Source organism: Neltuma alba, unplaced genomic scaffold, assembly GCF_004799145.2.
Source record: "Neltuma alba isolate B1F8T4 unplaced genomic scaffold, ASM479914v2 tig00010684_pilon, whole genome shotgun sequence".
Classification (NCBI taxonomy): domain Eukaryota; kingdom Viridiplantae; phylum Streptophyta; class Magnoliopsida; order Fabales; family Fabaceae; genus Neltuma; species Neltuma alba.
In genome coordinates this window covers 1,511,566-1,583,654 of record NW_021635524.1, presented here as the reverse complement: position 1 = coordinate 1,583,654, position 72,089 = coordinate 1,511,566, and the positions used below count along the sequence as shown (strand labels likewise).

The window sequence follows — 72,089 nt, the reverse complement described above, 5'->3', positions numbered from 1 at the left end:
TTATGCTTATGAATCTAAAAAAAAAAACTATAACCAAGCTTTACAAGATATAAAGCATCATAAACTACATTGATAACCATGATCTTACCTTGTTTTGAAGCTTGAATTTCTTTAGAACTTGAAACTCTTCTTCTTTTTCTCTCTCCAAAATTCCATCTTCTCCTTGATCTTCCTCTCTTGGGCTTCCAAACACACAAATGGGAGGGAGAAAGGAGTATTTATAATGCTCTAGTTACCATTTATCTTAGCTTAATCCAAGTTACCTTTACCATTTTACTATAGCCCATGTTTCTTGATTAAACTATGTATTCCATGATCTTACCAAATGACCAATTACCATACCATTTGCCCCTCTTCTAATTTTTTCCATCTATTCTTGATTAAATTGAAGAGTAGTTTAAAATCTAAGGTATTTCCTTTCCAATTTTGCCTTTAACAAATTGTATAATTCCTTCCATGTTTCCTCATTAAATTAACATTAAAGTAGGGAGGAAAATATAGAGAAATTCTTTCTTCCTCTCATCCTTGACTATTTCTTCACTTATTTTATAATTTTACTCTGCATAAAGTACTTTTCCAAGTCCTAATTTAACCAGTAACACTAAAACATGTTCTCACACCTTTTTTTTTTTTATCACAAATAATTTCATATGGAATTATATATGCATGTACATAGAGAGAGATGCTTTCCCCCTTATTTCTTTATTAAACATTTAATAATATTTATCTTAAAGTAAATTTGATATAATCTTTCTATCGGTTCATGACTCTGAGAATTTGTCTTCAGGTATCACTAACTCCTTTTTATCACAAAAAATTTATCTTATTTTTTTGAAGCCAAACTTTCACCTATAAGGGTTTTATTTTGACTTTTCCTAGATAGTATATAAATAGGCTTTAAATTCTGTTAAATCCAACCTCTATGTATTACAGGGATGGAATCATTTCTAAAACTAGCAACAATTCCTCAACTATTTATTCCTCTCTTTTTTTTCCCAATCTTCTAAGGCCCCTTGATGTTTTAAATAATTCAATTTTGACTAATAACCCACAATTAGCCAAAACCTTGAAAATTTCATAATTTGCTCCAGAGGTATTTTTGTTATTTTTAACCTTGTATGGGCCTCAGAACCTCATCTCCCATTTTTTTAGAATTTTTTGGAATTTTTAAAAACTTTTAGGCATACTTTGCATAGGTACCTTTCTCAACCCGAAATTTTTCAAAATTACGATTGGGTCCCTACTAGGGTTTAGTCCTAGGAATCATCTCATTGAGGTCTCTATCATAACCTCTAGCCCATATTTATCTCAATTTTCTATACTCCACCCTTAATACTTCATCAGAGTCTCTATGTTTCTTGTTTCTTTGTCTTAGAAAACCCTCTCTTTATCATTTGGTCTTTGAGAATCTTTTTATCCTTTTAGAAAACTTTTATCATATCCTTAATTTTAGGTCTAGGGATGCAAGAAATGGCCTAAAATGGGTAAGTTACTAAGTCCCTATGAGTGAAGTTTCAAAAATCTAAAAGGAAGGCTAAAGGGTTTTTGGGGACTAAATTGTAAATTGAGAAAGTTCTAGGGACTAAAATGTAAATAAAGTTGGAGACTCCAGTGAAGTCTCGAGGCCCAGAAAAGAGAAATGAAGATAAATTTAGGTTAAGGTTTATGTTAGAGGCTTCAATGAGGTAAATTATGGGGCTAAGCCGAACTAGGGGTAAAATCATAATCTTGAAAAGTTTTGGGCCGGAAAGGGTAATGAAGAAAAGTATGTCCAAAAATTTCAAAAAAAATCCCAAAAAAAGGGAAATGATGTTTAAAGGCCTTTTTGAGACGAGAAATAATGAAAATACCCTTGAGATGACTTTAATGGAATTTCTAAAATTATGACTCATTTTCAGGTATACATTTAGATTTAATTATTTAAGTCGTCAGGAAACCTTAAAAAAGTAAGTAAAAATAAGGAGTAGTAAGTTAAAAGGCTGTATAAAATTATAAAATTAGCCTTGTCTCCAGAAGGCTAGTAGAATGGCTTTAAGAATATTTAAGACTTAGTTATGCCATTTAGGGGCATTTTATAGGAAATTCAAAGAGAAATACCTACGGGTTGAGTTATGATCTAAAAAATATTCACAAATTTTCTCTAGAATTAAAAAAATTTTATGGTGTGCATGGATAAATTTTTAGAGTTCTGGATTGAATAAAATGTTTCGGTCAAATATTAAATAAATTTTCCCCCTAAATAGGAGACAAAGAGATAATATTGCATTAATGAAGTGCTAAGTCAGCATGTTGAGTCGTCAAAATGCATTTATGATGCCGTTAAGTCATCTAATGAGTCACCAGAAGATATTTATAGACAGTAAAAAAATAAAACACAGTATAGGTATGTTTTAGACAGTCCTCTGTCTACCTGATATAGTGAAATCTCTACTACGTGGCTCAGTGAGGCTAAGTATCCTGTTAGTAGAGCTAACTATTTTCTTCTATACTCCTCTAAGATGGTGCAATATGTGGGCCAATTCATTGATTAGAAATTCCAAGAAAGCATGTGGAAAAAAAGAAAAGGGACTAGTAAGAGGCAAATGAGACTGGTAGCTTGGAAGCTTATTGGAGAAGCTTTATAATTCTCTTTTCTTCTCCTCTTTCATGCCACATATATGGCTTCTCATTGGTAGGAATATTGCAAGAAGACATTTGGCAAGTTTTAAGAGATATATGACAAAATCATAAGCTAAGTGGTTTAATTATGAAACACATGGCATGGTATGATGTAAGAGGTGTGATGTCATAAGGAGTAAGCAATCTAGAAGTCTAGACACATTGCTTGATCAAGATGGAAGATAAGAGGATAAGGGACACGCGGCAAAGATATTAAATGAATGGCCAAGATTAAGCTACCCATTTATAAGATCAAAGGCCAAGATTTAAGCTTGCTTATTATAAATACCCCTTACCCTCCTATTTGTTCAAGCTTTTCGACCAAGTATCCAAGAGCAAGAGGGAGTCAAAAATGGAGGAGGATAAGGGAGAAGAGAAAGAGCAAGGGAAGCCATGGAAGATCAAGCTCCAAGATAAGGTATGGTTATGGTTTTTGATGTAGTTTAATTTGCTACTTGTCTTGTTGAGTTTGATTATGGGTTTTAATGATTTTTGAAAGCTTGAAACCCTTATTAAAGGGGCTATACGAAATTGATAAATTAAGGGGAATATGAAATTCATATTAGAATTGTCACACCTCCTTTATTACCATATTATGCCATAATTGGAACCATTATAATGCATTTCCATAAGCTCTGGAAAGAGAAATTTCAAGTTTAAAATTTTTTATTTCCGTATTGTTCGTACACTGTTCACAATTTTTTAGGTCAACTTTGAAAATTCATGACTAAATGTAAAAAAATTAAAATGAGATGGTTCTAATTTCTATTTGAAGCTTGTTATGTCCTCTATCAAGGAAAAATACTCACTGGACCCATCTATTAGAAACAATGCTAGGAAATTTGAAAAGTTGCACTGTTCATATGGTAAAATTTTGAATTTTTAGTATTTTAGCCCAACTTTGGAAGGGCATAACTCTTAGCACAAAACTCTAATTTTAATGTACTACTACTTGTTCTAAAGCTAAAAATGAGCTCTATAAGGTTGTCAAGTTTCAGATCAAAATTCGTCCTTTTGCTCATTATTTTATGTGGCACAAGATTGAGACTATTTAGGAAGATTTTATCCCTTAGTTCCATTTTTCTTGAGTTTTAATTCCTTTTTCCTTGCATTACTTCATACTAGCAATCCATCATCCATAATCCTAGCATCCAAGCACATTACACAAACATGGACATAACATAATATCATTCATAATCCATTACAACATCATCATATAGTTTGGCAAAATGTTACATAACATCATATAACATTACATAATCCATAATGTTCCTTCATTCCAATATCAATTCCTTGCCCTTGTTCATGGATGAGCCACTCCCTATTTAGTACATAAATTGACATAGAAGTAATGAGATTTCATAAAAATCTTAGTAGCAATTGAACTATAATTATCATGTAAAACAAGCAAGATATAATGTGATATGTTACAAAACTTCAAGACATCCTCAAGCCACATAAAATCATACTTAACATTATGCTAGGAGAGGAACATCAACACTTCCACATTGACATAATTCTGTGCATTTGGCCAAAGCACAAACCAAGGTCATCCAATCAACAATAACCACAACACAAGTTCCTCAATCCAAGATCAAACAACATGATCATATTAACAAGCAAGACAAACAATCTAATTATAATTCAATGCTACCTTTTTAACACTTGACAATTTTGACCTTCTCAAGGGGTTATGTTTCTCCTTGATTTCTCCTCATAAAACCTTGATGATTCCTTGATGAAAGTTAGATGATTCCTTGTCCAAATCCCTCACAAATTTCGGTTGGCTAGAGTTGGAACAAGAGTGACAGAACCTCCCCTTTATTTTCCAATTTCCCAATATTTTCTTGTATTTTAAGGGGGTATTTATAGGAAAATAAATCTGTCATTTTCTCCCCAATTTGGACACCCAAAATGCCACATAATAGGGTGAATTGGCAGCCATCAAATGCAAGAGGGGTCCAGATTTGAACAAGTGTCCTTTTACTAGAGTTTTCCAATTTATAACATGAAAAAATAGGTTTTATTTGAATAAAATAATAAGGTCCAGAAGTTGCACAAAATTGGGCTTGAATTGGGCTCAATGTGGGTCCCATAAATGGCTTAAGATGGCTCAAAAAGATGGCCCACAAACTAAATCACAATTCCAAACTATTTCGAAACTTTATCAGTTACTATTTACTAGTAACATTTTATAATTTTTCTAGACCTTCAAAAATTTATTTCTCTCCATGATAATTCACCTTTCAATACAATAACATGATTTAAAAATTTTCAGAATTTTTTGCCACCTCTAGATATTTATTTTGAATTTTCTCCTATTAGGCCTCACTACAAAAAAACTGCTAATTACTAACGGAATTAGTGACAGAATAATTTTTGATGCTAATTTCTAACAGATTACTCACAGAAATTTTGTCACTAAACTTAGCCATGAAATTAGTGACGAAAAATTATTCCATCGCTAATTTCTGTGGCTAAAATATAATATTTAATATAATATAATATAATAATATAATAAATATATAATTAAATTATACATCTTATGAATGTTAAATAAAAGAATTAAATTTAAAAATATATTTATGAAAAAATTATTTACTATTTAAAATTCAAAATTAGTGTCATTAGAAATTAATATTATATTTAAAATAATTTTTTTAAAAAATAAAGCATTATAAAATAAATGGTAAAACAAATATCTAAAAATTATTTTGTTACAAAAATGGTTATGATTAAAATTATCCTATAGTTTATTTTTAGTTTCTAATAATATATATGTGTATATATAATTATTTGTGTAAGAGAATATTATATATATAATTTTGCATAATAAGTTAATAAGTTCATTGTAGCTCAACTGGTGAAGTCGCACACATGCACAAACGAGGTCTTTAGTTTGAGTCGTGGAGAAGTCACTTTGAAGAAGAATTATATTGTGGCGATATATGGCAATACAAGGTGGCATGTGAGATAGCGACACGTGGCGTCAAAGGTGAGGTGGCAGGGACACATGGAGATGATGTCATGATACGTGGTGGTAGTGACATGAATCAGATGTTTTTTTGGTAGTGCCTCCACCGGTGTCACTGTGGGAAAATAAATTCTCTAAAATTAATTCCTGAGCTTCCAAGGCCTAAAATCAATTTTATAAATTCAAAAAAAATATTTAGATGATTTATCCATATTTTTTTCTGAAATTATTGAGGCCTTTAGCTAATTAAAATAATTATTTTCATTGGTTTTCTAATATTTTTCTGAAAAATCTCCGTTTATAGGAAATTCCGTCATAATTTATTTTCATGATAATTCCACCTTTTGGGCCTCAATCAAGTTTCCAAAACCTCTAATTTGCATTTTTTCCATTTTTTGGGAATTTTCCAAAATTCTCTCAAAATTTTTTGCTTTGTCCTTTCTAAACTGATAATTATGAAAATGCCAACTTGGATCTTATTGGGGTTTCACATTAAAAGTTGTTTCATCTTCCTGTCTAGTTTCTACATTGGCCCTTATTCCAATTTTTAACTTCTTTTGTCCAGATGAAATTTCTTGGGTTGTGACAAGAATAATGTTTAAAAGCTTGAAAGGAATGAGAATCAAGTGGTCATTGCTTGATTTGTGAAGGATTTCATGATTATGTAACTTAAGTAAGAGTTTCGACCAAGCTGAGGTTTATGCCTTAGGATTGGACTTTGGTGATTTTGATACTTCGAATGAGTTTAGAATGAGAAATTTTGTGGGGTTATGTGCAAAAACAAGTTTAGAAGCATTAGAATTAAAAATAGGATTTTTGGACCCTAAAGGCATACCTTTCGGCCAAATAGAATTTAAAGGAAAGGAGTTGGATTTTTTAAATCCAAACTCATAATTTGATTCCTTATGAAGAATTGAGTGGAAAATGGTCAAGAGAATGATTTTAAAAATGAAGAATAAGAAAGTGAAAAATTAGGATTGAAGAGGAATCAAGTTTGAAAGTAAGAATTATTAGGGATTACCATGGTCCTAATGAGTTGGTTATTGATGTGTTAATGTGATTAGGGCCATGTGGCATCAAGAAAGATAAATAGGAATGATTGATCAAGCAACCTTACTAGTTGGAAGCAAAATGAGCAAGAGGAAGTAAAGAGAAAGTTTAAAGACACAAGGTAGCAAACTTTACCCTACTTTTATGTACTTGGTATTTGCTTGCATATATGACATGTTTCTATATTTATGTGATTTTATGAACTCACACATTGTGATTGTGAATATGTTTAAAGTATACCATAGGCCTATATGTTTTATGATAGAGGCATGATGATTTCCAAACATGTCATTATGTTATAAAGATGTTAAGTTGCAAACATGTTATTAATACCAAGCTTGCTATGTATGTTTGGGTATTTATTATTTGGTACTAAGATTCTCCCAAATCTCACCTTCCCTTAACTAAGCATAATAGGTATAATGTGCAACGGAGGAGGAATGCTTGAAGAACAAAGAAAGGACAAAAGAATGTGATAATCGAGCTAATGTAATTAATATATCCTTTGTGTTGATTTATATATGAACATGTCTCTCAATGTTATGAGATGTTAAATAATGATGATGGCATGTATGGTTGGCTATGATTATATATGGAAATGGTTAGTGCATTGATAGAATGAGGATATGTATGAAAAGAATTAATTATAAATTATTAATACAAGTAAAAGGGATAATTTATCCCTAAATGACTCACAAATTTGTGACAAAGTGAAAGTGAAGCAAATGAACGAATCTACCCATGAAAGGTAAGCATCTAAAGCATATCCTAAGCTTTCAAACAAGTGGTAGATCACTTAAATTGGATGTGTAAAGTTATAATTACTCAAGGTTAGGGCAGAGAATATGAAAAATATTGTTTTCACCAAATGAACAGTAAACTTCACACAATTAACTGTACAAATTGGTAACCCAAATTTATATTTTTCACTGTGGAGAATTGAAAGATCTTCAAATAGAATTTTAAACTACCTTAATACAATTTTTTTAGAATTAGTTATGATTTTTCAAAGTTGGATCAAAAATTTGGAATTAACCTGTGAATAGCAACGTAAGTAATTAAATACAAATTTTTAATCTACGGGCTTATTTTGTGATCCACTTGTATCGTGATACTTCCAAACGCACACTAAAAAGGTTTAAGGAAGGATGTTTTAACTTTTAGGATACTTGTTAATTAGGATTCGGTAGCTTGCCCATGTCAAGCAATGTCTTATACTTTTTAGGCTCAAAATTCAGGATATTACAACATGCAACACCATTTCTCACATGTACAAGCTTTATCGATGCCTATCACACTTTTCTTCCTTTTTCTCTCACCAAAATCAGATTTTAATCCATCAATATCTCACCTAAAATGCCACGGATGAAAGAAAGAAGAATAGGAGGATATTCACAAAGTTTACCTTAATCAAGATCTCTTGTTGCATGCAAGGTTCTCAACTCCAATCACTCTTCTCCTCCCTCATTCTTTCTATTGCTTCCCTTCGGTCTATCAAACCTTCTCTTTATTTCGGTTGTAGGCCAAAAATGAAGAGAGGAGGAGATGATTCTAATGGTTATAAGAGTGTGTGGCCATGTGTGATGTGTGTGTTAAAAATCTAGATCATTTTGCCCTTCAATCATCTCTTGCTTTCCTTTTAATCCTTTCTCTATTTTTTTTGAAATAATCAAATAATTCTAGAAATTAATTCTTAATATTTTATACGGAGTTTTGTCCTCCCTTAGCTCCTCAGGGCCATAAAATAATTTCTTCAAATATTTTGGATCAAGAATTAACCCCTAACTATTTTTCTTGAATTTTTTAAGAAAAAATAGCCCTTAATTCCATAAGTTAATCCTCAACACATTATGAGGATTTTATGCCTTAATTAGCTTTTCTAACTCATAAAAATAATTATCCTAAAATTCTCAGCTTGAGAATTGATCTCTAACCATTTTTCCTGAATTGTTGGAAAATAGGCCCTACCCTCTCAAAATTAGTTTTAAGATTAGGGTAAAGGGGTAAATTTACCCTTCATAATATTCATAAGGAGCATCAAGCACCACAATAAAATGTTGATATGGATTGTGATTTAAAAGGAACCCTAATATACTACTTCCGTTAAACTTAGTTATGTTGATTGTTAGTTTTAAAATGTTGACCAAATGAGCTGAATTGGAAGCTGATTAAGGATGATAAAGTGCTATGTTTTGGTTGTGCGTCACACATTATTATCCATATGTCTTCCAATACCATCTCATTCATACGCCCTCTAATTACAATCCACTAACTCAATAATTTAATCCCACCTATCATACTGTTTCTCTATCTTTGATTTATTGTTTTAAATTACTATTAAAAAAACACACACACACACACCTCTCTCAACAATGTGAAAGCTTCCTAACAATTTAGATGAATCATCTATCATCTCTCTCTATTTTGACGGCACAAGCTATGCCAAGTGCATGGCCACTTGTCACCGGCGGGTTTACATGCGATGATATAGATTATTGGGCCCACCCACTTACCACCGATATCGAGATTGAAACTGAGTTTCTCGTCAGTGGAATCTTTGATGATGAAGTTCGCATGTGGCAGAGCACTAGGTTTCTTGTCCTCAGAATCACAAATTTGCTAAGTCCAAACTTCTATAACTCTCCTCTTCCTTAAAAGTGGTGTCTCAGGTAACTCTCTTATCTCTCCTCTAAATCTTGCTCTTGAACACAAATTGCAATGCAATTGCTAAACACTACAAATTTTGATAGTTCTAATGAAGTTCTAGGAAAGAAAGCAAACTCAAGGGATCTAACATTGAAGTATTTGATCTTAGAATGAATCCGTAGAATTATTGAAATCTGTTGAGTTTGGGGATTTATTTTAAAGTCATCTATATTTTTCGGATATGTTGGATTTGTGATTCAGAGCATCTATTTTTTTACTCCCTCCGTTCCTTATTATAAGAGACGAATAATCGAATTACGTTGATAAAAAAAATAGTTAAAATTAGTTAAGAACAATCAATGTGTAAAAAGCATAATTTTCTTTCCAAAAATGCCCTCATTAATAAGGAGAGAGAGCATGAGAGAGAACAATTAAATTATTAAAAGAAAGAGAAGTGGGAGGGAGAGAGAATGTGAGTTGGAGACAATAAATATGGGTAAAATAAGAAATCAACACAAAAAAATAGAGACAACTTTTAAGTGTCTCTTATATATAGGAACATGTTATAAGCATCAAATGTCTCTTATAATAAGGAACGGAATGAGTAATAGATTTTTTTCATCATTTTCAAATATTCAATTGCTTGTGCTTTGTAATCTAGACTGTGAATGATTATTTAGGTTGGATTTATTTTATTAGTGGAAAGACGAGGACATGATGAAAAAGGGAGATGATGGCAGCACTAGTGGCATAATGGTGGAAAGGTGATGGTGATGAGGAGGGAAAGAATTTTTGTAATTGCTGTATTTTTTTTTTTTGCTTTCTCAGTTAGGGTATTATTAAGCCATGTAAGCACCCACATTAGCATTTTTTGCTCAAAATTTTTTCTTTAAACAATCAATGTAGCTAAGGTTAATAGAAGTAGTATTTTAGGGCTCTTTTTAAATTACCATAGGTACTTTTACACTCAGCATTTTATTATGGTGTTTGATATTCCTTTTGAATAGTACTCTTTCACCCTTAAAATTATTTAAGCCATATTCATGGAAATAATCCACTTCATAACCTTTCTAAATTCTCAAAGTAATATTTCATAATGTTTTTCCAAAACTCTCATAGGCATTAAATAATTTTCATAATTATTTTCCCCTTAATTTCTCACATAAATTAAGCTTTTTGGAAATTAAGAATATTTTTGAGACTCTAATTCTTAAAATAATTCTTTTAGACCTTATAAATTTTTATTGGCCTATTTTTCAGAGCCTTAAAATTTGAGATGTTACATTATGCTAATTTGCAAATGATATATCAAGTCATGTATGACTATCTATATACAAAGTGCTCGAATGGCACTAAGATTTAATACTTCTGAACCAACTATTTATTTATCACATTCTCAAAGTATAAATCAATCTTTAATCCACATCTAAAGATTTTGCAACTACTATAGCATACGATAGATATGACTTATATATCCGTATAAAAATGCTTCAAGACCTTTCTTGTATAAGTTTCTTAATACATATTCCAATTTGCAATCCAAGGAAACCTTTTGTTCTTCCCAAGTCTTTCATTTTAAATTCTTTCTTTAAACAATTCACAAGTTTTGTAAACTCTTCGAGAGTTTCGATGTTATTTATATCATCAACATAAATAGTAATAATAACAAACTGATTTCTATATCCTTTCATACGAGGGCAATTTGGAATATTTTTATGTCATTTCTTCAACTGATATTTACTAAGTCAATTATATCACATACACATTCACATAGAGATTGAGTAATGTTCTTAAAAACATAATTGTATGCTTTTAAATACTTGAATGCTTTAGGGACTTTCATATATTAGGATCCAAGTCTATTTATGTATTAGATTGTTTTGAATTTATACAGGTTTTTGAATCCTTTTGATATTCACATATAATTTCACAATATAGAGAGTCATATGTTATAATTATATTCTCTAGATGCATATGAAACATTTTCATTCATTGCCAAATTGCCAAATCGATAAGACGTAATTTAATCTACTGCAAGGCTACATTTCGTTTTCCTTGTGCAAATGCCCATTGACATAATACTAACATTACACTTCAAGTTTAGGCTAGAAATACACTCATTTACATTATAATATTGTATGATATGCCTTTTCTTTTTTGTTGGCCAACCGTCTTTCTGTTTTTATCTCATGATAGATTTGTATATTAAATACTCATTTGATCATGTGACATTGTTACTAAAATTATTGTCAACAATTTTATTCTTTTTCAGTTACTTTTCTTTTATGATATAGTATATCAAGATTTCTTTATTGCTTTCAAGTACTGAACCTCTTCAAGGGTCAAGTAGTTATGCCTTAGCTTTTTTTTTTTTTTTTGCAATTCTTGCCTCATTAATATAATTATCTTGATTATATGCTTCCTTTTCTTTTCTTTTAGAATCTATCATTTTCTCATGCTTTAGGCATATTTTATTTTCATTTATATTGATATGAGCTCCTTTCATTGGAACATAAGAATTAAGAATTCTCGTTTATGTTAGTAATTTCATCTAACAAATATTTAGCAATATTTTATGAACTTCTGATTCATACTATTATATTTGAGGACTTACCTTTGATAGTAAAAATGAATTCTATGTGTTCTCTTTTTCAGGTACTCATTTTTTCCGTCATGTTGGAAAAACTTTATCAAATGACAATCCACTAATCATGCAACACAAGTCTCCTAAATTCATAATTTTTCTTTAAAAATATCCTTTGTTTTCATTTAGAAACAAATAAAAAGGAGGTTCTTATTCAATATTGATCCTAACGTTCTTTTATTATCCATTTACATGCTTTATTATGGTGAAATAATAGATATTATATATTCTAAGATTGAAAATGTCTGGCTCTTGACCAAAAGCTAATTATAATGAGAGAATTCACAATACATTATATTGTTAGCTTGATGCATTTATATGCGGAAATATGCAAAATCAATTATCCTAACACAAAAATGGGAATCTTGTTCTCATAAGTTTTGATCTAATTACTTATGAAGGCTTTTACTAAACATATAATAGTATACAACTTGAAGAATAATCACAAGCAATTTTGACGAGAACCGTATTGGTTGCATAATTTGGGATTTATGCACTCAATGCAATTATTTGAACATATTTGCAAACTTTAGGCTGCAAGTTAATCATAAACACCCATGTAATCATTTTATGGATACATCTTTCATTCATAAGGTATTAATTTGATCCACATGGTGTCAAAATAGGCCCATATGTAAACTTGATACATTATAAATTTGCATGGGTTTGTTTTTAAGCATAGCTAGTGATGTTCTCTTATTTAATTCTTTTTAATAACGAGCAACACATAATGATTCTTAAATCATGTACCATTTAGAAAGAATCTCTCGATTCTTTAATAAATGTCAATGCATATTCTTCATAGTATTTTGTATCATTATGATCCAAGATAATCTAACCGATGACGCCAAACTATACACGCATAAATTTCTGGTTTATTGTAATATTATTCTCAATTGTTAATAAACTTCTAATCCAAATGCTTCTTAATTCACATATCAATTTTTGTTACTATTTCTTTTAGAATTATATCAATTTTTTTTTGTTACATATAGTTCTTCAGAACATGGCATATATAGTTCTTCAAGACCTAACATATATTGTTCTTTCACTATATGACATACTTTACTTCTTCTATGCTTTTCCACCACGTACATATTTTCTCAATATTTCATTATTGAAAAATATTACTCCTTATATATGTATCTTGCAGCATTTCAAAACCTATTTGATGAATTTATAAATTCAATAGAAATTCGAAGAGATCTATAAGGACTAAAAATCAAACTACATAGTTATAAAGATTGAATCATAAGCTTTTAGGGCTTTAATACTTATAAGTCATTAGCTTCTAAGACTATGTATAGTCAATATATTTTTTAAAGATCATCTATAGCATTTGATTTTTGAACTACAAGCTTTTAGGGCTTTAGTATTTATAATCAAGTCATTGAAGTGTCACAGGTTATTCTTTTCTTACTATTCAATAACATGAATATAATGGTTGTTGGCCATTAATAATATGTAATTATAATATTAATAGATATCAAATTGAATATAAAAAACATATAAGAATAAATTTAAACTTTAAATTAATAAAATATAAAATAAGGAGAAAATGTAAGTTCTTGTACATCATATAAATTCCATTGCAAGGGATGTTCCCTCTCAATAGTTTGGAGTTATAAAGATTAACATAGCTACTAGCTAATTACTTTATGTAATGGACAAGAATCTCATCAACAAACATACCAATCCAGAATGTAAGATATTTGAGCCATCAACCTTTTGAGTTACATTATTTATGATTTTCAAAAAATCTAATTATTATAAATTTTTTTTATAAACAAATCACATGATGATCCTTCTCAGAATCAAAACTATATGGCTTCTAACCATTTAGTAAGATAAAAAATTAAAGATACATGGCTTCTAGCCATCATTTCAAAATAGAAAATAAAAAAAGATGTGGCTTCTGATCATAAGATAGAAATTTAAAGTTATATAGCTTCTACCATTTAATTTTGAAACAGCAAATCAAAGATATGTTACTTCTGGTCATAAGATAAAAAATCAAAGTTATATGGCTTTTAGCCATTTAGTTTCAAAATTGAAAATCAAAGATATATGGCTTCTACCCATAAGATAGAAAGTCAAACTTATATGACTTATGGCCATAAGATAGAAAATCATATGACTTCTAATTATTTAATAAGATAAAAAATTGAATATATATGGTTTTAGGCCATTTAATAAAATAGAGAATCAAATAGATATATATATATATATATCTCTATATGGCTTCTAGCCATAAGATATCAAATCAAAACTATATAACTCATGGCCATTTAATCTCAAGAAGATAAAAATCAAAGTTATATGGCTTCTAGTCATTTAATTTCAAGGAGATAGAGAATCAAATTTATATGAATAAATTTATTATTGATCTCAACCATGACTTCAACAATAATCCTTTAGGGAGACTACAAACCGTAAATATTGATTGGAACTTCAATTTTCATCAAAATTATTGATGTCAAGTCATCGAGTAATGTATAAGTATCGATTGGAACTTCAAGTTTCATTGAAGACAATGATGTCAGGTCACCAAGGAATAGATAAAAATAAATTTCTCACATCACAGTTAATTTGAAAGGTATAATATTCATATCAAAATTAACTTATAATGCAAAAATATAAAGTAATAATAATATCCAATCTTAGCCATGAAACCCGATGGCTAAAACAATGATAAAGAATCCTTTTAATTTCATATAACGGCTTAAATTATCCTAGATAGATCAAATACAGATATGGATATTCCGAAACACCATATATATGATACTCAAGATATTTTCGGATACTCTAAAAAAATCATAAAGATGAGGCTCTAAAATTATGTTGAGGATCAAAGATATGTCATGCGTACCTTTGTTAGAGTTTTGTGCTGATTACATCTTATAGAAGTAATGAAAGAGTAGAGAAGAAGAGAAGAGAATTAGAGAAAAGAGAGTATTTTCCATTCCATTCAAGGTATTAAATCCATGATGTCATCTATTTATACGCACAACTTTACAATTTTAGTAGAATTTATAGATTACATAATATTAAGAGATAATTATTTAATTTTAGATAAAGATAAAATGATTAGTCAGCATTGGCTATTTCATTATTGGAGGATTAAATTGAATATATAACTGCATGTCTAAATCATATGAGAACCCTTTTAGTAACTAAAACAAACTTAAATCATACAAAACTTTGGACTAATTATATATAATCTCTCCCACGTTTAAAAGTTTAAATTTAACCCCCCCATTGGCCAAAAAAAAAAAAAAACAACCCCTAACCTTTTCTTTTTCTAATCACTGGTCGTTACGTGACTGCTATTTTTTTGACAGAAATTGCCACGTCATATCAATAGAAAACACGTAGCATCTTACATGGCATCTTATATATGAATGATTTTATAAAATTTCCTCAACTTTAAGTCAGTTACATAAACATCCCCACAAAAAAAATTTAGAATATTAAATTTAAATTTTGAAACGTCTAGGGGGTTATATATAATCTGTCTAGAGTTCAAAGAATTTTTATAAAATTAATAGCTTACATAAGATGTCATGTGTCTTCTATTGATATGACGTGACAATTTTTATTAAAAAGAATAAAGATAAAGATAATGGCAATTTAATTGCAAAAAATCTATGGTAAAAGTCCATGGTAAAAAATTAAAATGTTAGGGGATTAAGTTTAAACTTTCAAATATCAAGAATGTTATGTGCAATTTACAAAAAGTTCTGAGGCTTTTTGTATAATTTGGCCTGAAAATATTCATGTGAGCAATATCACCCACCCCACACACAGCTTACCCGCATTAATGAGATAAAGTTTCTCCGAAATGAAACTACTCATGGAAGATTACCAACAGAGCCATCTAATGAGATGCAAGCAAAGTATACAAGTACTCCTCAGGGTCAGACTTATACCATAAGAAAAGACAGTAGTTAATCTAGTATTTGTACTAAACGCTCGCCATCTAATTACACGACCAAGTCATAAAATTCTCAGATCATTGTTTTTAACACCCATAAAGCATTTTGAGCATATATTAGTGCAGACACAAACTACGGAGTTGATAATTTCATATCCATGCTCATTTCCTTGGCTTCACAAGGTAACCCATCATGCCAATTTAATTTCTTGGAGGAAAAAGCTCATCATTGTCTCTTGCACAATCAGGCATAGCATCGCCATTATCTTCCGGAATACCATCCAATATGGTGCAGAGATCATCAGGTGCATGTAAGCCAGAGCAGTGCTGATAACAGTCATGATTATCCTCCATGAGGTAGTTCTTTACATGATATCCTGTTACACGCATTGCATCTTGCCTCTTGATGTGGCCATGCCTCAGAACTATTTTAGCGTGCCGGGCCGTCCAGTCAGGGCGGCTCCAAAGGTATAGTGGGGGAGGCTTCCGGTTCCAGTCTTCCATTTGTTTATTATGTATGTCAACAGATCCAGGCAGATAAAATGACTGAGTGAAGAAATGCAATTCATTACTTGCTTGCTTCAAATCCCTCTTAAAAACATAATCTTCAAAAAGTTAATTTTTTAAAGATTAATACTATTATTGGTCCTTATAGTTTACACTCATTTTGGTTTTGGTTCTAGAAATTTGAAACTGTTGTTAATGCCACGTAAGCACAATTAACGGTGCTAACTCTAAGTCCAAGTTCTTATAAAAATATAAGGACCAACAGTTCAAATGGAATAAATTTGAGGGACAAAAAAACATGAGTTTCAAACTTCAGGGATCAAACCAAAATGAATGCAACCTATAAGGGCCATCAATGATATTAATCATTTTTTAAATAAAGAAAAAACTTTAGAAAATTTTTGTCAACAAGAACTTTATGGAGAGTTGAAGCCCCAAAGGGAGAATTAGGAATTTTTCTAATAGGGGATCAGAATGGTTTTCCTTGGAGATGGAAAATTCGTCCTCCGGGTTTATATAAACTTGGAAGTCACAAGTCATAGGGGATAAAAGGGCATTCATGTTTATATAAACTTGGAAGTCAGAAGACAAAACTATGTCTTACCAGTTGAGAACCGTTGGGCAATTCTTAACATTGATGCTAAACCAATCTCTTTTCTCAAAACAGAAATCATTCTACAAGCATAAAAACTATTAGCAATACACAAAGCATGTTAAGCAAGGAAAAGGACAGCGAGGGAGATAAAATCCATTGATGGTATAAATGAACACTACAAGAATCTTTCGGGTCTAAATTTGAACCAGAAAGCAGCCACAAAGTAGAGCGAAAGATCCAACTTGTAAAGTTGTCCATGATAGGCCAACACAGAAATCAAGGGAAACTTTTTGCCGTATAGGCTTATTAAGATATCGGACAAATGGTCAAGACATAAGATGTAAACCCATTAACGAGTCATTAATTTAAACATTGATGTCCACCATAGTTTACAAGTTGTAATTTTTCAAGTAAGTCAACATTCATCTGCCTTACCGTTGGTTACTATCCAAACAAGGCAAGGACATGTAAATAACTCAAACTTTTCAGCAACATTCAAGATACGGATTCTTCTTTCTTTCCTTTTTTTTTTCTTTTTTTTTATCTATAAGAAACTATCTCCACAGAAAATGCACAGAACTATGCAACAACTTTGGAGTGACCTCAGAATTTGCTACCCACACACACAGCGACAGAGAGAGAGAGATAGAGATAGAGAGAGAGAACTTTCAACAACAGATGGGCAATTTTCAATTTTCAAGAGAAGCTAGTATGGAAAAGAACAAATAGGACAGAAGCCAAACCTTAGCCTGGAAGATATCATAGTTTTTAAATGAGCAGATTTTCCCCATCTGCTCAAGTTTCGATATCATCAGACAGCTGAAGTCATTAGAACCACAGCAAAAGTCTACAATCTGCTAAGGATACCACGTTGTACAGATGAGCACAAATTAATGCAAATGGTAAAGCAATAATGAAATTAACTGAAACTTGATCATTCTGGTAAGAGAAAATGATAAATTGACATCAAAGAACAAGCCCCCGTGTTTGAAAACCATCGCAATTGTTATATTATGAGACTTTAATCCCGTGTTTTTATTCTAATAAGCCACAAGAATTTACAGTTCTTCACAGAAGTTAATTAATGACTTGAACAAACTGAACAATATTGAGTCTAAACACTTCAGTAGAACGTGTGTATGATACAATTGCTACAAGACTTGAGGCATTTCGACTTCTCTGAGACGGAAAAGAAATCAGGAGTGGCAACAGAGCAAAGACAGGGAAAACTAAATATTACCATGAAAATGGAGCTGAGTTATCGGATGATCAAACTACAAACTTATGGTAACAAATCAAAACCGCATACATGGATTACTGCGATCAGCTTCATTAAAATAGTACCAATTATGTATTGACTAAACAAAAAAAGTTAGTGGCACGTAGTGTATTGGCAGAACCCAAATAAAGCATAAAGAATAAAAACTTACCGTATCACCACTTTGTACATACCAATGAAGCCTATCAACAACCTGCATAAGAAAAAATAGAATGAGATCATTTCTATATAACAACTAAAAGTATTGACACATATGTAACTGCTATTCTTGTACCTAACCATGGTGGGTAAGCCATAGTACAAGCCAAAATCAAGAAAAATAAAACAAATAGTATAAACCTTGGTGTCTGTTTATGCTGCATAGCTCAAGAAAAAGAACCTTCAAAGAGTAATTACTGATGATCTGCCTTACTTTAATTTGTGGTTGTTGTTGTTTTTTTTTTTTTTTTAAATCTACTTGTTTGGCTATATTCTTCTTTTATCCCTACAAACAATGGATTCTGGTGGCACGGTTATTGTCTCAGTTCATATACATTGAATAGAAGGTCACAACATCTGAGGTGCCACCATGTCCCGCTGCCCCCTTTCCCATGAGCCATTTTTCACTGTCATTCACCTAGAACTATTTGAACCGGTCTCCTCTGTTGATTTGGTGGCCAATAGCAGCAGGATTTGTAACAGCGACTGCTCAGAAGGCAGATAAGATGGTGAACCTAATATTCAAGAAGAGCTTGAAGCATATTGAGATAAGGGCATTGCGCCCAAAGAGGAACCCAACCAGATTCATGAAATGATCCAAAACCATTCACATTTAAAGAAAGAAGATGATACTCAATCAAATATTGAAGGAACTACCAGCTTTAAACAAGTTCACCAAAACAGTTCACAAGAACCTTGCAACAAGCGTGATCGAGATGCTCCTTAACTACAGCATAGATACAAATTTGCTAAGGATATAAGGAAAATGAAACCATTACTGGTAGTTCAACCAAGCCCTCCTTTTGTATAGTGTGATAAGAATTGGGAACATGGTATTATTGGGGTTATTCCCAAATTTTGCTGTGGTCTCAAACCACAAATATAAAATGTTGAAGAAGCTACAAGTAGAGCCGTCAAAATGGGCCAACCCCATCAGGCAGGCTTAAGTGAAGGGCCGAATTAGTATTTTAAGGGGTTCAAAAGGAGATTAAGCTTAAACGGGTTAGCCCTAAGGGCTTAGAATCAAAAGGGCTAGCTCGTTAGGGCTGAGAGCCATCCCTTCTAAACCTTCTTTTTTTTTTTTCAATCAAAACTTAATATATTATTAAAAGGGATAAGGTGTTCAAATACCCTGAAAGTATCCAAGAGGGAGCACTCAACACAGAGAAGTTTTTTGTTTCTTTTAATCTTATATGCCCTAGATGTTTTATTTCGTAGCATTTCTGCCCTGAACCATTATCTTAATCAAACCTAATGGTAAATAACGGCCAAGGTAATTTTTATTATAAAAATAAACTTTTAGGGCATATAAGAGCTAAAAGAAGCTTCCAGGTGCTTGGAGCTCCTTCATGGATACTTCTAAAATATTTAAGGACATTATCCAATATTAAAATAAGCTACTACTATAGAGCTTAGGAAATAATAAATAATAATTTAAATTCTAATTTGAATATAATTAACTCAATGTAGATTTCAAGAGCAAGTTAAATTTCTTTTATCAATGTCAAAATATGGGGACATTGTCTACCAATCTTAGAGGTGGGAGTGCATCAACTTCTAAAACTTCAACACTCATAACTCATCATTCTTTCCACCATTCAAGTATTTCAACAACAACATCCTTTGATGATGCATTTGACATATGAATGTTTTAAATTTTTTGTCGCTTAAACTTTCTTAATTTTATTTAGCTAGTATAGCAATATTTACCTGAAGTTTTTTAATGTTGTAGGATTATTAAGATATTTATACAATATACAATTATGGATCAGTCTTTTATAAACAAATCTGAAACTAGAAAATTATCTAAAAGAACTAATACTTAAGTCTAATAATTGGAAAGAATTAGATGTTTGAATTGGTAGAACGATCAAAATCAATTTCATATCCTTTTAAGAATGTCAACTAATATTCTTAGCATTTCAACCAGTATAATAGCTAATGAATCTATTAGGGCTTTTGCTTATAAAAAAGTACCCATTATCCTTCGCAACATAGTTTTGCAATTTGATTGAAGTTGCTTGGTTTCTCCTGGTCTCCTTTGCTTCTCTATTTTCCCTTTCCTCTTCTCTCTCCTATTTCTTTACTTTCCATAACACAATGGGCCTTTGGACAGAAGGAATACAACAGCATGCTGGAGTATTTAATGTCCATTAATTTTGTTTTCATATGGTTTTTCTTTAGAAGTCTTAGAAACCTATGGCCTAGAGGGGGAAAAAAATCTTATCCTACATGGGAATTAGGGGTGAAAGGGGTAGTTTGGGCAATTAGCATAAGAGGTCTATAAATAAGGTAATCATTGATGTATTGGGTGTCGAGTGAATTTCATAATTTACTATTTAGTCTATTCTCTTTGTTTACTTATATCAAAAATATTAAATTTAATTATCAAAAATTAATTTGAAAAGGGGTAATGAAAGGCACAAAGAGAACACTCAATAACTTTTGAACGAGATTTTTAAATTAACAATCTATCCAAAGTTTTGGTTGATAAAGAAGAATGGCACCGTACAATCCATATGACTGACCTTATCTAATAGGATAAGGCTTTGTTGTTATTATATAAAAAATATTTATCTTTAAAAATATCCTATTAAATAACAAAAGTAATATATATATATATATATATATAGAGTATACTCCTCTGGTCCTATTTATAAGTCACTTCCAACATCTTTCACACAGATCAAGAAAAACCTTAAATTCATTAACTCTCATTTAAAATTCAACAACTTTTAAACTTTATCCCTATTTAATATGTATTATACCACATGTAAACAAAGTTAACACTAATAAATGAAGGGTAAAATTATACATCTAAATAAAATAATTTTCTTAGTGCCCTATTACCAAAAAATATCTTCTCTTTCTGTCCTATAAATATGACCAAAGGAGTATATCATAATAAAGGAACCAGACAGCTTCCCTCCTCCTCTTCATATTATATATTTTTATATATAATTATATTGGGGGATGGACAAATGGGATCATGGAAGAATGTGCAATATTATGCTGCATATTGTGTAAAAGGAGATCCTAGGCATTTGAGGCAATCTTAGAAAAATGAGAAAAAGGAAGAAATACAAACTTGCAAGCAACACATGTCAAACAGAGCTATAATTTAGAGTTCAGATTTTCCTTTTCCTTCATTGCAATTTGGATCACTTGACTCAGTGCTCTCTTTATTTTCCAATGTCTCTCTCGTCTTGAAGCATCATTCTCCTAATCTCCTTTCCTTATGCTTTCTACCCTAAAAAGTTTATTCATTTCATTCTTTTTACATTACTTTCTAGGAGTTCTCTTTTACAGTAAGTTTTTTTTTTACATCTCCTCATCTACTATTTTTCATCTCTTCTTCCTGACCTTTTGTCTTTTTCTTGAAATTTTCTTCTTTCCCAGGGATCTTGCATTTTTCAGGAAAAAAAGTGACCCAAGTAAACCCCCAGGTTACTCTGGGTCAAATTCCAACTGGGTTTGACCATCAGTTGGCTTGGACAGGTCCCCGAGTTACCAATTTTTGGGTTAACCCAGCTGATATGGTTTTTTATGCCATAGTTTGAAGCATTTCTATCTATGCCTTTACTTAACACTGCACCTCAAAAGGTTTTTTGCTGTGTTGCATTTGTCCATAACTTATAGGAATAAACTTGATGCTAGGGCTCATAAATGTATTTTCTTGGGTTATTCAGCCACTCAAAAGGGGTACAGATGTTATTCTCCTACTCTCAAGTGGTATTTTGTGTCCATAGGTTTACCTTTTTAAAGGATCAGTCTTATCATCCAAAAACGCCCTTTCAAGGGGAGAGTTTTGAGGGCAAGCAAACCTTTGAGAGCCTATTTCTACTGCACCAGAATCTGTTAGCCCAAAGGACCTAGAACCTGAAATATTCACTATACATGTTGAAATTAGACCTGAAACTGTTGAAATCAGCACTGGACATGTCAACAAGAGACTAACCTGACAAAATGCACTAACTTACTTGGAAACATCCATTTCAGACTTGGATTAAATTATTGGTAATTTAGAAAATAAAATTACTAAAAATGTACAAAGTGGATATATAGTCTGCATAATTTTACCGTTGAAAAACATTAACCTCACCTGGAAAATCAAGCTATACGAGTAGTATCTCATAAGCAGCTATCAAGATGCATTCAATGCCCTGATGTGCAAAGTCAAGCTACAGGAGTAGTATCTCATAGGCAACAACATTGCAAGGCTCATAAATGACATCACATGGGGAGTGAGGCTATTCAGGAAACGAATCTCACTAGACATAGCAAAGAATAGCTAAGATATGAGAACTGAATGTGTTAGGACCACTTTTGAATATCTACAAAAATACATGTTAAGGGAGAGGAACTTTTTGTTGGGTAGAATTTTGACTTGCTATTTTGAAGAAATAGAGAGTAGGGTTGATATAGAACTACTATAGTCAAAGTCTCTGTACTGGGGATTGTAAAAGTCACTTTTGGTCTATAAATCTCACTTTGGTTTCACAAAAGAGGCAGGAAGAACTTTGAATCAGGCTTAGCCATTAGAGTAGAGTGAGCCATCCTCTCGATTGATTGCCAAACTTGTTATATTCTGTCCAGTGGAGATAGTAGCATCTTTATGTGTGGTTTGTAACTCTGCCCTTTGTTATCCTTTGCGTTAGAGTCTGAAAGTGGAACCCTTTTCCTTTCTTCTCAGTGTCATTTCTAACTGTGCACCAGTGCAATATATTGCAATCTAAGTAATGTATTTTATTTTAAGTTTTGACCTTTAGTGTCAATCTCTTCTTTAAATAGCTGAAGGCGTCTGATTCTGGAAGTATTTGTGGATGGTCATAATAGAATGCAAATGGCTTTATTCTTTCTTGGATCTCTATTTAGCTAATTGTTTCCTATTATACTGCCCTATGATTCTTGGTTTTTGTTAACTTTCACAAGGAATTATTTTCTATTTGAATCTTGCTGATTTATTGGGATTGACCTTTGTTCTCATCTCCCCTCAATATACGTACTCTACTCTACTGCTTCAAGACCTATAAAAGATGGTATTTTCAGCCATCTGTTCTGATTTTCTATAGAAAAAAGGGATAACAATTGATCGCAAAAAATCTTCTTCCTGATGTCAGTAATTCAGAAGTATTACCTCATTAAGCTTGCCTAATTTTGTAAAATGGCGCCCAAAAGAAGTATATCTCTTCCAATGAAGAAAAGGTGCTAGGTAGACCTTGAGCTACCTTTGCAATCAAGCTAATAATAAGTATTATAATTATCTGTCCAAAAAGCCTCTAATCATTTTGACAGATATACAGTCAACGATGTCTATGATACAACTTAATAAGAATATCCATAATGTTGAGAGCCATACAGCGTATAGCAAAAACTACAAACTGATAGATATCTCTACCAAACTTATAAACATTGTTTCTCCCCTTATTTTAAATAAACCACTAGAGAGAGAGACAAGGAAAGAAGATAGGCGCAACCTATGACTTTAACTATTGAACAATATAGGTTGAGTTAAAACTGTGTGTTATTTTAAATGAAAATACAAATGCAAAAATAAATCGAATTAATGAGGAAAGCAAGAATAGTGGAACTAAGAGTATAGAGAATATTCCAAAAAAGCCATGTTGCAGAGGTTTATAAAAATCTACTTTCAAACTTTGTTGATAGAAGGAAAATGTGCCCCACAAAATGAAACTCTTACGATAATAATTTTAAAATGTTTTACAAAACTTCTACAAACAAAGCGCAAAATTATTGAATACTAAACAATTTTAGTTTCAGTATATGGAAGAATGAGATAAAGGATAAGTACAAACTGCACAAGACAATACAACATTTTGTAATAGATGGAAACATTATTAAAGTGCTGACAACAGGAATTACGTTGAACTCTCATTTAGTATTGTCATCTTTTTCATCAAGTGCTTCATTTGTATATTTAATCTTTATGAGAGTTTTTCTCCTTTTATGTTCTCATTTCTAACTGAAGATTTGGTTGTTGATAGAGTGCAATGACATCATACAATCTATGTAGCCAACCTCACCTAGTGGGATAAGGCTGCTTGTTGTTGTTGCATGTTCTCATTTCTAAGAGAGATTATTCGAAGATAAGGGATTATTTTTAGTGGAATTGGGTTGCTCTTGTGCAAAGAGATTGAACCACATTGGTTAAACCTCTAGGTAAGTCTAAGTATTGGTTAAGACTTTGAAACTTTATTAGCTTGCATTTGTTAGGTTTCATTGGCTTTTATTCCCTGGAGGTCTCCTTTGTGTATATGTGGCTTTGTATTATGTAGTTTTACCAAGAAGAAATGCAAACTAGAATTTTCTCCTCCCAAGTCCACATTTTATTACTTTTCTAGTGTTAGATGGAGAAATTTTATTGTCTTCAAGTTTTATCTCTCTACTAAATGTTAGTCTGACCCCAAACAATGGTTCCTGAACATGACTTTATTTCTCAAACACATCATGATGCAGGGCAAGGGGAAAGGGGGAGAGAGAAGTATAGAAATTGGAGTGTGATGGCAAATAATCTCAACTTAATTTAATAGGTGAAAGGTTCAACATCAAAATAATCCTAGAGATTATTGAGTATAAAGATCAAAATACAAATGACATGAATAGACCTAAAAAAATTACTAAGACATCAAATCACTAAATCATCAAACAAATCCAACTATGTTCCCCATCATATCAACAATGCGTTGTTGTTGCAGTATTGGTGATCAATATGTTGGCCACCGTAACACACCTGAAGTTAGGTATATTCACGATTCATAGCAAATAGTAGTCAATTTAATTTTATTGGAAGATGTGACCAAGATAGGTTCTGTGTAGTCAAAATAATTGCCCAAAGTGGAAACAAGAAGTCCTCCCTGTATGATAGTAACTTTAAAATGAAAGCACTTGCCATGCTTAACTGAAGGAAATTTGTAGGCATCATAAATAACATTCCAATGAACAATCATAAAAGTTGACACATTGAAATAAATTAAGACCTGTAAATTATATTTTCTCACTAAAAAGAAAAAGGATAATTTGAGATATGTTGCTTCAAACCTGCCAAATAAAAATTTGATTGAGGATCCCTGGCTCACAAATAGCTTTAGCATCCTCAATACAGCATCCACCTCCACCTTCTAACATTTGTAAGGCAGTTTGAATTGCCTGTGAGAAAGTCAAACATTCTTTAGCTAAAAGGCTAATAGCCCATCAGTTAGTTTAGCATAAATTCTCATATTTTGTATGACCTCAGCTGGAAGATGCTAAAATTAAGATATACCTTAACTGAACCCTCTACTTTTCCTTTAGTAAGATTCTTATCTAACGCAGTTTCTGAGAAACATGAACTTGTAACCAAGTGTAGCTAGCTCCTTTTAAACTCTTCCTCTTCAAATTCAGATGTAGATTCTTCTATCAATGACAAAACTCTGCATGCAATTAAACAACACCCAAAATAGTTGTGCCCTAATGGAAGCAATTGAACTAAAAATCAGGTACCATTTGTAAATTTTATCGAATAAAGCAAAACATATGACATCAGGTACCATTTGTAAATTTTATCAAATAAAGCATAACATGTGACATTCAAACAAAATAACGTTTTCTCATATCATTGTTGGCAAGTTGATATAACGTTTTGGCTTTTTTCACCACAGGGTTTTCTAGGATGGTTTTATCAGTTCTTCCACTAGACAGACAATATTTGCTGCGGCAACCTATCTGGATGTAATCTTGAACTACAAGATAGGTTATCATTTTTCAAAGGTGATTTGCTTTAAGCTGTTTAAAAGGAATTACTAGGAAGAAACCTCTTTTCATCCTTCAAAGATTTTCCAACTACATCAAGCCTAATTGATCCTGATAAGATACTTATATCTTGTTTGGAGTGTTTGTTGGTAATCTCTGCAGAACCTCCATTGCGAATGCTACCGCCTGCCACTATTACCTTTTCTGGCAATTTTATATTTATGATTCTTCTTCTAGCAGTAATATGTTCTTGTCTTGATGAAGTGGCAACCCTCTCTTGACCTAATAGTACATTGTAAGGGCCTTCATTCTTTCTTCTTTCCCTACTAGGAAATACCAGATGATTTTTAACTGGAGTCCTGAGTTCGAGAACTATCTCATGATCCCTAAATGTGCGCCAAACTATATGGCATAAGGTGAGAGACATATAAATCTCAAGCAGTATTCATACTTCAGTTTTAACACCACTATTACAATAAGAACTTACATGCAGTACATCAAAATTCGACCATCAAGTAGATCCTCCCAAGCTCTTTGGTCAGTACCCATAAGGGCAATCTCCCTGCTTAAAGAAAGTAGATGTAGATAGAGAGATTATGGCAAACACAAAGGCATTCTACATCCAATCTTTAGATTTCTTATCATACTCCTCCGGTCCTTAATATAAGACCTAATTAACTAATTTGAACAGATTAAAGATGTTAGTTAAATTAGCTAATATGATTTTTTTTTAAAAACACTCTAAGCATCTTCTTTAATTCCCTCCCTCCCTTCCTCTCTTACTAGATTATTGTTCGGGGAATATCAAGAGGATTAATTTGGGAAAAAATTGATAAACATATGCAATAAGTCTGATATATAAAACCAGCACCAAAAAGAACATTTACCTCTAAATCAAAAAGAACATTTACAATTGATAACAAAGAGGGGGTGGAGAGGGGGAGAACTACCTGGGTAAGCACTTCTTGTGGCAGGCCTTAGGGCAGAGTCTGCACATTGCAAACTGCAAGTCATGAACATTCTTATCTTCAACTTTCCTACACAATGAACATTTATGAAGAGGACACGAATGATTTCCCAGCAGCAATATTTTTTCGTATTTCTCCTCTTTCAAAATCAACACCAAAGGACAGTAACTTCGCAACGCATTCTGGATGGTAATAATGGCCACAAGTTGAAACAATGCAACGGAATACCTACAATCAAACGACAAAGTACTTTACTTTTACATGTTATGAACCTATGAACCAAATAACAAGTTTAATTTCAAGAACAAAAGGACAAGTAGATATTTAGACTCTAGATACCAAAGGAAAAAAAGAACCAAAATTAGATATAAACAAGTCAGAGCAAGAGAAAGAAAAGGTATCTAAATACAGGAATAGAGATATTCAAGGTTCCAGATTCTTGAATATTCATAAGACAATCATGTGACTAAATCCTAAAAGCCATGAATCTTTCAACACCTGCAACACCATCTTTTGTCTATATTCCTTCATTACCATCTCTATTTTCACAACATATGTACTTATTGCTACTAAGAAATAGAATCTTTAGAGAAATTATTAGCTTATGGGTCCAATACGAAAGGGGAAGAAACAAGTTGAACAAAAAGTTTGAATATTAATACTATTATAATGAAAATTATAACTAATTAATTTCTTAAAGGATCAACCATATTAAAAAACAAAGAAACAGTTGTGAAGAATGAAAAATAAAATTTATATATATATCGTTGGATGTTTTTCATATGAAATCCTCCTACAGTGGAAAAGCAAGACACATAATAAAATGGGGGAAATAAATTAGATTTAAAATATACCTCTATATTAGAAGATTCATCAGACGAATCCAGTTTTCCACAGACAAAGCACTGATGCTGCTTATACTTACAATTAGCATAGAAGAAATTTGGGATGGCCTGTAAAAGCAAGATTTGCTTTCATTAGCACAAGACAATTCCAATCAATAAGAGGGGACACTGAATATGTAAGACAGAGTGCTTGCATCAACTTCAGCCTTAGTGTAGCCAAGAGATTCGCATGTATCTAAACCAACATATATGGTTGCATGGAATGATCTCAGGCATTTCCCTTCACAACTGCATCATTAAAAGAAAAATACTAACACAAGATAACAAAGGTTTAATTACTAAATAATAAGGAAAGGTAATCTGAGGGAAGTGTGTCTTTATATCATAGATAAGATATGATAAGGACATACAACAGGATTTCACCACCATTATCACAAATTGCACAAACAGCATCATAAAACCCAGCATAATGTGTGAGAATCCAAATCCGATTTTGTAGGGATTGAGTGTGTAAATATTAGGACTTGAATTTGTTTTAAATCTGATTGCATATTCCCTGATTTCCTCCCTTGATTCTCGGTCATACAATTAAACTCGGCGGACCTCCATTCTTGTATATAATCATACCTTATTGAGATGAATAATACACAGTTGAATCAGCACTCTCGGTGTCCTTCATGGTATCAGAGCATTCACTGGACACTGAGAACTTGTCTGATTCATCTGAAGTCAACCACAAGTCGAACCTTCGGCTTGAATCCTCACATCTGATGTCGACTGGTCCCGAAGGTTCCTTTGCCGTCAATGGGTCTCGACCAGCTACTGCGAGCTTGGAGACCTTATCTGTCCTCATTGTCCCTGAACAGCTCACTGGCGAGGATTACCAAGAATGGGCACAGTCCATGTCTCTCGCCCTTGCCGGTCACAGTCGACTGGGTCATATCACCGGTGACACTGCTGCACCTCTATCGTCTGACACCAAAGGCATTGCCACGTGGAAGGCCGAAAATGCCTTGGTCTAATCCTGGTTGGTGAACGCTGTGGCGCCAACAATCAAGAAGAGTTTAATGTTCCTCCCAACTGCACGTGAAATCTGGGAAGTAGTTCGTGAAGCATATGACGACAATGGTAACATCTCACCAGTATTTGAGATTCGATCTCAACTTTAGTCCACGAAACAAAATTCCCGAAGCCTCCATGAGTATTATCTTGAAAAGACCTCCCTTTGTGAGGAGTTGGACCTGCTGAACCACCGAACTTTTCACTGTTCCACCGACGCTGCATCTGATCACAAGGAGAGGGAGGTCGAGAGGTTATTTGAACTGTTAGCTGGCCTAGACTCAGTGTATGATGATGCTAGGGGGCATATTTTTAGCCTCGAACCCTTGCCAAGTGTCCGAGAAGCCTTTGCCCTCCTATGGAAAGAAGAATCAAGGTGTAAAGTCATGCTCAAGGACGATCACAGTTCTCAGGTTCCCACTGTTGAAATCTCCGCCCTTGCTGCTCGTATAAATGACCAAAAACCCAATAAGGGTCGTCCCTTGTGTGACCATTGTAAGAAGCAAGGTCACACCAAAGACACTTGTTGGGACCTGCATAGCAAACCATATGATTGGAAGCCCCGAAAACCTAGAAACAGAGGCTACGTTACTGAAAAGGGAGGTGACTCGGACAGTGCTTCCACATCTCAAGAAGACCCATTAAACAGAATCATTGAATTATGCACAATAATGCAAACAAGTCAGCAACCTTCCAAACAACCCACTGCCACTGTTGTAAGAAGAGGTAATTTTTTAACAGCCTTGAAATCTATTAAAAGTAAATGCTCTGGGAACTGCTGGATAGTTGACTCAGGTGCGTCTAATCATATGATCGATAACCGGTCTCTATTCTCTTCTTACACTATTATGACTAACCGCTTCACAATTAAGATTGCTGATGACTTTGATTCTTTTGTTGCTGGAATTGGTATTGTAAAGGTCTCCACTTCATTAGCTCTTCATTATGTCTTACATGTGCCAAATCTGAAATGCAATTTATTATTTGTTAGTCAACTGGCTGGGGAGGAACGCTGTCATGCTAATTTCTATGCCACTCATTGTTTATTTCAGGATCTGCTGACGAGGATGATGATTGGCAGTGCAAATGAGTACGATGGTCTTTATTACCTTGATGATGATCCTCCATAACATATTAAGTCTTGTAATAAAGTGTCTCTCCCTAGGATTAGTGAATTGGAGTTATGGCACCAACGGTTAGGACATCCCAATTTCCATTATATGTCTCAAATGTTTCCATCCATTTTTTCTAATAAAGATCTTTTTGAATTTCATTATGACTCTTGCGAAAAGGCTAAACATCATCACACCTCTTTCACTCACCATCGTTACCGTGCTTCACAACCATTTACTACCATCCATAGCGATTTGTGGGGTCCTTCTCGCACCCCAAATGGTTTATCACCTTTATTGATGATCACACATGTGCAAGCTAGGTCTATTTATTGAAAGAAAAAACAGAAGTTCCTCAGATTTTTGTCAACTTTTACAACATGATCAAAACTCAATTCCAAACGCCAATCCAGACTCTTCACACAGACAATGGCATATAATACTTTAATCAAACACTATCCATATTCCTCACTGAGCACGGTATAGTCCATAGGAGCACTTGTCCTAATAGTCCCCAACAAAATGGAATTGCAGAAAGAAAAAATTGCCACATACTTGAAACAACCAGGGCACTCATGTTTACCAGTCATGTTTCTAAATTCCATTGGGATGATGCCGTCCTCACTGCTACTTTCCTCATTAATCACATACCTAGCAAACCCTTGTCCTATAAAACACCACGCCAAGTTCTTCATCAACATTTCAATCTCCCATACCTGGAAAATACCTTACCCCTCAAGATTTTTGTCTACACCTCCTATGTCCATCTCCATCATTCTAGCAAACTTGACCCCAAAGCACTGCGTTGTATCTTTCTTGGCTACTCTTCATCTCAAAAAGGGTACAAATGCTATGATCCTGTCTCCAAACGCCTCTTTATTACTTATGATGTCACCTTCCATGAGACCACATCGTTCTATCAGCAGTCTGTCATTCAAGGGGAGAGTGAGAGTGAATTCTAGACTTATGAGAAACCAACACCAGCATCACCATCGCCAACACCACCACCACCTTCACCCCATGAACAAACCTTTGTTGACCACACCTTACTAAACCTTGACACCTCACCAACTAAGCCCATCCATGACAACACTGAATCTGTACCCTCTATACTCTGTGTTCAAGAAAAATCTAATCCAAGGGGAGACAAAAACATGTCAGTAAAGACCTATACACAAAGGCCAAAAACAGGTGACGTACCACAAGCTCCTAGCACTTGCCAAGAGTCAAACCTAAAGGCAAATCCAATAGAAGAGCGAGGTATGGAACTCAATAATAATATACCAAAAAAAGAGGCACCAGAAAATCTTGACGTTCTAATTGCAATTAGAAAGAAGCCAAGATCTTACACTAGACATCCCATAGAAAAGTTTGTCTCATATAAGGCTCTCTCTCCAAAATACCATGCCTTCATTGCTCAACTGGACAATGTTAGGGTACCACATAACATTGATGAAGCCTTAGCCCTACATGAGTGGAGACAGGCAGTTATGAAGGAAATGGAAGCCCTTGAGAAAAATAACACCTGGGTAGTGGTAAATCTACCAAAGGGATAGAAACCAGTTGGATGTAAGTGGGTGTTCATCCCAAAGTATAAAGCCGATGGAAGCCTAGAAAAGTATAAAGCAAGACTGGTTGCCAAGGGTTTCTCACAAACCTATGGCAAGGACTACACAGAGACTTTTGCACCGGTGGCAAAATTAAACACAATCAAAATTTTATTATCACTAGCTGTTAACCTAGATTGGCCTTTACATCAAATGGATGTCAAAAATACCTTCCTCAATGGAGAACTCAAGGAAGAGGTCTACATGAAACTACCTCCAGGGTTCCCAGGGAAGAAACCAGGCTAGGTGTGCAAACTAAGAAGATTGCTGTATGGGTTAAAGCAATCTCTGAGAGCATGGTTTGAAAGATTCACCAAAGTACTCAAAAAGCAGCGCTACACACAAGGGCAAAGCGATCATACCATGTTCTTCAAACATAAAAAGGAAAAAACAACTATTCTAGCAGTATATGTTGATGACATTGTACTCACAGGGGATGATGTGATAGAAATAGAACAAATTAAAACTGCATTGGCCCTGGAATTCCAAATCAAAGACCTCGGGGAAATGAAGTATTTTCTCAGGATGGAAGTTGCTCAATGAAAGAAAGGGATTTATATCTCTCAAAGAAAGTATATCCTAGACCTCTTGAAGGAAACAGGAATGCTGGGTTGTAGACCAAGTGATACACCTATGAGAGTTGATAACATCAGTGATAAAGGGGATCTTGGTAAAGCTGTGGATATGGGAAAGTATCAATGAATGGTGGGAAAACTCATATACCTCTCCCATACCTGACCAGATATCGCTTTAGCAATTAGTGTGGTTAGCTAGCACTCAGATGATCCTAAGCAGAAACATCTTAATAAAGTCTACAAAATTCTTAGATACTTGAAGGGATCCCCAGGTCGTGGGCTGTTATTCAAGAAATCCGATAAGAAAACAATTGAGATATTCACAGATGCTGACTGGGCAGGTGACCAAGATGATAGGAAGTCCACATCAGGCTATTGCACCTTTGTTTGGGGCAATCTTGTTAATTGGAGGAGCAAGAAACAAAGTGTAGTGGCAAGGAACAGTGCAAAAGCAGAGTTCAGGGCAGTGACACTTGGTATATGCGAAGGCATATGGCTAAAAAGGGTACTGGAAGAATTGAAGAAGAACATAAATCTACCTATCAAACTATATTCAGATAACATGGCTGCCATTGATATCTCCTATAATCCAATCCAACATGACAAAACAAAGCATGTGGAAATAGACAAGCATTTCGTAAGAGAAAAGATTGACGGAGTAATAATTCACCTAAGATACATTCCTTCAAACGAACTGACAGCAGATATACTTACAAAGGGACTGACAAGAGACAAGTTTGATTACTTTATTGGCAAGTTGGACATGATTGACATCTATGATCCAACGTGAGGGGAAGTGTGAGAATCCAGATCCGATTTTGTAGGGATTGAGTGTGTAAATATTAGGATTTGAGTCTGTTTTGAATCTGATTGTATATTCCCTGATTTCCTCCCCTGATTCTCGATCATACAATTAATCTCAGCCAACCTCCATTCTTGTATATAATCATACCTCATTAAGATGAATAATACATAGTTGAATCATCACTCTCGGTGTCCTTCATAATGATTTCCAACAACATTAGTTTCTTTACCAGCAGAATCATTAGCGTCCTCATCTGAATCAACTATGTCTTATGACTTCTTTATTGAAGGATCCTAATAAATCAACCAATAGCTTCAAACAAGAAATAAGTTGAACAAGATTCTATAGAAAACAAGTAATAGTTAACATAGACCTCACGGAAGACTTCATTAGACCATGGATCTTTTATAAACGTAAGTAGATACTGCACATTACAAAACAAAACTTAGTGAACAAAGTTAAAGTTAAAATAAACTCAGAGAAAGCAAGCTCAGGTTAGGTAAAACTGCCAAAAAATAAAGAAGTTCATCAGCTAACAAGTGATTGGTTTTGACATAATGGAAAGCAGTACTTGAACAAATAGGTTAAGTGGATAGCAAAATAATTCATGTTTATCTGAAAAGAGTGTCTAGCTCATAACAAATTATAATCAAGGCTAACATTTGGAAAAGCCGATGGGGAAAGCCAGCAATGCTAATTAATTTAAAACAGGATAAGAACCTCAGATTTAGCAAAATCTTTGTCCCTTTCAGCAACCTCTCTAATCAATGACACGTGATTTTTGGATGTTATCCACAGAAGGTTTAACATCAAACGAGCTGCAAAATAGTCATCATCAATGAATCAAGATGGGAGATGGGAGATGGGAGATGGGAGATTAGACATCTGTAAACGGCAGCACAAATACCTGAAGACCTCCTGTAAGTATTTCCAAACAGACATTCTAGGTTCCTCTGGGTTCCTTCTCACAAAATGCATCCAATATACTGTAACCAAGACTGTCCTAATTATAGTTTCATAGCTTTTACTAGGCCTTTGGAGAGTTATCCAAACTTTGTCTTTTGAAAGTACGGCAATGTCGAGCTGCACAGATGAAAGTTCAAATTTCCAAGCTATGATCTGTTTAAAAATTTCCTGATGGTCATCATAAGCAGTGCCACGCAAGTATACTGTCGTAGCCAAGTCACATTTAATCTCATCCATGCTCATCAGTAATGGTAAAATAGAAAGTGAAACAGGTTGATATTTATCATCAATAAAATAGTAATTAGTAACACACTGTGGGACAATCTCGCCCTCTTCATCTGATGATGCCATTGTATGCCCAAAAGTATCCTGTAGAACAAGAAGCATGCGAGTTCTTATAGTTCATTGCTGCAAGGGTACAACTATAGTGTCATATATCATTACTGCCATATCATACATGCATGCAACGTACCAAAGCATATCAATAAGCACGTGCAAATGCAATTTACAAAGGCACGGAAGAGTACTAACATGGAGCAAGAAATTCAAAAGAAATTAAAGAAGCGATAGAGAAATTAAAGGAATCTCCCATCTAGTAGATTTACAGTTTTCCCACTTCGCTCCATTTACTGTTTCAAAACCCAGAAGGATCATGTCCAAGGAATCGCAACTGCCGCCTATGAAACAGTTCCCTTTTCATTATTTTTTTTCCTTGAAAAAAAGTCCTCTAATGGTGTTCCATTTTTTAAAAAAATCCTGATATCTCGCATTCCAAGAAGAGCTTTCCATCCGACCCTCCGATGTTGCCCCACATAATTTTCACGACATCACCTCGTCATCTTCGTGCAAGGCAAATGGGTGGGCACGAACTTCTTTTTATGTGATCCCACTTTTCCCCTCTTCCCTGAGTTTTCTTAGCAACCAAACAAACTAAAACAGAACAACTCTCAACATCACAACGTCAACTCCAACATTGATTACATTTCAAAAGCAAAACACGCGCACACGAAATGTTAAGCTCACGTTGTTCGAGGAAGTTTATCTTAGGAAATGAAAACTCAAAAGTGAAATAGGAAGAAAAATGAAGTACAACTCACATAAAACTAAAGCCTGAAATGAAGTAACTTGATTCTCCTATTTCATCTGAAACCTGATTGGTATCAACCCTAGCAAATGCAAGGAATGGCGAAAATATGGAGGAGGAAGGAGAACGGTGCTAAGCCCGTTAGCACGCAATACGCACTACCCGCCAGCCGTGATCAGGGTGAAGTGTGAACAGTGCGTGTACAATGAAAACATTGCTTTTTATGATTTTAACTCTTCTCTTTTGTTTTTTTTTATAAACCGGAAAAATTTATTTTAACTCTTCTCAGTTCTCCCGAGCGTACCCTGTCAAATAATTAGAATTCATGTATATGTATTACTTTGTGTTTCCTTTTCTTTTTTTGGCATAGAATAAATTGTCCTTATCAAAAATAAAATAAAATAAAACTTTCACAGAAAAATTAAAATTAAAATATAATTTTTACCCAAAAATTAAAATAAGAAATATTACTTTCATCCAGATTATATTTCTTTGAAAAATATTTCATAACCAAAGTTAAAAATTTTAAAAGGGAGAATGCAAAAACAAAAAAAGCATGAAATTACTAATTTTCAGGTAAAAAATTCCTATAAAAATGTGTTGTCATTTATAATTTAATATTATCAAAACTTATTAAAATATTATTATCAAACCTGATTTGAGATTTAGTAATTTCAAGTTTTTTTTTATAGGATTCTCGCTTTCTAAAATAAACAAAAGGTTAGAGTCAAATTTACTATGGAAGTTTTTACGTAAAAACTACAAGTGTCTGGAAGTTTTTATGAGTTCATGTCATCTCTGAAGTATTAAAACAGGAGTCAAATGGATGCCTACCATGCCTAACCTTATGTGATATATAATTCCCAGTAGGCATGATTGTGCTTTCTTCTCGAGTTAGTTTTTTTTTTTTTTGGACGGAATTCTCGAGTTAGTTTAGTCTAAAAGTTTTTTGCAAAAGAACAATATTACCTCAAAAGTGTTAAAAGAAACGGACAATACTGCCCAAATTTAACAGCAAAACAAACAAGGATTAAGATTTAATTTTGTCATGAAAATTTTTTCTTAAGAGCTGTCAATATTAAGGTTTTTTTTTTTTCCAGTTCAAAATCACCCAATAAGTGTTAAAACAAGAACAATGCAGCTTTACTTATGATGCCCAAATAGACGCTTGCCACTTTGAACATGATGCCACATATGATTCCATGTGGGTATTACAAGGGTGTTTGACACCCAAAAGTACTTCTTAGAAGTATTTTTTCACAAAACGTGATAAATTCCTTCACATATTTATTTCGTAAACTGTAAAAACACTTCTGAAACCATAATTTAATTTCTATCCAAATACCTTTTACTTCTTTTTTGGTCATCAACCTAGATTATGAATAAAAATCATTTCTGAGTCGAGCCATTTCATCCTCACCGTCAGCTCCTCACTCAAGTCACTGGGTTATGAACAGTGATAGCTAATTGAACAGTGACAGCTTATTGCATCTAGCTGCGAACGACATGCAGTTGCCTCCACTTTCTATTAACCCCAACACAAGAAACAGAGTAGTGCTTTGCTGACAGCCATAACAACAACTCTAGTCCATTCCTGTCAATATATTGAATATGCGTATGTGTGCGCGCATTTTTTTTTTTTTTAATTCTTCTCAGATATTGAGACGTCTTAGATGCTAGAGCAACTTTTAGGCATTTAATTTGAAAAATTCCATTCATAAATAATTCCACACATTTCAGTGAGAAACTCAATTCCAAGTTGTATGCCATTAGTACCACAAAATGAAGTAACAACAAAAAAACACTACTGTTGAGACGATTTATTTTGAAGCTAACTAGACCAAGTGTATAATCCATAGGAAGAAGATATCTAACTTGAGCAAAAAATTATTAGACATACCAGACCTGCTAAAGTGTCAAAACAGGATGAAATATATAGTATTTATACATGATTTGAAATAATGTGTCGTATTTAAGACAAGTTTCGTATACATATTGGTCACGTATGGGTCTGTATTCAAGTAATGGAGCTTCAAATATAACAGAAAAGGAATTGGTCTTACTGTCAGCAAATCATCAGAGGATCAAATAGGTGATGAGTGATCCTCTGCAGAATATTTATTACTTCACCTACATGACGAGTTAGAAGCAACTCATCTTCCTTCATCTGCAATTATAGGTTACAACAGTTCAAACATCCCCTAAACTGTCCTACTAATGAGTAAGAATCCACAACCAAGAAAGAACACATGGGCTAGACTTGTTGCCTTGAAGATTGCCAAAGCCACATTAAATATAACTTTGGGCCCCTCGCAGGAAAGGACATCCCACACTCGCAGCGTTGTCTGATTAAGCAACCCCAAGAAGAATTATCAACAACAACATAGCACTGAATAAGGAGAAACCATATTTTTGCCATAAAATCAAGGCCAGATTACAAAATTTCAACATAAACACTAGAAAGCGGTATAACACTTCTCTGAACTTTAAAAGTCAAAACACATGATGTGCATGCATATATCAACAGTATGAGAACCCGAGTCCTTATGTAAACTACACACTCAACTTATCTTTCATTCACCACATATTTATATCTTAATAGCAAACAAATAAGAAAAAGGCTCAAAAAAGAATAACAAAGACGTAAATATGCAAGGTTATCAAGTTCAATCAACCAGATCAACTGATCTGCAAACCATTAGATCATACTCCAACTGTATAAGTTATTTAACTAATTAATATAAATAATAAAATTCAATTTCATGCTCCACCCACTCTGAAAGTAATAGGGAGAATTAAGAGCGAGGGAAGATAAACGATCAACAAAAGAAATGAACAATTAGCAAAAACTAATCCAGATGAACAACAAAACATAACTAAATCAATATACTCAACAAACAAAAAGGAGAAGGTAGGAGTAGATCAAAGAATACGGGGAAATTTTCAGAAAATTTATGCAAAAAGTTTCCAGGCAAGAATAGGGGGGAAATTTCATAGCATAACCACAGTTTTCTTTTAGTGTTCCCACTCCGCCCCAACCGTTAGCATTTTGGCCTTCCTTTCTCCTATATCTTCCTCCCTTTTTGCAGTACCCATCGCCCCAGAAGAGCAAGGACGCATTGGAGTAGTCGTGCGACGACTGCGGCCAAGTTGAATCTGTAACCTCACCTCAGATGGGGGATATTTTTGCCGAGGCTTCAATTCTAACAGCCAGGGGACATGATCAATGTCATCACCAGCGGCGAGAGTAGCAAGGACGACGCCGTTGCAATGGGCAGAGAATCAGTGCCTGAGATGGAGGAACTGAATTCATTCTCAATTAACAGATCGGCCATGAAAGACAAGAATTGAGACACACAATCGATGAGGAATTTGGGGAAAGCCACTGGTTGAATGAAGGCGAACAGATGAAAGAAACCAAAGGAGGAGAGGATTTGGCGGAGAGAACAAGGAAAGCACAATAGGTCTGGTCTTGAATGATTGATTCAGTATCTTTGTGCATATATGCAAGCTGGCCGTGAAGGAGAAAGGGGCTCCTCGATACGCTATTGATGACCGCGAACCCAGTCTCTCGATTGTTCCCTTGCTTCCTGAGTCTGGATGCCTTGGAAAGGTTTAAGGGCTTGTTTAGTCTTTCCCTTTTTTTAAAATTTTTTTTATTTATTATGTGGCATAATAATATCCTACTACTCGTCCGATCCTTAATATAAGACCCATTTAATTAATTTGATTAGATTAAGAAGTTAGGTAAATTAATTAATTATAAGAAAAGTGACACATTTTTCCTAAAACACAATAATCATCTTTCTTAATATCTATCTCCGTCTTCTACTTGATTATAGTTGAGGGAGTATTCATAGGGGTAATTTAGAGAAAATTGATAAATATGATAAATGGGTCTTATATTTAGGACCAAAACCAACTCAAGAATTAGGTCATATATTAAGGACCAGAGGAGTATCTTCTATCCTTAATATAATATAAGAGTTTGTTTGATTTTTATTTTAGTCTTAAATATAAGATCTCAATTCACTTTATCTCTCATATTTATCTTTTTTTTTAAGGTAGTCCTTGTAATAATGATAATTATAACCAGTACACTTGATTAGCAATGATATTTAAAAAAAACATCTATTTATTATAAATAACTAATATAACTAATTTTTTTAATCTACTCAAATCAGTGAATTAACTTTTATATTAAGAATAGGAGGTAGTATATGGCAGAGCCACATCATCAGAATAGTTTGGTCAACTAATGGTTAACCGCTGGGGCTTATTAAGGGAGGACGCCATTGCTATATTTTTAATACTTTCAGGGCAACATCACTCCAAAAAAAAAAAAAATTCTGGTACCCACAAGTTTTTTGTGAAAACTTCGGGAGCAAGAGCGGCCTTTAACCCTTTGCCTAATTTGGATGTAAATTAAGAAAACTATGTTTAAGAAAGTTGACCTTATGCCAATAGTAGAAGTAGAAATAGTAAAACGAAAGAATACCATAGAAAGAATACCATCTATTCATGTCTGCTTTTTCAACCAAAAAAAAAAACAAAATAATCAAATTGGAATTTGTTTAACCAAATTCAAACTTAATGCTGCAGGTTTTACAACAAATGGGTGAGGAACAAATTTATCCATTATGGTATTTAAAAGGAGCATCAAGCACAAAAATAAGATGTTGAGTACAAAAATACTCATGATGATTAAAAAAGAAAAAATAACCATAAAATACCATATGAATTTTAAAAAGACAAAGAAGGCATCCAAATAAACAAAATGACAAAGAAGGCATCAAGTACTAATATGAAATTTTGATTTTTGGCCTAAAGACCGAAATGTCCATATTATTACAAACATACATAGTAGGATTTACAACGTTCATTGTGAGAGTTACAACTTTGTCAATAGGTTTTACAATATGTTTTGAGAAGCAGGGCAACTTTTCTGTAAACAAACAATATAATTCCACACTGAATTTTAGAAAACACATAGTGGGATTTACAACTTTCATAGTGAAAGTTACTATTTCATCAATAGGTTTTGCAACCTGTTTTGAGGTGTTGGGCAACTTTTATATAAAAAACAATATAATTCCATGCCAAATTTTACAAAACACATAGTGAGATTTACAACTTTCATAGTGAGATTTACTACTTCGTCGATGGGTTTTGTAATATATTTTAAAGAGCTAGGCAACTTTTCTGTAAAAAAAACAATACAATTCGACGTTGAATTTTACAAAACACATAGTAAGATTTACAACTTTCATAATAAGAGTTACTACTTTATTAATGGGTTTTGCAACCTGTTTTGAGGGGTTGGACAAATTTTCTGTAAAAAACATAATAAGAACATTTCGGTCTTTAGGCCAAAAATCAAAATTCCATATTAGTATCTAGTGCCTTTTTTGTCATTTTGTTTATTTAAATGTCTTTTTGTCTTTTTAAAATTCATATGGTATTTTGTAGTCCTTTACTCGTTAATAAAAAGGCCTTAAAATGTCATTGCCATTAAATTTGTTAAATCCCCATTCATTTCAAGTTGTGAGCCCACTATTTGTCTAGCTGTACTCCATCCTAATAATTTTAACTGTATAATGTATCCAACCTCTCCCATTTTTACCTTAGCCTCTTCCCTTTCAATTTTCACGCCTCCCTCTCATGCCTTCCACACTATTGTCAGCGACATTGAGCATAATCCAGTGCAACTGTAGTTGCATCAACCAATGGCAAAAGGGATTGCAACCGGCACCAAATTTAGGGGAACAAAGAGAATCAGTGATGACGGAGTAGGCAACAAGGAATGAGAGGAGAGAGAAAGCAGGGCGGTTGAAATCGGCGAGGGTCATGAGAGAATTAGAGGGAGAATGAAGCAAGATGGAGGCAAGGGCGTGGATGTAAGAGCGAACCTCAAAAATGGGTTTGCCCGTCTCATATGCATGGCAAAATTAGGTGGTCCCACACTATTACTAAAATGAACGCCCCATGTCCCCATTGCCTTTAGTTTCAGGTAACAAAACATTTTCTTTGCCTGGTTCGTATTACCTCAAGCACTACCTTGCTGAAAAACATGATATCGTCGATCGCGATCCATCAGCAAGCTAAGAGCAGGGGCTGTTAACTGGTTTAGCATCAGTTGGATCTGACTTCATGGTGATTCGATTACAGCGAAGGGATTCGGGGTCAATGTCTCCTATATATAGTTGCTTATTTTTATTTTCTATGAGTAAATTTGGGGAAGAGAAGATTGGATAGGTAGGTAGAAATGTTGTTGAATCATGAATATTTCTGCATCTAATATTTTATTATAATCCCTGGTGCTCATTTTAAATATTACAATATATAGGTAAATTTACCTTTTACCCTTCAACAAATTTAAATTTGATGCATCAAATTTGATTTTGCTTATTTTATTGCCACAATGAAAAGCTTAATTCAAATTTGAGCATAATCAAACTCCATTAAAAGATGTTGTAACTAACTCCTAAATGCTCAAAGATGATTTTTATCATATTATACATGCTAGAACCAAGTCCTAGATACTCAAAGAATCTCATTTAAAGTCTGTTTGGCTCAATGAGAGGAAGGGAAGGGGAGGGATTTTAATGGAGGGAAGGGGAGAGGAGGAAAGTGGAAAGATTTTAATATTACCTTGTTTGGATTTATAAAAAAGAAGGGGAGGAGAGGAGTTTTAATATTACCTTGTTTGGTTTATGAGGGGAAGGAAGGGGAAAATATTTTGACATGAATAATTTCGCCCTTATTTTATTTAAGATTATTTTTTCAAATTTTATGGAATGTTTAATAAAATAGAATTGTAAATAACATTTAATATATTGAGTAATACTTATACCAAAATTTTAATATACTTTAGAGCATGAAATATTATTGAAAAGAAGGCTGAAATAATGTTCAGCCACAACTTGTACTGTATCACATCTTTTAATAAAATATTTGGTCAAACAAATAAGCTCATTAGACGTGGGACCTCATTTTTATCTATTTTTATCTTTATGGCTACAAAGCTCCGAAGATTTAAATTTTGACATATAAAATTATCTATGTCAACATTTAAATCCTCAAAACTTTGTTCATTGAATTGCCTATTTTATCTTTCAAATTTCATATTTACATGCAAAGGAGAGAGTAGTGTCTGGAGACAAAAAGAAAAATATTTAGGGTAGTATAGGTATATTAAAAATAAATATAGGCATAATGGTCACAACATGGTAAAATATTACCCTGTCCCTTCAAATCCTCCCAATTTTAGAGGGGAGGTTGAAAAAATTTTCCCTCCCCTCCTAAAATTTGTGTGTTGCCAAACAAGGAGAAATGATTAAAATCCTTCCCCCTCCCTCTCCTCCCCTCCCCTCCAAATCTCTCATACCAAATGCACCCTTAAGAGACTGGAAACTCAAATTCCTCATTGACTATGTCTATTGTAAAACCAAAAAAAAGCGCCACTATTTATCTTTGTTTTTTCAACCAAAAAAAAATGTTGTGGTTTGATGTGAGCATGTCAAAAGAAAAAGTCGTGAAAAAATCACCTCATCTAGCATATAGGTTTATATGGGTGTGAGCTAGTAAAGTCTCACATTGACTAATTTCTTAAAGAATTCAAGTGAATATTACCAATAAATAGATAGTGATTGGTGTTAGCCAAAATGCACCAAACTCTTGAAATTTTGCACTTTTCTTTTTCTTCTTCATTTTATCTTTTGCTTATTTACATTTTTTATATTTTTGTTGTTTTGTTCCCCTACTCCTGGCAAGGAGGGTTTGTTTTTACTATGTGGCAGAATAACCCTTATAGATAGTACCTACAGGCATGATTCAAACCAAGTTAATATTTTACTTTATTTTACTTTTATATGTTTATAGGTAACTCCAACAAAAAATGGAGTTGGGTTGCAATGCCAAATTTCTGTCAGTGGCATCTGTTTCACCTTCAATCTTTTGTGCCTTGCATAAAACAACTTTTTGATACTCTTTTGGAATGAAGCAAGAGATGCACATGGCATGTGAAGCACAGTTGATTTAAAGGGTTTTAAATGGAAAATCTTAAAGAAAAGGTCATGAGGACTTGTACATAGATTTGGAAGAAGAACTCATCTCAAATTAGTTGAAGAGAATAATAAAATCAGGAAGAGCCTCGTAGGCGTCAATCTAAGAACACTCTGATGTTTTGATTGGTCTTCAAGTGTTCCCAAGATAATATTTCATGGGCAAATTTGTTTTTAGGCTCTTTTAGCAAGTGATTGAAAGCTAGTTCTCACCAATTTTGAGAGAAAGCCAAATTCATTTGTTTATAGGAAAATCACCCTACGACCAAATAATGTTTTCCCACCAATTTTTAAACCAAACGATGGCTGTCAATAAAAAATCATGATTTCCTATTTCCATGGCCCAATTTTCCTTAAACCAAACAAGCTGCAATATCTTGCCACCTTTGTGCTTTTGAGTTTTTGATGACCATGAGTTGCTCCTCCCAAAGCGAAATCGTCCTCCTTTTTACTTCTTAATTATGAGTTCAATCATCTATAAATGCCTTTTGATGATTCTTTAAACATATCATCACTATGAACGATGGCGTCGCGAGCTCTCCTTTTGGCAGATTTCCCTGCATTGGGGGGGGGAAACAAGCTGATGAATCAGATTTCGTACAAAGAACAAAGAAGAAGATGAGAGGTGATCTTGTTACGATTGATGTAACTAGGCAAGAACGAGGTAAGGATTCCTTTGCGAGGAAGGTGATTGGGGAGAATCCGGTAGAAGAGGAGAAGAAGAGTAGTGTGATGGGTCTGGGAATTTTAGTAGTGCATCATGTAAAGAGGAAATGAAGATCCCTGAAATTATTATTTCAGAAGAAGGTAGAAAGAAATTAAGAAAGCCCTATGAGAAGAGTTTGATAGTCAAGTTACTAGGATTGAGTCTTAGCTTCAGATCACTGGAGCCTAAACTACAGACAATGTAGGGGAAGCACGGATCAATCTCAGTGATAGATCTGAACAATGATTTTTTTGTGGTAAAATTCTCTGGCTGGAAGGATTATGGGAGGGCTCTAGGGGAGGGACGATGGCTGACTACTGACCATTACTTGACTCTTAGGAAGTGGAAAGATAATTTTAATCGAAATACGGAGGCTATCAAAGATGTGTTAGTATGGATTCGACTATCAGATCTACCTATTGAATGCTCTGAGGAGGAAGTGTTACAAGCAATCAGTGACTGGGTGGGGTAGACAGTAAAGGTGGATGCCACAACATTGCTTCAAACCAGAGGAAAGTTTATGAGATTGGGAGTTCAGGTAGACTTGACAAAACCTTTAATGCCTCAGTTTATTATGAATGGCAGAGAATACAATATAGAGTATGAGGGATTGCATCTCTTATGTCACCATTGTGGGAAATATGGGCATGTAGAAAAGAACTGGGTTGAAAAACAAGAAGAAATGAAGAACCAGGGGACAGATGTAGGTATGAATGAGGAAGAAAGTTTGTTTGGTACCTGGTTGGTGGGACAGAAGAGAAGGGGGTTTAGGAGGAATGGAGGGGATAGAAAGGATCAAGAGAGCGGTGCAAGAAAGTTCAATGGCTCGCATTTTGAGGGGTTGGAGGTTGAGGAAACTACTGAATCTAAAGAGGCCGGTGTAAAGGCTATTGCACTAATAACCACTCTAGTTGAAGATGAGTTTGAAAGTAAGGAATGTAGATAGTAAAGCGTGGGAAGAAGTTGCTGAGGAGTGGAGACTGGAGGTAGCAAATAGAAGGTTTATGGAGGAGATGGTTACAGAAAAGAAGGGGGTAAGGAGGGTGGCTAAGGAAAGATCCATTGTGGAAGAACAGAACAACCTTGAAACTGTGCCGGTTAGTGACGGAGGAAGAACTAGAGCTGCACTGAGAGAACTAAATCAGAATGTCATGCATATAGATATGGTATGTGATGATAGAAGTTTGGAGGTATGTGGATTTAGTGGGGGTAGGCCTCCGAATGAAGATACTTGCCTTAATGGAGGTGGATTGAAAGTTGTTTCAGACCTGTTTATAGAGGATGGTGAAGGAAGTGGATTGATGAGACTTGACTAGTTCCCCTTTTTTTGGTTGGTTAATGATGAATAAACAAATATTAGTGTGGAATTGTAGGGGTGTAGGTGGAAGAGATGTGGGAAGGGAGCTGAGATTGATAATTCAAATGAAGAGGCCTGAGAATATAGTCCTTTTAGAGACTAGAGTTCCTGCTAGAAAAGCCAGTGGTTTTTTTTTTTCAGAAATTAGGCTCTAATAATGTGGTGGCAATTGAAGGTTTGGGGTTTGTTGGAGGGATCTGGGTAGCGTGGAACGAGGATAGGGTCAGAATTAATTGTTTAGAGAAGAAGCAACAGTATGGTGTGTTTAATATCAGCTTGGCAAATGAGAAGCCTTGGGTGGTAGTCTTTGCTAATGTTTCGCCAAGGGATAAAGAGAAAAGAAAATTTTGGGAGGATACAAGGTTGATGGCAGAGCGTATGACTATTCCATGGATTGTTATTGGTGACCTAGATGATGTAAGGGGAGAAAGTGAAAAGAAAGGGGAAGCTCCTATTAATTTAAGAAGATGCAGCAATTTTGATGAGAGGATTAACAGGTGTGGCTTGCTAGAGATAGAAAGCTATGGTAATTGGTTCGCTTGGAGAGGACCTTTAATCACGGGATATCAACGACTTTATAAAAAGTTAGATAGTGGCTTTGTAGTGAAGGTTGGAAATTCAGATTCCCAGATGCAATTGTAAGAGTGTTAGCTCAACTTGCAAGTTCAGATCATCATCCTTTATTGTTGTGTTTGGAAGAGGAGAACAGAAGTGGATTTAGATCATCTCGTTTTGAAGCAGCCTGGATGATGCATGACACTTTTGAAGGTGAAATTAGGAGATCGTGGAGGAAAGGAGGGGATGTAGATGAGAATTTGAGGGGTTTACAAGAGTCTTTATCTATCTGGAATAGAGAAGTGTTTTGTAACATTTTTTTTTCCAGAAAACAGAGACTAAATGCTAGAATTGTTGGAATACAGCGAAGACTAGGTAACTCCATTCAGCCTATTGAGCATCTAAGTAAGCTGGAAAAAGAGTTCCAAAAAAGTAGTTGTGGTTTCAGAAATCATGAAGTAGTTGGATTAATGATGGCGATAGGAACAAAAAATATTACCATATGTAAATAGTAGTTAGGTGTAGGAAGAATAAAGTGACTATGTTGAGGGATGATAAAGGGAATTGGGTTGGAGAAGCAAGCGTATTGCAATCCTTACTTGTTGACTTCTATACAAGTTTATTTCAGGAAGATGGGGTTGGTATTCCATCTCTACATTTAGAGATCTCGTTCCCTCAGGTGGAAAATAATGTTTGGGAAGAAATGGAGGGGATGGTGACTGAAGAAGAGATTAAGAGAGCTATGTTTAATATTGGAGCTTATAAAGCTTCAGGAATTGATGGATTTCCTACAATTTTCTTTCAAAAGGAATGGCATGTAGTGGGAGAGGAAGTGGTAGATTTTATTCAAAGGGTTTGGAAGGGGCAAGTGGATATTGGAAGTATGAATGGCACGCTACGTACTTTAATTCCAAAAATAGAGAGACCAAAGACAATCAAGCAATTTAGACCAATTACCCTGTGTAATGTTATATATCAATGCATCCCTAAGATTTTAGTGGGACGCCTAAAAGCGGTGTTGAGAAATTTAATTGGCCCAAATCAGGTGAGTTTTATCCCAGGAAGGCATATTCAAGATAATGTCATAATGGTTCATGAATTGTTGCAAACTATGAGAATTATGAAGGGAAGGAGGGGCTTTTTTACAATCAAGATAGATTTAGAAAATGCCTACAACCGAGTTAGATGGAACTTTATTGAGAAAGTGCTCAAACAGGTAGGAATGGCAGAGGGGATGCGAAGATTGATCATGGGATGTGTTCGTACTGTTGCTATGCAAGTTTTGTGGAATGGAGTTAAAATAGAGAATTTTATGCCTACTAGGGGAATTAGCCAGGGAGACCCCTTGTCTCCCTATATTTTTGTTTTGACGATGGAGAAGCTAACACACATAATCCAAGAGGCTGCTGTGAAGGGGACTTGGAAGACTATTCGTGTAGGAAGAAGGGGGCCTGAGGTGATCCATTTAATGTTTGTTGATGATTTAATTCTCTTTGGTGAGGCTTCAATAGAGCAAATAAAAGTGGTAATGGACTGTCTAAATAAATTTTGTGGCTGCTCTAAGAAGTAAATAAAAATAAGTTTGTAATCTTTTTTTCAAGAAATGTTGCAGCTAATGTTAAGGAGGAAATAGTGAGGGAAGCAAGATTTTGTTTGACTAATGATTTAGCTACCTATTTAGGTGTTCCTACGTATTATGGAAGGAGCAAGGTTCGTTGTTTTGGAGGTCTAGTAGAGAAGGTGAAAAGAAGATTACAGGGATGGAAAATAAATACCTTGAATATCGCTGGGCAGGTAACTCTTGCTAAATCTGTGATTGGATCTACACCAATTTTTCCTATGATAGTGTCAAGACTTCCTAAGCAAGTTTTAGGGGAGATTAAGAAGGCACAAAGGGCTTTCATTTGGGGGCACACTACTGATGAAAGGAAGATGCATCTCGTCAATTGGGAGGTGCTTCAAAAGCCAAAGGAGAATGAGGGATTAGGGGTGTTAAGTTTAAAAGACATGAATTGTGCCTGTTTGATGAAGCTCAGATGGAAACTGAGGAGCAATAGTGAAGGTCTATGGGTGGATGTATTGAGGCACAAATATAATGGAGGGGTGAACTTTGGAAGTGAGTTGAAAATTCCGCAGAATGCGTCCAGTCTTTGGAAAGACATTGGTAGAGTATGGGAGGAGCTAAATAAGGGGATTTGGTAGGGAGTTGAATCGAGAGAAAATACAACATTTTGGAAGGACAAGTGGGTTGATTAGGATATCATACTGTCGAATGAAAGAAGAAGGGAAATAGGAATGGAGGAAGCTCATTGGGTGGTTGCAGATGCAGTGAATGAGAATGGGCAGTGGAAGTGGAACCTATTACATAATCTGTTATCTGAGCAAGCCCGTAGAAGATTACAAGCCATTTGCCCCCCTCAGAGTGGTGAGAGGGAAGACAGAATCATTTGGGGATCAAGCAATCTGAAGGATTATAGGGTCAAAAGTGGGTACCAACAAGTGAGGGGAAACCATTTAGGGAGAAGTGAGGAGATATGGAAAACAATCTGGAAATGAAGAGGTCCGAAAAGGATTCGCTACTTTCTTTAAATGCTGGCCTGGGATAGGCTAAACACGAATAGTGTAAGGCATAGAAGATGGGGTGTGGCAGGGGAGTGCGAAGTTTGCAAATAGTGGGAAACTCCGTTGCATGTAATTTGTGATTGTGAGAAAGCAAAGAATGTGTGGTTGTATCTTTTACAGCGACCTCAAGCAGATTTTTTTTATACAGAATCTAAGAGAATGGTTACAGAAGAAGTTGAGAGATGGAAAATTAATAAATGGCTTACCGTGGAATGTTGTGTTTGGTATAGCCTGTTGGAGAATCTGGAAGCAGTGTAATCAGCAGATCTTTAAACGTCAAAGAAAGGATCTGGAAAGTTGGCACATCTGGAACTTTGCAATGGAAATAGTTAAAACTAAATCCTTCCAAAGGAACCCCGTTGAGGCAAGAGAGGAAGAAGTGAGAATGGTTTGGGTAGCTCCAGCTGAAGGTTGGGTCAAGATGAATTTGATGGATTGAGTAGAGGAAACCTAGGTCGCGCTGCATGTGGGGGAGTTATTCGGGATCATAAAGGAAGGTGGGTAGCAGGCTATTGCAGAGATGTGGGTTGGTGTACAGCCTTTAAAGCTGAATGTTGGGGGGTGGCAAAGGGATTAAAGGTGGCAAGAGATCTGGGTCTTCAAAAAATCCACCCTGAAACTAATTCTGAGGAGCTGATCGTTGCTCTAAAAAGGAAGGAAGTGGTAGGGGAGAAGCCTCTTGACTGTGTGAGAATGGTAAGAGAAACTGTAGCTCTTTGTAGACACTTTAGAGTATCTCTAGTTCGCAAATCTGGTAATCAGTGTGCTGATGCCATGACAAAACTAAGCTTCTCGACAGCGATGAGTAGGGACCGTCGGCTATTCCTTCAGATCCCGTTGGAAGTGGCTAACGCATTAGGTGAAGGACAGGAAAGAAGGAACTTGGGGGACACGGGTTAAGGTTGTTTGATCTTGGTTTGTTTTTTTTTTTTTTCCAGTTTAGGCCTTGAGTCTCCCTGTTATCAAAAAAAAAAATCATATCATCACTATGAAACTATTAAAAATTCATATTTATTGGGGATTATTTTCATAATATTTCTCAAGACAAAATTTGATCTAAAAATATTTTCCCATAATTTTCAAAACTTGCCTTATTCATGGCTAAAATTCGCATAAAATTTTCTTTAAGATAAATTATCCATTTTTAGAGCATGAAACCATTTTTATAAATTGACATAAATTATAAAATAATTTTCCCTATTTGTTTCACAATTATTTCAGGCTTCATAGTTTTTTTTTCCCTAATTACATTTGTCTAAGTATTCTTTTTTTAGGCAAAAATTTCAATAAATATTCAAAATCCCTTTTTTGAGGAAAGTTTCCCCTTCATACCTCAATTAAGTCTCAAATATGGTTTAGGGAATTATTCTCCACCTTCCTGAGTTTTGAGGGATTTTTTCTCCTAAAATTTTAACTTAATTTCTAACTTTTTTGAAAAATTATGCTTTTTCCCATCGTGAGATAAAAGTAAACACAATATTGCATTTGTGTGTCTACTATTTTTTTTTTTGGCCATTGACTAACCTTAATCATGCCTTTAGGGTCTATTTGGTTTGAGAGGAGGGTAAAGGAGGGAGGGGAGGGAAAATTTTATCCTCATCTTGTTTGGTTTAATTAAAAAAAAAAGGAAGGAAAGGATATTTAATGATCCCTTGTTTGGTTCAAGAAGGGGAGGGAGGGATAATAACAATCAATTTACCATGTTATCCTTACATATTAGTTTATATTTTTTATTGATATATTATATAAATTAATTTACATCTTAATTTAAATTATATAATTTAACAAAAATTTAGTCTTATCATGTTAATATGTGCATTAAAAAATTGGTACAATAATTTTTTATTCTAATTAATGTAATAATATATTTAAAATAATCAAATTAACGAATTTTATATGCTCTAAGAAAAATAAAATTTTATTCTCTTTAGGCTATCCTTTTTTTTCAACTTTAAAATATATTTAATAAATAATATATTTATAAAAAACAATTAATTTTATAATATTATAATTTTTTATTTAAATAATTTTTTTATTTTTAAATAATTTTTTATAATATATTTTTTAATTATAATAATATTTATTTTTTATTTTTTTCTTAGGATAATATATTTTTTATTTAAAATAAATATTACAATAATATATTTTATGAGTAGTAGTGGAATATTAAAAAAAATTATAAGAATATACTAGTCCAAAAATTTAACTCCCTTCCAAAAACCCTCAATTTAGAGGGGAGCTAAAATGGGAAGGGGTAAGAGAGGAGAGGGGAGGGGAGGAGACATTTTGGCTTTCCTCCCCTCTAAAATTTTTAACCAAATGAGGGGAAGGGTTCATTTCCCCTCCCCTCCAACCAAACAAACCCTTAGCCTTTAGTCTTTATTTGAAAAGGTCAAATGTTGTAATATAAAAGTGGATTGTTGGGAAAAACAATATATTCCTCCGGTTCTAAATATAAGACCTTATACACACTAGTATAAAGGTCTTATATTTAGGACCGAGGAGTATAACTATAATCAACATTAGCTCAATTTTGTGCTGTATTGTGGCTCCAAGTGTCCAGATTTTAAAATCTTGAAAGACGCTGACAATTTTAAGTGGCTCATTTCAAAACTAGACATAAGTCAAATAGTTCGGTTCACAGCCGTTTTAAATCTTTTATGTCTATTCTCTTTTACTCTTTCCAATCTCGCCTCAAAGCTCATCTTTTGCGTTATTCATCTTTTGCGTTATTCTATTTTCAATGTTTTTACTTTATTAGGAAAAAAAATTTAAACATTAAAAAAAAATCCAACTTAATCTGCTTTTTTTTTTTGGGAGCTGGACAACTTAGGGCTTGATTGGTTTTGTTTTCTGTTTTTTTGTTTTCAAAATAATTTTATAAAACTGTTTTTTAAAACAAATTTTGAGGGAAAAAAAAAGAACATGTTTGGATGATTATTTTTAAAAACAATAAAATATAAAAATTTGTTTGGATGATGAATTTTAAAAATTATTTTTAAAATCAACTTAAAAGTTTAAAATTAATTCCTATTATAATGTAAACCAATTGGATAAAGCGGGTAAAAAAACTAATTTAATAAAAAATCAAATAGAATAACCAATAAATAACACAAAAATGATTTACTACAAATAATAACATGGTTAAAATTTAAATGGACATTGTTTTAAGCAAAAGTCCCAAGCCCGGATAAAGGAGGAAGGTTGTGTTAGGCCTAAAGGAGGAAAGTTGTGTTAGGCCCTCGACAGCCAACGTAAAAACCCGTCGAATCTCATGAACATGGATTGTTTTAAACAAAGTGTCAAAAATAATATCTAATCATATCAACATATAATTCGTAGAATTGTAATGTGTAACATCCTTAGAAAAAAAAAAGAGTTATTTTTTTTCAAAAAAAAATATTATATAATATTTTATTACTATTAAATAATAATATTTTTATTAAAACAAAAAAAAATGGGGGAAGGGGACAACACGTTCAGCTTTCCACCGAAAGCTGAACGTATTTAAGAGGAAGAGGAATTTGGGGGGAGAGTTTTTGACTGAAGGAAGAAAAATATGGAAGGAGCATTAATGAATGAGGAAAAATTGAGGAAGGACGGTTGGCAATTTGAAGAATAAAAAGAGAGAGTGATCGCAAAGAATGGAAAGAAAGAGTGAGATGCGCAGAAGGAGAGATTGAGAGAAAAGAAGAGAAGTGTTAGCAGTTTGAAGAGTCATACAAGCTTTGGGGATCATATAGGTACATTAAACACTTCTTTCTATTAAATTTTTCCTTATGAATATTTCCTATATATTTAGAGCTTTATATTAGTAGTATCATTATAATGTTTAGAGAAAATTTTGTGATCTGGGTATAGAGTAAGTATTGAGTTTTGAAAATATTTGACCGTAGAAATTTAAAGATTTATTATTAAGAAATTTTAATCGGTTTAGATTTGTCCATTTATTACCCGTGATATTTAAAATCAAATTTATTTTGTTGAAAAATCTGTCACTTATGATATATATCATATTTATACCGATTAAAATTAAGTTAAATAATTTATTTGGGTTGTTTGATATATTATTGAAATTTTAATCGGTTTATAGTTGTTTATTGATTGTTTTGAGAATTTTAAACTAAGATTTTAGTTGAAAAATGTATTATTCAAGATATATAGAATGTTTTTACCGATTAAATTTAAGTTAAATAACTTATTTGGGTTACTTAATATATTATTGATATTTTAATCGGTTTAAAATGTAAAATAGGTTAAGACTATATTATTAGAAAAATTTTGAAACTGGAAACTTAAGTTATAAATTGAGATTCTTACAATATTAGATAAAAACAATATTTTATAAATATTTATAATTTAAATGAGTTATTTGGGTAGAGAAAAATTGTTATTTGAAGTAAGAATTTTTGGATAGTAAATATAAGTATAGATATTATTAATAATAAATTCTATGTAATTTAAGTTAATTATTTGTATGTATATTAAATTGTATCTATATTATTTGTAGATTATCTTGTACTTCGGAGTTTGTAATTTGCGCTCTTATTTCTCAAGCTGTGAGGTTAAGCTTGGAGTAGAGGTAACCGGGGTTAATTTATTTTATATACACGCTTTGGATTGTAAGGTGTTTATTATGTTTTTATTTTCTTAGTTAATTTGTAAAAGTATGCCTGTGAATAAAATATATATTTTATTATATGACAAATTTTGGTGAAGTGGGAAGTATGTTGATCTAATTATGTTTGAGTTGTGTTTTATTGGAAATTGTGTTTTCGTGTAGTACTGAATTTAATATACTAATATTATGTTATTAAATGAAATGAAAATGTGTTATACTTTGTTTGAAATTATATCATCTTACTTTGAAGATTGTGATATTTTGATTTATATTGTGACTATGCATGGGGTTCATATGTGGAGGATGGGATTTTGTTATGTGGAGGATAATTGTTCTTGAAGCCCGCGCGGCATGCCTACACTACGGATCCCAGTGTTTGGCCTTATTGTTAGACCCCTGTAGTTCTTCCTTTTCCTTGGCCCGGAATTGAGAATGAACTCTTGGGTAGACACCTCTTGCACCATAGTCCATTCTTGGGCGGTGTAGGTACAGGAGGGGGCCCGTTGCTTGATGTGAGTGGGGTGACCTTTGGCCGGGTTACTCAGCACAGAAAGCCCGGGTCCTTGTCAAGGAGTCATAAGGAGGAGCAAGGTGATGGGAGGGCATATTTCATTGTGTTGTTGCATATATGTACTTTTATATGAATTGTGTTGTGGATGGAGAGATATACTCTTTTTATGTGATTATATCTATTAAAGTACCATTTATTTCTTAAACTATATTTAAGCACTACTTCACCAACTTGCCATCCTACTTGTATATGTCATAAATTAATACTTGGTTACTGGGACTTTACGTCTCACCCCGCTGTTCATCAATACTTTTCAGGAGAGCCATCTAGTTTGGCTCGGCGCGAAGGGAAGCAACCAGAGGCATAGGCGAGCATAGCCTAGTAGTCCTCTTTTGGTTTAGGCATGTAATGTTATGTATATTGCCATCTTAGGGCCCACAACTGTGTTGACATATACTTTCTTTTGTTTGGATGACTGTATTTGATGGAATACTGTTAAAATGGCTGCAGGCCATAAGACTCTGCTGTGTGCGATGTATGACTTATGGGCTGGGTTGAGCACCCTGTGTTTCTTGTGCCCTAAGTCTTTGTGGGATGAATATTATGTTGGGCTTGTGGGCGGTTACTGTGCCTTGAGGTTTTGTTCTACATTGTTAAACCCATGGATGTTTTATGCATCCTGAGCTACTTGGGACGTTTTCGAAATAAGTCAAACTCTTTATAACCATGGTAGTATTTTAACACTCTAACTTAATTCTTTTTCTACCATGGTTATCATTTTAAAAATGGTTTTATAATTATATATTAAGAAGAGGTTTTTTCAACTTGGTATCAGTTTCAAGGTTTTGTGTGATCCCTGGTGCATTTCATATTGTATCTATGGCAATATACAATCATTACACTTATGCTTCCCTTCAATTTCTCCTCTTTTCTCCTTTCTTAAGTGTTTACCTTTCTTTTTGTGGGGTTCTACCCTTAGGTGGGGAGAGATGGTAAGTACCAGGCGTACTGTTGATGCTGGTGAGGGAAGTCGCCAGCCACCTAATGGCAATAGTCAAGCTAATCAGACTAATGATGAGATCTTAAGACAATTACAAGCTGTAATTCTTTCCCTTGACGAGCGGGTTAGAAAAATGGAAGATAACCGAAGGAACAAGGAAGCTGAAATCTCTCCAGAGATGGAAGGTCATCATGATGGTGATAGTATTGGACATAATGGGGGACAGTCAAATGAGCAGGAAACAGTAAATGAAGAAGAGGTTGCTGAGGTGTTACCAGACATTCCTATAACAACAGTCTGGAAGTATATAGGCCGCTTCAACCCTCCAACTTTTAAGGGTAGTCTGAATTCTGTAGAAGCAGAGGCTTGGATAGACCGATTGGAGACCCTGTTTAGTACGGTGAATTGTAGTTCCCAGCAAAAGGTGCAGGTTGCCAAGGTTTGTTAGAAGGAAGGGCAAAGCAATGGTGGGATAGTGTGAGACCCATGGATGATAGAAGGATGGTTTGGAATCAATTCAAGGATTTGTTCTTTGATTACTTCTTTCCAATGGAGGTCAGACAACAGAAGGAAGCGGAGTTCTATGCCCTGCAACAGGGAAACATGCATGAGGATCAATTTATTGGCCAATTCATAGATCTATCCAAGTATGTGGCATACCTAGATCGTTATCGAAACACTTGGTGGATGGCTGTTCAGTTAATGGAGAAAGCCAGACCAGAGATTAAGCAACAATTGGCCACAGTAGAGGTCACTACCTTTGAAAAGATGTGTACTCATATCCGTCAAGTTGCACGGAGGATGAGAGAAGCTGATGAGTATCGTAGAAGAGACAACCTTGGGCGCTTTAGCCGCCAAACCGGTGCCTCAGGATCTGGAGGACGATTTAGTGGCTATACGGGACCCACTGGTGGAGTGGGGAAGAAAACTAGCCAATCAGGTGCTAGTAGTTTTGGCAACAGAAAACAATCCTATCAAGGAAACTCTCAGCAGAGGAACCGCTTCCACGGCGCTCAGACCCAGAGAAGTCAAGGAGGAGGGAGTCAAATTTCCCAGCGTGGCTCTGTAGCATCTACTCCTAGTGTGACTAACCATCTCGCTTGTCCTAGATGTGGGAGGCAACACTTCGGAGAGTGCTGGATTTGCTTTAATTGTGGAGAGCCGGGACACTTAGCTAAGTATTGCAACAAGGCTAAGAGAAACAACCAGACCCCTAGGTCATCTGTACCAGGGCGTGTGTTCGCCATGACTTCTGAAGAGGCGGGTGCATCACCTAACTTGATTCGAGGTAACGTACTCTTACAAAATCATCCCTTGTGTGCTATGTTTGACTCAGGGGCAACCCACTCTTTTGTGTCCTTTGATTGTGTTGAAAGATTAAGACTGTGTATGGATGATTTGTCTTATGTTCTGTGTGTGACTACTCCGGCGGGAGCAACCGTGAGAACTGTTAAAGTTTGCAAAGGTTTGACCTTTGTATTTAAGGGTCGGGAAACGACCATTGACTTAATTTGTTTGCCCCTTCGAGGCATAGATATTATTGTGGGTATGGATTGGTTGTCAGCTAATAGAGCTACCTTAGATTGTAAGAAGAAGTCTGTTATGTTGCACTCAATCTCAACATCCGTAGACGTATCAGATGTTCCTATTTTGTTGTCAGCAGCTCAAGTAGTGCAATGTGTTAAGAAGGGGTGCCAGGCTTTTGTTGTCTTTTTCTCTATACAAGCTGAAAAAGAGGGGAATATAGACCAAATTGAAGTAGTAAGTGAGTTTCCCGATGTGTTCCCTGAAGAAATATCTGGGTTACCTCCAGTACGGGAGGTGGAGTTTTCCATTGAGTTAGCTCCAGGAACCGAACCTATCTCTAAGGCCCCGTATAGAATGTCACCCTCTGAGTTAGCAGAATTAAAGAAACAGATTGAGGATCTGTTGGAAAAAGGTTTTATTAGACCGAGTGTTTCTCCATGGGGTTCACCCGTGTTGTTTGTGAAAAAGAAAGATGGCAGTTTGAGGTTGTGCATAGATTATCGTCAATTGAATAAGGTCACAATTAAGAACAAATATCCCCTTCCGAGAATTGATGACTTGCTTGACCAGCTTGTCGGTTCTTCTGTGTTCTCCAAAATTGATTTGAGATCCGGCTATCATCAGTTAAGGGTCAGGTCTGAAGACATTCCCAAGACCGCTTTTCGAACTCGTTATGGTCACTACGAGTTTCTGGTGATGCCTTTTGGATTAACAAACGCTCCAGCAGTGTTTATGGACTATATGAATAGAATCTTCAGGCCTTACTTGGATCAATTTGTTGTAGTCTTCATTGATGATATCCTCATATACTCCAAGAGTGAAGAGGAGCATCGTAAACACCTTCGCATTGTATTACAAATATTAAGAGAGAACAAGTTGTATGCCAAACTGAGCAAATGTGAGTTTTGGTTAAAGGAGGTAAAGTTTTTAGGTCATGTGGTATCTGCCAAAGGTGTGGCCGTGGATCCGAGTAAAGTAGAGGCAGTGTTGAAATGGGAGACTCCCAAGTCTGTGACTGAAGTAAGGAGCTTTGTGGGGTTAGCCGGGTATTACCGTCGTTTCATTAAAGGCTTTTCTCAGATAGCTATGCCATTAACTAACTTGACAAAGAAGGACAAACCCTTTGTATGGACTGAAAAGTGTGAAGCTGCATTTCAAGAGCTGAAAAGAAAGTTGACCACGGCACCTGTCCTTACCATACCTGAACCATCAAGACCGTATACAGTGTACACAGATGCATCTTTGAAAGGTTTGGGCTGTGTATTAATGCAAGATAATAAGGTAGTAGCTTATGCATCGAGACAATTAAGACCTCACGAAGAGAATTACCCCACCCATGACTTGGAACTAGCAGCAATTGTGTTTGCCTTAAAGATTTGGAGACACTATCTTTATGGAGCGCAATTTGAGATTTTCAGTGACCATAAAAGTTTAAAGTACCTGGTAGACCAGAAAGAATTAAATAATCGTCAGCGAAGATGGATGGAATTCTTAGCAGATTATGATTTTGAGTTGAAGTACCATCCAGGGAAGGCTAATGTGGTGGCTGATGCATTAAGTAGAAAAACCGCGCATGTCTTCTACATGAGTGTAACAGAGCATCACTTGCTGGAGGAGTTAACTGAAATACCAATTATGGGTAAGATGACAGAGACGACTGTTACTCTAAATGCAGTACTTGGGGACTATGACTTCTTTAAAGAGTTGAAGATAGCCCAAATGGAGGATGAGGAATTAATGAGGACAAGAGAAGAAGTAGAAAATGGTGCAGTATCGGATTATGACATTGGAGATGAAGGAATCTTAAGGTACAAGAGAAGAATTTGTGTTCCAGATAATGAAGAAATGAAAAAGATAATTCTTGAGGAGGCACATAGAACTAAGTACACCATTCACCCTGGAATAACCAAAATGTACCATGATTTGAAGCAAGAGTATTGGTGGCCAGGGATGAAGCGTGATGTGACTAATTTTGTACTCAAATGCTTGACTTGTCAGAAAGTCAAAATTGAACACCAAAAGCCATCGGGTTTAATCCAAACCTTGGAAATCCCTAAGTGGAAATGGGATAGCATTTCAATGGACTTTATCACGAGTTTGCCTAGAACTCCAGCTGGTTATGATGCAATCTGGGTCATTGTAGATAGACTAACAAAGTCAGCCCACTTTCTCCCAATCAAGTCTACTTATTCTATGGAAAAACTTGCTCAATTGTATGTAGATGAGATTGTGAGATTGCATGGGATACCAAAAGATATCATATCAGACTGAGATCCAAGGTTCACCTCGAACTTTTGGAAGGCGATGCAAGGAGCTTTTGGCACAAAGTTGAAGTTCAGTACGGCATATCATCCCCAAACTGATGGTCAAACTGAGAGGACCATCCAAACTCTTGAGGACATGTTGAGAGCTTGTGCAATTGAACTTCCAGGTAGCTGGGATCGCCATCTTCCATTAGCAGAATTTGCCTACAACAATAGTTATCATACAAGCATCCAGATGGCACCTTACGAAGCATTGTATGGAAGAAAGTGTCGATCACCACTGTGTTGGACTGAATTGAGTGAAAGAACCATTGTTGGACCTGACTTTGTGGATGCAACTACAAAGAAAATTGAATTAATCAAACAGAGGTTAATGACCGCTCAGAGTCGCCAGAAGAGTTATGCAGATAGACGACGGAGGCCTTTGGAATTTGAAGTGGGTGACCATGTATTTTTGAAAGTTTCACCAGTGACTGGCATTGGTAGATCCATCAAGGCCAAGAAACTGACTCCTCGATATCTTGGACCTTACGAGATTTTGGAGCGAATTGGGCCGGTCGCTTATCGAATTGCTTTACCACCGCATCTCTCTAATGTGCACAATGTCTTTCATGTGTCACAACTCAAGAAGTATCATCCAGATCCATCTCATGTGATCGAGCCTGAGGAGATCGAGTTACAGGAGAATCTCACCTTTCGAGCTGAGCCTGAACGCATTCTAGATGTCAAGGATAAGCAACTCCGAAATAAAACAATCCGGTTACTTAAGGTTTTCTGGAAAGGCATGTCTCCTGGTGATGCCACTTGGGAAACCGAGGAGCGAATGCGGCGTGATTTTCCACATCTATTCTCTTAAGTATGTGTTCATGTGTTGTTTGTCTACTATCTTATGTGAAAATAGTATGTGTGTGGTGATATTATCTGTTTTTCAATGTTGTATTGTGTTGTTAAATTTTTATACGTGTCGCGAATTTTGGGGACAAAATTCTATTTAGGTGGGGAGAGCTGTAACATCCTTAAAAAAAAAAAAGTTATTTTTTTTCAAAAAAAAATATTATATAATATTTTATTACTATTAAATAATAATATTTTTATTAAAACAAAAAAAAATGGGGGAAGGGGACAACACATTCAGCTTTCCACCGAAAGCTGAACGTATTTAAGAGGAAGAGGAATTTGGGGGGAGAGTTTTTGACTGAAGGAAGAAAAATATAGAAGGAGCATTAATGAATGAGGAAAAATTGAGGAAGGACGGTTGGCAATTTGAAGAATAAAAAGAGAGAGTGATCGCAAAGAATGGAAAGAAAGAGTGAGATGCGCAGAAGGAGAGATTGAGAGAAAAGAAGAGAAGTGTTAGCAGTTTGAAGAGTCATACAAGCTTTGGGGATCATATAGGTACATTAAACACTTCTTTCTATTAAATTTTTCCTTATGAATATTTCCTATATATTTAGAGCTTTATATTAGTAGTATCATTATAATGTTTAGAGAAAATTTTGTGATCTGGGTATAGAGTAAGTATTGAGTTTTGAAAATATTTGACCGTAGAAATTTAAAGATTTATTATTAAGAAATTTTAATCGGTTTAGATTTGTCCATTTATTACCTATGATATTTAAAATCAAATTTATTTTGTTGAAAAATCTGTCACTTATATATATATATCATATTTATACCGATTAAAATTAAGTTAAATAATTTATTTGGGTTGTTTGATATATTTTGAAATTTTAATCGGTTTATAGTTGTTTATTGATTGTTTTGAGAATTTTAAACTAAGATTTTAGTTGAAAAATGTATTATTCAAGATATATAGAATGTTTTTACCGATTAAATTTAAGTTAAATAACTTATTTGGGTTACTTAATATATTATTGATATTTTAATCGGTTTAAAATGTAAAATAGGTTAAGACTATATTATTAGAAAAATTTTGAAACTGGAAACTTAAGTTATAAATTGAGATTCTTACAATATTAGATAAAAACAATATTTTATAAATATTTATAATTTAAATGAGTTATTTGGGTAGAGAAAAATTGTTATTTGAAGTAAGAATTTTTGGATAGTAAATATAAGTATAGATATTATTAATAATAAATTCTATGTAATTTAAGTTAATTATTTGTATGTATATTAAATTGTATCTATATTATTTGTAGATTATCTTGTACTTCGGAGTTTGTAATTTGCGCTCTTATTTCTCAAGCTGTGAGGTTAAGCTTGGAGTAGAGGTAACCGGGGTTAATTTATTTTATATACACGCTTTGGATTGTAAGGTGTTTATTATGTTTTTATTTTCTTAGTTAATTTGTAAAAGTATGCCTGTGAATAAATATATATTTTATTATATGACAAATTTTGGTGAAGTGGGAAGTATGTTGATCTAATTATGTTTGAGTTGTGTTTTATTGGAAATTGTGTTTTCGTGTAGTACTGAATTTAATATACTAATATTATGTTATTAAATGAAATGAAAATGTGTTATACTTTGTTTGAAATTATATCATCTTACTTTGAAGATTGTGATATTTTGATTTATATTGTGACTATGCATGGGGTTCATATGTGGAGGATGGGATTTTGTTATGTGGAGGATAATTGTTCTTGAAGCCCGCGCGGCATGCCTACACTACGGATCCCAGTGTTTGGCCTTATTGTTAGACCCCTGTAGTTCTTCCTTTTCCTTGGCCCGGAATTGAGAATGAACTCTTGGGTAGACACCTCTTGCACCATAGTCCATTCTTGGGCGGTGTAGGTACAGGAGGGGGCCCGTTGCTTGATGTGAGTGGGGTGACCTTTGGCCGGGTTACTCAGCACAGAAACCCGGGTCCTTGTCAAGGAGTCATAAGGAGGAGCAAGGTGATGGGAGGGCATATTTCATTGTGTTGTTGCATATATGTACTTTTATATGAATTGTGTTGTGGATGGAGAGATATACTCTTTTTATGTGATTATATCTATTAAAGTACCATTTATTTCTTAAACTATATTTAAGCACTGCTTCACCAACCTGCCATCCTACTTGTATATGTCATAAATTAATACTTGGTTACTGGGACTTTACGTCTCACCCCGCTGTTCATCAATACTTTTCAGGAGAGCCATCTAGTTTGGCTCGGCGCGAAGGGAAGCAACCAGAGGCATAGGCGAGCATAGCCTAGTAGTCCTCTTTTGGTTTAGGCATGTAATGTTATGTATATTGCCATCTTAGGGCCCACGACTGTGTTGACGTATACTTTCTTTTGTTTGGATGACTGTATTTGATGGAATACTGTTAAAATGGCTGCAGGCCATGAGACTCTGCTGTGTGCGATGTATGACTTATGGGCTGGGTTGAGCACCCTGTGTTTCTTGTGCCCTAAGTCTTTGTGGGATGAATATTATGTTGGGCTTTTGGGCGGTTACTATGCCTTGAGGTTTTGTTCTACATTGTTAAACCTATGGGTGTTTTATGCATCCTGAGCTACTTGGGACGTTTTCGAAATAAGTCAAACTCTTTATAACCATGGTAATATTTTAACACTCTAACTTAATTCTTTTTCTACCATGGTTATCATTTTAAAAATGGTTTTATAATTATATGTTAAGAAGAGGTTTTTTCATAATGAGTCAACCACATTCTACTAGAAATTTGATCACGATATGCTGACATCTCTGCTACACTTTAATAAGATATTCTCGACAAGTTGTTTAGATTGTAACTTGTACTTTCTACATTTGTATTTCTCATCAAATTTTGAATTTCTGAATTTTTGTTTACGGTCAAATCCTCCACCCATGTCAGATCCATATTCTCCCATTCTATAAGCAACAAATCATGTCAACTATAACTCAGAACTTCCCAACGTGTAATCTCGATTTTTGGAAATGGAACATCTATGTGTAGTGCAAAGAATAGCTCCTTTCCATAAATATAAGTAATGAGAGAAAATCCTGCACAAGAAAAATGAACCAATGATGTTCCATTAAACAATATAGTGCTGAGTAAAGAATTACTCAAAAAAAAATGTTGCAGATGACCCCAAAATGAAGAAAATTAACTATATCTCCACACTAGAACTATATGATAATATATTGCTATAATCATTATATGTAATTTGTTAGCAACCTATCTGCCCAAGAGTATGCTTCCTACAAGAAACAGAGACGCCCGCCTAGCTGCATCTGCCTTTATTAGCATGCCCTTTATTAGTTCTTCTGCCTGTTCGATTAGTCCAGCTTGGCCTTGCACTTCAACCACCCAAGTATAGTATTTAAATGATGGTTTGATCTCATATTTATCTATCATCAGTGTAAAATAGTCCCCAGCTTTATCAACTTCGCATCTGTCATAAAAATCTTCCAACCCTCCTCCAGAAGACCTCTATGACAACAAGCCAGTAAAGCACCAATATGCAACACTAAAAGGCTAAAAATGACAATTTTTCATCTCATAAAATGTATTTGAAGCCTCTCTACCATAGCCACACGCTGCCAATCCAGTTATAAACTGTCCACATAATAACATTCTTAACAAGCATTTCATTAGAAATTTTGATTGAGCAATCAATGCACCTACACCTTGAATACATGTCAATAAGAGAAGTACCCAATGAAATTGTTAGAGGCAACCCACTCCTGGCAATTACTGCATGAACCCAAATCCACATTTCCCGTGCACCCAGGATAGAAATCATAGATATAACACTTGGCATAATAACCCCATCCAGTTGGACATCCTCCTTTGATTGCATTTGCTGAAAAAGGACCAGAGATTTGAAAACAAAATCATTCTTCACAACGCAAGAAATCATAGAGGACCAAGAAACTCTTTAAGCGGCATTTCATCAAACAGCTTGAGCGCGACGTCTACGAAGCCACAGCCTCTGTAAAACTTAATCAATGTATTCTGAGAACAAATATCATTACAAAGTACCCAGCATTAGAGTAGCAAGGAAGATGAGGGTTATAGCAAGGAACAAAAACATACCATATACATAAAAACACCCTAAATGAAACAGATCAAATTTTAGTTCAAAAACCCACTAAATTAATCTAAAAAAAGAGAGAGTAGAGGACTCACTGATTGAGGACTAGGCAGGGAGGAAAGAGGGATTAGAGGCGGCAAGCACCGAGCGGAGAAGCCAACGAGCACCAAGCCATGAAGGCAATGAGCAGCGAGCAATGAGAACAGAAGTTGAGGGGACAACAAACACGAGTGAAGCATCCAGTAGTCCTCAAGCCCTCTAATGGCCATCGATTCAGCATAGAAAGTCGGATGATCGGGTTCCTATTTTTCAAAACAGAAAACAAGACTAGAAAACATATTAGGAGATGATTAGATGAAGTCAAACCATAGTTTGGAGAATACTTCTGGAGAATAGATTCTAGAGAGAATATATTTTGAAAGAATAGATTTTCTGAAAAAATGATTCTGATAAAGTAAGAGTGTTTAGATAGCTTTTGTCAGAAGTGTTTTTTTATATGTTGAAATTACTAAAAAGGACATAAGTTTAAATGATAATTGCATATAAAATATATTTCATAATATATGTTTATTTGAAGTAAATAAATAATATTAATAAAAAAATTTAATGCGCATATAAATTAACAAAATAAATAAATATGTTTTTTGTAAAATAATTTAATAAAATAATTAAATATGTATATATATTAATAAATAATATATATTAATAAAACAATGAAAATTAATATGTATATATATATATTAATAAAGTAATTAAATATGTTTTTTGTAAAATAATTTATTTTGCCAACAAAAAATATGATTATTTCTTAAAGATTTTAAAGATGAAGAAATCCCATAATTTTTTTTCCACAAAATTAAAGAACCACACAAAAAAATTTCATATCAATTGTCTTAATAATAGAGGTTGCAACAAAATATATTTGTCCAAGTACTTTCTTTTTTTAACAACACATTACATTATCTGAAAAGAAAAAAGGAAATAAAAAGGACATGACTATTCTCGTATATAGTGAATAATTTGATCTCTTATGGAGTCACGAAGTCAAGCCATGTGAGATGAAGATTCTATTGATGAAGGTATATGAAAAGAAGAGGAGAGAGCTCACCTGAAACGCTAGATCTGAGCAATGGAACCAGACAAGGTGACCTCAGCAAACGATGACCGAACGAACTAAACACAGAAGAAGATTTTGTTAATCGAATGTACGATCAAATTTCAGAAGGAGCGACGGAAACTCACAGGTGGCAACAAGTCGACTGGACTTTCAGCAGGGGTGACGGCAACTCACAGGTGGCAACAACCTTGGTCGAGTTTCGGAAGGTGCGACCCAGTGGCAGCAAGTTCAATCAAGGGGCAACGCAACTCACCGATGGCACAAATGCTCAATCGATTTTCTTAGAAGGGGCAACGGCAGATGCAAGCTGAGAATGGGAGAAGAGGACGGTCTAATTCGGTCGAATTTCTCAGAAGGGGTGACGGCAGTGTTGGAAATTGTGCCCTAGGGGCCAATCATATTGCTGTGAACATTGTAGATTTATGAATTTATTAATTACGTTATCATATTATTTGCATGTTTACTGTGATAACTATCCTTGGATAACTCATGGTTTATCCTAAATGTCCCTGGTCGGTCATCTATGTGGGAGCAGAGATGAAATAAGACCAGTATGACTTTAAAGATATATAGAGATATAAATTAAAGTCATAGGCACATGTAAGAGTACAAGGTGTTGGACCGACCCGCTATGAGAGAGCTGCATGGGTTAAGTCATAAGCTTCTCTCATATACAAACCATGTCACTGTGCCCTTTGACCTGAGATCATCATGGATTCCTACATGAGAAACGCTTAACTTTGACCTAGTCAAAAGTCACTTTTGACCGAGTGATCATAAAGACTATGTTCAGGCTTAGTTTTTTTTTTTTTTCATGCGGAGGAATGTGAATGGTCAAGATGGAATTTGTCCCTCACATTCGTAGAAAGACATTACTGGGCCCCTCGATGAGTGAGTCTGAGAAATGTATGGCCATACTATAATGGAAAGGTAGTTCCGTTTCTATACTCAGACTACTCAGGAATCGAGAAAGTAACGGTCATGAATAGGAAGATGACGTTCTCCATGCCTCATCCATGACCAAAATGTCGTGTGACAAAAGGGACGTGATATGGTTGTATGAAAGGTTGTATCGTTCAATGATCCTCATATGTTTTGGGTAGTCGTGATGTCTTGCTAGAGACTGTTTACGACTTGTGAGTCATTATGGTTAATGGCCCACTGCCAACTTCATATGGGCCTACAGGGTCGCACACAAAATAGCCCAATACGAGTTATAATGTCCAGATTCATTGAATCTAAGATACGTCCAGATTCAATGAATAATATAGGGTGGACGTGTATATATATATATAATTTCATATATATATATTATATAAATATAAGAGATATTAATTGTTAGATTTAATTTATAAGGATAAATTAAATCTATATAAATTAATTCCGTCATATTTTATTTTGAATTGAATAAATAGGTGAATTAAATCTGTGAGACGGATTTAATATAAACCATATTTATTTAATTTCTCTCTTATCTGATTAGGCAATATTTGATATTGTATTAATTTCGGAATTAATTTAGGATTAATTTCGAAATTAAATATCATTCATTAAACCTATAGCATCCTATATATTTGATATGAGGAGCTAGGGTTTTAAGAGTGAGAGTGAAAGCACTAAGCAGATAAGGGACGGCCAAAAGAGAGAAGAAAGGACGGATTTTCTGAAAACCCTAGACGGACAAAAAGGGCGCTAGCACGCTGTCTGTAACCGGAGAGCTATTCGTGTGGATACCGGTAGAGGAAGTCGACCGGAGTTGTCGACTTCGAACGATAAAAGAGGCGAGCAGAGGCATCCTGAACGGCGGAATCATCGAGCCACTTGGAAACCGATCACCGAAGGTAATGCTTCTTACTACCTGACTTAAACGCGATCGGTAGATCCGGGCAAGGGATTGAAAGCTTTAAAATTTCGAGTTGTTTTTCCGCTGCGCGTCGTCTTTCAATTCCCTTCAGGCAGATGCAAGGTGAGAATGGGAGAATAGGACGGTCTAATTATTTTCCTGTTTTTCACTGTTGGGAGCTCTGACAGGAATCATTATTACTGCAACGACTACTTTTTTATCCTTAGAAGTGAAAAAATTGCTGCTTATCATAAAACCTTGGTTTGGCTGCGCAAAACCTTAGTTTTCTCTGAAACCATGGTCTTGCAAAAAATCAGGGTGTTTGGCAATCATTTTACCCAAACCATGGTTTGGGCCTCAGAATTGCTTCTACTCAAATTGCCAAACACCCCTTAAAATTGTTTCGTGTTTTTAGTTTTTAAAAACAAATCACTGTTTTGTTGTTTTTAAAAACACGTAGCTAAAAATAAGTTGCCAAACATGCTTTTATTTTTTTTATTTTTAAAAAACAAAAAACTGTTTTGAAAATAAGTAAACAAACAGGCCCTTAATCTCCTGTTAATTGATAGTTTTATCTAACAACCTTTGATATTTTTTCCCCAACAAAGCAACCTTAAATATTGCTTTTAGGAAATTAAGCAAAAGCACTTATTTTGTTGCACACCACTCTAATTTATTAGAGACTATTTAGAATTTATTGCTTCCCACTATCTCGATGTAGGGATATTTTTGTTCAAAAAAAAAGTATTAATCTTAGGGGAAAAGAAAGTTTTTTATATTCATTGTGTCAAGTTCCCCAATCATATATGGTCATATGTCTTTTTTTTTTTTTGTTTCATGTGGATTTATAATGGAACCAATTTTGGTGCTCATTACAGATGCTTATCAAAATCTCAACTGTTCAAATTTAATATAAACAGTTAAGATTTAAATTTTTAAATTTTTGTTTTTTTGAAAATGTTTTCCTTTAAATTGTACATAATCTAAAATAAATGTAATTTCTTAACTGTAGGTTTTTTTAAAAATAATTTTTTATTTAAAAATTATTAGTTAAAAATTTTAAATCTAAACCATTAAAACTATATTTGAATAGTATAGATTTCATCACAGTAATGAGCACCAAGGTACACGTCACTCTAATGAGCACCAAAATTGATTTTAATTAAATCTTATTAAATACTAATATGTCAAAAATAAGACACATGATCAGTTGGAAAACATACACGATGGATACAAGAAATTTGATATAAATAATATCCTGAATCTTACCCTTCTAGTCTTATTTATCAAACACTTCTATAATATTTTACACATACGAGGAAAAATCTTAAACTGTATTAACTCTACATTAAAATATAATAACTTTTCAATTTGACTCATATTTAATATATATATATACATATTTCAAAAGAAATAATTATTAACACTATAATAAATGAAGAATAAAATAGTATATTCATGTTAAAATTTAATAAAATGACTTATAAATAACACCAAGAAAAATATTCTTTTTCTATCTTATAAATAGGATCACAGGAGCATCTCCTAAACGTTTGTCTATCGTGACCTATCGCTCTCGTGGCTTTCTGAAACATTCTTTATGAATGTGAACGTTAGAAGAGTTTTCGAGTTCGAGATATGATTATACGTATGTCTGTTGCAGCTTGTATGCAAAGGGAAAAAGAAAAAACAAAACAAAACAAAATAATCTGGAAAATCACTTATTGTTGAATTATATTTGAATTTAAAAATCTCTAAATGGTTACCTGAATAAGAAAAATTTCCTTTTAGTCCCATATGACCAAATAGGAATTTTGTAATTTGATAGAATGACTACATTACTCTTATAAATTAAAAAATGAACATTTTTACAACTTTGATAATATGGTCAACAAGTCATGTAATGATATTAACAACTCTCATAATGCTATTAACCACATGATCTAAGAGCTTTTACACTTTGAAAGATTAGTTAGAGTATAATAAATGAAAAAAAATTTCAACTCTTGTAACACGGTTAATTAACAAGTTATTTAATATTATTAATATTAATGTCATTGTTAACAACAAGTTTTTCAAGAAATTAAAGAAATATCATTTTTACATCTTTAGTAACGTGGGTAATAAGTCATGTAATAATATTAACAATTCTTATAACGCTATTAATCACACCATGTAAGAGTTTTTTACACTTTGAGAGATTAGCCCATGCATATAATAAATGGGAAAAATTTTAACCCATGTAATACGATTAACAAGTTATATAATGATATTAATAACTCTCATAATGCTATCAAAAACATGATATGAGAGGTTTTTACACTTTGAAAAATTAGTCGGTGCATAATAAATGGAAGAACTTTCAATTGTTGTAATGCAATTAACAAGTAATTTAATTTTATTAACAAGTTTAGTATTACTGTTGACAATAGATTTTTAAGGAAATTAAAGAAATGTCATTTTTACAATAGGTTTTCTAATTCACAAGGACAATATGGTCATTCTATCAAATTACAAAATTCTCATTTGGTGATGTTTGACTGAAATAAAATTTTTCTTATTCAAGTGACTGTATAGGGATCTTCAAATTTAACAATCATTTTTTATATCATTTTCTCACGTAGTTATCCATTAATCGGCATAAAAGGTCCAACAAATGAAGTAGTTATTAATTCTTGTTTTGCAAACTAGAAATAAGCATCGTTACATTAGACATTTGTTTTTGAATTTTTAGAGTGTTGAATGTATTTAGAATAACATTTTAGGCTGTTAGCTAAATCACAAAATATTTTAAAGTACTGAATACACTTTAGGGTGCTAGGCCAACCTTAACTTTTTCATAATTAAATGAATTGCCACCACTAGAAGAATTGCAACCAAAGCTCATGGATTTGTTTTGATATTTTTTTTTCTTTGTTAACCTTACTTTGATGCGACTTATACAAGTTTAGTTGAAAATTAATGGTAGAAAATTTTAGAAGTTATCATTAACCACAAACTTAATTAATTGGGGAAATTTCACTGTAACACCACAAAAACGATTTAACTTCCATTTGTCTCCCAAAAATTCTAAAATTTCACTGAATAAAATTATATTTTATAAAGACATTGGTATCCTTTCTTTTTTTAAAGAAAAAAATTCAACCATCACAAGGAGTTCTGGTTAGAGCTTCGGCCATCATAGAATAACTTACAATTAGAATTAACCAATTTACAATAACACACGAGGAAATTTACAACTCTCATTTCTCATATGCTCATCTTAGTGTACACATTACAACTAAATTAAGTAAATTTACAACAACACATAAAGAAATGTACAACTCCCATTTCTCATATTCTTATCCTAATTTATAACTACAGTTAGCAAATTTACAATGACACATAAGTAAATTTGCAACTCCCATTTTTCATATTCTCATCCTAATTTACAACTACAATTAACAATTTTACAACAGGACATAAGGAAATTTACAATGACGGAGAAGGGAACATAAAAAACATTGGGTTGTAAATTAGGATGAGAATATGGGAAATGAGAATTGTTAATTCTCTTATGTGATGTTGTGCTGATTATAATTGTAAATTAAGATGAGAATATGAGAAATGAGAGTTGTAAATTTTCTTATAGGTTGCAAATTTGCCAATTCTAGTCAGTGGCCGTGGCAACGGGCGATGGTTGAATTTGGGGGGAAAAAAAGGAGCAAGGGTATCAATATTTTTTTACTGATAAAATTTAATTTCATTTTGGTCTTTGAGTTGCAGTGAATTCTCCTCCCAACTTAACAAGACTGGCAGCCTATAAATAAGTACATGCATGATGCAAAATTAATATAAGAACTACTCGTCTTGCCAAAGCAATTTTCTTCTTTTCTTATTATTTGAATAAAAGTTTAAAAGATTTCTACAATGAAGAGTATGGGAAGATTATGGGGTTTATAGTTTTTTCCTCAATAATATTGATTCTCATTTGGCACTCATTACAGCAATAAGCATCATACGCAAAAACCATGCAAATGGTATGCGGAATAATTAGATCTTTCTATATTGGACTGTATACTTTACTCTTGTGTGTGCATTCGGTTTTTATGCATATTTTTTATTATTGATTTCATCTTACTGCTCACTTGCTTCACTGTTTGAGGTAAGTTGATGATTGACTAAGGAGGATGTAGAGGAAACTCATATGTAGGGTAGGGAAATAGTGGAATATCATCAGTTGCTTGAAGATTAAATCTGCATTAAAAATATGCTTTCTACTAATTGTGCTTTATATCTGCTTTTTTTTAAATTTGTTTTATAATACTTTCATATTTAATATATGTAAGTATTCTGAACACTTAATTTACTTGCACAGACTTTCTTTTTATTATAATTCTTGCATATATATATATATATATATATATTCCATTGCATGAAATAATGAACATACAAGTTCAGGGGGGTGGGGCCGTCTTTCCAATGGTGGGCTTTAGTTCTTTATTTAGGGAGAAGTACCCAGTCCATGGTTGAATATGTTTGTACATAGTGAGCATCAATTGTTTTTGGAAAACATAAGGCAATGAGCATTAATTTAACTAAGGTATTTAAAATATGTACAATAGAACGTTTTGTCTTATGTGTTGGATGTTCTCATTGCATTTTCCTTTTATTTTGGTGTTATAGACACATTTGAAAGAAGGAAGTCTGCACCTTAATCAAGTCTCGCCTGTTCAGAAGAGAGATTGCTTCAGCATGCAACCATTAAAGGCTTTTTAGGTTTCAGCTGGCAACAGCATATTGCTATGTTGGCGGCTGTTAATTTCTTTCCCTGTGTAAACTTGGTTTTTTGATGAAGTCAACAATGTTTTTCTAACAATCCTGACTTTAAAGTTGAAAGAGGAACATTTTCTTTTCTTTTTTTTTCTGAAATTGAAATTGAAACTTTTGTGCAACAATAAGTTTCACCAATCTCTGGGATTTTATCTCTTGCTGCCTTTCTCTCTAATAATTGTAGGTTGGAAGGGGTTTTTCACCTTTCGTTTGTTTCATGGTTGTCATGTTCACCATCATTTTTTATATAAAGTGAAAAATTATTTTCTCTCTGTGTCTTCTTAATGCATGCATGGTTTGTAAGAGAATATCTGATACAAATTTGTGTATATTTTTGTTGTGCATTGTGCAGCAAGAACGAATGGAAGCAGAAGGTATAGAAGCTTGGTGGCAAGAGAAGTTGATAGAGGAAGTTGAATGAAAGGTTATGATGTTGAAGGAATTGGAAGAAGCAATGAAGAAAGAGGAACTTGTAGAACATACGACCACTAGAGAAAATAATGATGATGCAAGGTTGAAGGTGCTTGCCTTGGTCTGAACGTTGCACGGGCGGGAAAAGCTCTCCTTATTCCTCTTCAAACACTTTTTTTTTGTTTACATGTTGCATTTATGATTTGGTGTCTTGAGCTTTGTTGTAATGTGTGGTTAGGTTGCTTCAAATGAAAATTAAATTTGTTAATTTTTTACATGTATGATAAGTATAATCTAGAAGATAATGCTAAATTTTAAGATGGGGCTGCTTTTAAGTTTTTTCACCAATATTGGCGTTATACGAAAGCTGAATTTTAAGATTTTTTAGTAATCCTTCGATCTTTCAATGAATGGATACATTGTATTATGGAGGTAAAGGACATTGTCATACGAAA

The 72,089-nt window shown here is 34.0% G+C and overlaps 1 protein-coding gene and 3 long non-coding RNA genes across 8 annotated transcripts; 1 reads left to right on the top strand and 3 right to left on the bottom strand.

Annotated features, from left to right (window-relative positions):
* Positions 1–15,955: 15,955 nt before the first annotated feature.
* Positions 15,956–22,363, bottom strand: LOC114758250 (protein ENHANCED DOWNY MILDEW 2-like). Of its 5 annotated transcripts, XR_003741766.1 has the most exons (5): positions 22,310–22,363; positions 18,821–18,971; positions 17,752–18,480; positions 17,018–17,088; positions 15,956–16,403 (listed from the first exon to the last, which is right to left on the bottom strand). XR_003741766.1 is itself a non-coding variant. In XM_028947284.1 (4 exons), the coding sequence occupies exons 2-4, from the start codon at positions 17,769–17,771 to the stop codon at positions 16,108–16,110; spliced, it is 387 nt and encodes a 128-aa protein (XP_028803117.1). In that variant the 5' UTR covers positions 17,772–18,480; positions 18,821–19,006; the 3' UTR covers positions 15,956–16,107. The 5 variants fall into 5 exon arrangements, 4 of the variants coding, with proteins under 4 accessions (XP_028803117.1, XP_028803119.1, XP_028803120.1 ...); XM_028947284.1 differs by lacking the exon at positions 22,310–22,363 and having other exon boundaries at positions 18,821–19,006; XM_028947286.1 differs by lacking the exons at positions 18,821–18,971; positions 22,310–22,363 and adding an exon at positions 18,627–18,791.
* A 3,191-nt stretch (positions 22,364–25,554) lies between these two features.
* LOC114758251 (uncharacterized) lies at positions 25,555–28,149 on the bottom strand. The gene is made up of 4 exons (XR_003741767.1): positions 28,057–28,149; positions 27,185–27,271; positions 25,768–25,874; positions 25,555–25,652 (listed from the first exon to the last, which is right to left on the bottom strand). It is a non-coding gene; the product is annotated as an uncharacterized LOC114758251 (long non-coding RNA).
* A 15,241-nt stretch (positions 28,150–43,390) lies between these two features.
* Positions 43,391–49,438, bottom strand: LOC114758255 (uncharacterized). The gene is made up of 2 exons (XR_003741768.1): positions 48,765–49,438; positions 43,391–43,875 (listed from the first exon to the last, which is right to left on the bottom strand). It is a non-coding gene; the product is annotated as an uncharacterized LOC114758255 (long non-coding RNA).
* Positions 49,439–51,777: 2,339 nt separating this feature from the next.
* Positions 51,778–56,598, top strand: LOC114758257 (uncharacterized). The gene is made up of 4 exons (XR_003741769.1): positions 51,778–51,845; positions 52,211–52,215; positions 54,068–54,074; positions 56,587–56,598. It is a non-coding gene; the product is annotated as an uncharacterized LOC114758257 (long non-coding RNA).
* Positions 56,599–72,089: the final 15,491 nt, after the last annotated feature.

Bases quoted from the DNA above. Each gene is read 5' to 3' on its own strand.
- LOC114758250 (XM_028947284.1), bottom strand. From the start codon at position 17,771: ATGATATCTTCCAGGCTAAG. The intron at 17,089-17,751 runs GTTTGGCTTCTG...TTATGCTTGTAG, and splicing joins ATGATATCTTCCAGGCTAAG to AATGATTTCTGTTTTGAGAA. The intron at 16,404-17,017 runs GTAAGACATAGT...AACAAATGGAAG, and splicing joins TGCCCAACGGTTCTCAACTG to ACTGGAACCGGAAGCCTCCC.